The 72089-nt window shown below is 35.1% G+C and overlaps 3 protein-coding genes and 1 long non-coding RNA gene across 6 annotated transcripts; 3 read left to right on the plus strand and 1 right to left on the minus strand.

Moving 5' to 3' along the window:
- Positions 1 to 4818: 4818 nt before the first annotated feature.
- LOC145055355 (uncharacterized) lies at positions 4819 to 35042 on the minus strand. Of its 3 annotated transcripts, none has more exons than XR_013685151.1 (5): positions 34885 to 35042; positions 34469 to 34618; positions 34179 to 34270; positions 32213 to 32404; positions 4819 to 5954 (listed from the first exon to the last, which is right to left on the minus strand). It is a non-coding gene; the product is annotated as an uncharacterized LOC145055355 (long non-coding RNA). The 3 variants fall into 3 exon arrangements; XR_013685153.1 differs by lacking the exon at positions 4819 to 5954 and adding an exon at positions 29532 to 29690; XR_013685152.1 differs by lacking the exon at positions 4819 to 5954 and adding an exon at positions 30387 to 30532.
- On the plus strand, positions 24277 to 25417 carry LOC145053210 (uncharacterized). The gene is made up of 5 exons (XM_079001205.1): positions 24277 to 24640; positions 24722 to 24842; positions 24933 to 25115; positions 25291 to 25322; positions 25414 to 25417. The coding sequence occupies exons 1-5, from the start codon at positions 24378 to 24380 to the stop codon at positions 25415 to 25417; spliced, it is 603 nt and encodes a 200-aa protein (XP_078857331.1). The 5' UTR covers positions 24277 to 24377.
- LOC145055354 (uncharacterized) lies at positions 29770 to 31695 on the plus strand. The gene is made up of 6 exons (XM_079003648.1): positions 29770 to 30230; positions 30361 to 30569; positions 30651 to 30771; positions 30862 to 31044; positions 31181 to 31249; positions 31322 to 31695. Exons 1-6 carry the CDS (start codon positions 30141 to 30143, stop codon positions 31544 to 31546), a joined length of 897 nt encoding a protein of 298 aa, XP_078859774.1. The 5' UTR covers positions 29770 to 30140; the 3' UTR covers positions 31547 to 31695.
- Positions 35043 to 37821: 2779 nt separating the features above from the next.
- On the plus strand, positions 37822 to 42178 carry LOC145051035 (uncharacterized). The gene is made up of 6 exons (XM_078999188.1): positions 37822 to 38323; positions 38427 to 38802; positions 39046 to 39644; positions 39779 to 40087; positions 40238 to 41318; positions 41881 to 42178. The coding sequence occupies exons 1-6, from the start codon at positions 37822 to 37824 to the stop codon at positions 42176 to 42178; spliced, it is 3165 nt and encodes a 1054-aa protein (XP_078855314.1).
- The last annotated feature ends 29911 nt before the right edge of the window (positions 42179 to 72089 follow it).

The following is a 72089-nucleotide window of genomic DNA, read 5'->3' on the forward strand; positions in this document are numbered from 1 at the left end:
AATAATTTAGATAAATAAACAAAAGAAATTAATGAGCTTTAATTTTAGGAATTTTGAAATTAAAAAATAAGTTCATTAATAAAATTGATATCCATTTATTACTACATTTATTGCAATTATTACATTAAAGTATTATGTGAAATTTAATAAAATAGAAAAACCTATAGAATGACATGTGAAAAAAATTAATTCAAAATAACCTTAAAATGACATTTGACAAATTAAATGAGAGTGTGACAAATGACAAAAAAAAACTTTCATTTATTAGAGTATATGATTGGGGATGTTGATTAGGATAAGGATTGGAATGAGGATTTTTGTGATGGGAATGGGGTCTGATGTCCCCGCTATTCCCCGACCCCGTTTTCATCTCTATATGTAACAAATCGGTTAACACAACTTTAGACAACATGATTCACAATAAACAATTGCAATGTATTCGAATCATGGCCGGTGGTAAAGGGGGGCAAGAAGGGCTTGTGCACAGGGCCTATTTTTCTCAGGGACCATTTTTTTTATTTTTTTAATACTGAATTTAGCTTTCAATCCAGATGAGAAGTCAGTCAGTCACGCCAATCCTCTAACTGACGCGTCATAGTCCACAATCGAAGGCAACAGGAGGCAACAATCTTTTCAACGACTCTCGATTAATCGATTACGGAAACGGGAAATCACTAGATCGTCTACTCTTGCAGACAGTGCTAATCAGGTAATTGTCTAATCGATCATTCGTGTATTTATGTTAATATGTTATCAAAATTCAGAGATATCCATGGAAGAATTGTTGGAAGTGTCTAGTTTATCTGTTTATGGATTTTAACAGAAAGAATTTGAAGGAATTGAGTTCAATGACTACAGTTTGGCTGCCAATCAACGGAATTTAATTCCCTCATAATCATTCAACTTTCACTCTAGGTTATGTGGAAGGAATTTAGTATTTCAGTTTTATTCTTCTTACCAAAATACCTCATTATATATTTATACTAAATAATTTATTTAAATATATATAATTGTTGAATTATATTCTATTTCCAAGCCAACAAACTGACATTACAATTCCAAATCATTTGATAGATTAACGTGATTAAATTCCATCATGTTTTCTACCGAACAAAGCCATGACAAATTATAGTTCCTTCAAAATTCCAATTCAGTGGAGAGAATCCATTCCTCCAAAAGCATCAGCTGCAAGTGGGGACAACCTAAAATTTTACATGTTCATTATAGAAGGCTCAGAGGGGTAGAAATGAATAAATACAGAAGAACAATTCAAGCATTTTCTTCATGATTGTAATTGGCTCCTTAGTATTTAATCTTATGATTGTAAAATTCATTCACACCATTTTTTATTGCATTCTATTCATCACATCACAATATAATTTATTCTATTCACTAATTTGCATTCTCTCATACACGGAATGCTAGGAGAGTTGATCACTAGTTCATTAATTTGTCATTTATTCTATTTACGTTAGAGCCTAAGGGCATTTTTTTTCTGTCTCGTCTGTTGGGAAAATTAGGGTTTGCGGTGGAGATCTGGATACCAGCTTGGATCGTGATATCACTTTCCAAACAGATATTTCTACCATATGCTTGGGTTACAAGAAATCCAGTCTAGGATAATCCAAGTGGACACCTATGTTTCTAGGCACAGAAAACGGAAGCTATTATGCTAAAGGGTTCTGTGAATGTGTGAAGAAAAACGAGAGCTAAAGAACAACCGTCTTCTGGAAAGGAAGAGTTGTTTATATACTAAACACAATTAGGGTTTCATTAGGGTTGGGTCGTCATTACTTGCTTTGGAAGCAAGTAATATTAATCCGGATTAGGGTTACCAAAAACTAACGAGTTTCGTTAGTTTTACCATAATCACCCTCAAGAAATTCAATTTTCCATTATGTTCCCACATGCAAAATATTAAGCCAGGGGCTCTGCCCCTTGGACCCCGCTAGCGCCCCTAGACCCCGCCAAAGGGGCACTGCCCCTTTGGAAACCCTGGACCCGGGGGAGCTGCCCCCGGACCCCCGAATAGTCATCAAACCGGCTTCTGAATCAATCTTATACATGCGTGCACTCCACACAACCCCGTACATGTATTAGAGTACAAAACCATGAAGCCTCTTAGCTCACATGTTAGTTCCAGTTACTTAAAATGACATGGTGACACTAAAATCACCAACATCGTCCTGGGCATTTGAATCCTCAGGACCGGCCCTGATTCGAATGCATACTCGTAACAACAACAACAACAAAAATATTGGACATCATTCCCATCAATTATTCGTAACAATGTTCGTTCCAAAAGGCATTGAAAAGACATACATATCTGATTAACCTGCAACATTGACTTGGAAGAGTTGCCGAGGAAGACCATTAGTGAATATGTTAGCATATTGATGATCGGTAGGAACGTGGATGATGCGGATTCTTCCAATCTGAACTAACTCTCGAACAAAATGAATATCAATTTCAACATGTTTAGTGCGTTGATGATATATTGGGTTGTTAGAAATACAAACTGTCGAAATGCTATCACAAAATACGAGCATGGCTTTAGTGACCGGTACATGAAGTTCAAGTAAAAGGTTATTCTTCCCGGTCACCGTCATTGTCATCATCCATGCCTGGAGACGAACCTCCTCCATGGAAGAGTCAGAGTTATGGATGATGTTAAAGTCACATATTTTTCATATGTTCCGAATATCAATCCATAGTTAATGCCCGTATGGGATGTAAGAGAATTCAAGCTGGAATGTACCTTTAGTCTCATATGTTAGATTTTTTTTTCTTTCTTTTTTTTTTTTTTTTTTTTTTTTTCTTTTTTTTTTTTTTTTTTTTTTGTGTGTCGCTTCTCACCCTGTGTTGTAACAGGCACAAAATGGATAATCCAACACAAAATTTGATAACCCGGAACATCTTTGTTCCCGATTAAATAATGATTTTTTCAATACTTAGAAAACCTTTTTGTAAATATCCGAAAAAGAAAAACTTATATGCGTTGCCATAAACGTGGGCAGACGATTGTTTTAGAATATAACCATGTATCTAACAAAAAATATAACTATTCAACCCACTTTACCAAATAAATTAAAAAACTATCCATATTATTTGGCAAACAGTAGATATGGTAAAATGAACGTGTTAAATCGGTATATTCTTTCGGCATGATTTTTTCATACTTCTTGTCTATAAATAGTTAAGAATACGATAAAAGATTATATTTATTACGAGTATTATAATAATAATTCTTTTTTACTAAAATGATTATACTTTTTTAGACATGGAAATAAATTTTGAATATTTCATCCATTTTTTTTAATTATTGTTAAAAGAAGTATTATGTTACTGGTAAAATATAATTAAACCAACATATTATGGATTAATGAAAAGAAATAGAGACATTAAGGCGTTAAGGATATATGGTCCATCCCAACTTGACTTATTTTTTCTGTGTTTTTTTTTTCATTGAAATTTTTGGCAAAAGAAATCGATATAATTTTTTTTTTTTTTTAAAACTACTTAAAGTAGTTTTTCAACTAGCTTATAGAGCTCTTTTTTAATTCTTAGCATATACCATTAACCATTTATAATTAATAATAATTATATTTTCTATATACCATTATATATCATTTTACACTTTTCAGTTAACTTAGTTTCTACCAAACATTATTTTTAATAAACTAGCTTATCAACTACCAACAAATCTTTTAGCTAGTGACTAGCTTTTCGGTTAATATGTCAAATATAACCTAAAAATCAGTATAAAAATAAACTATCATGTTGGTTAGATTAGTTTTGTTGCAATTCATATCGATAGAAAATATATGAATCAAATTAGAAAATCGTTTTCAAGCCGGAACTAAGTTGCTTTGTTAGAAAACATACCAAATAATTGATTCAAAATTATTTGATTCGGTTTTAAAGCTTGATAGCTCGATATTATAATTGTCCCTACTTTCAACACTTATCTAGTGGATACCGATGGTTTGATACTTCAATAATGTAGTGCATGTACTAATTTACCGAATCTATCACCCTATTGACCTTACATATCAATCTCACCTTTGTTTTTATAATATCTCATATATATGTCTTGTTATCGAATATGCTTTAGTTCGAAGTTGCTTTATCATATTTTATTTTCATTAAGCATCAATGAAATTTTAGTCGAAACTACAGAAATGCAATTTTTTAATATTTGTGGATAATCTCGAGCCAAACTTGTATTTACCAAAGTTTAAATAGATATATATGCGCTAATTGAGCTTGTTTTTATCAAACATGTTTGGTAGATGTCTTTGAGTTGTTTAGGCTCTCAAAATTTATGAACCAAAATTGAGCTTATAAGTGAAAAAACATCAAGTTCAAGTTCAATCTATCATTTCAAGTCGAGCTTCTATTGACATGTTTACAACCCTGTATTTTTTTTAATTATTATTTTACCTTTGTGTATATTTTTTGGAAAGAAGGGTCTCCCCTAACGAGGGTCTTCGAGTCAACTTACGGGCACCATGATTAATCGCCGATCGGACACGAGGCTATGTAGTATGCATCATGCCTAAAAGTCATTGCAAACAAATCTTCATGACCACGGGATCAAAGGACAACAATCAGATTAGAACTTTGGTAGATCCCTTTTGTATGTGTGTATATATATATATATATATATATATATATATATATATATATATATATATATATATAATTTAGGTTTTTTAATTTCATAAGTTACTCTAATATATATTAGTCACATTTGATGACGTAATGAAATATCAAACATAAACAAAAATAAAACCAACAAACAGAAAATAAGAAAACTAAAGTCCAAATCAGTGTGGGCTCCAACAAAACTGAGCCCTCCTTTTTTTTCATAACTAACTGTATTGGGCTCAATACAACACAGGCGACACTTTTGTATGTCTTACAAAATTATACATTGATAACATTTGCAAACGGAGTCAATGATATTTTTAGGATGACAACTGACACTAATTCTATTCCACTCCTAAGTTTTATATATGTGTCTCAAACAACATTTGAACCCTAAAGCTTTTGAAGAAATGGCATGCTAGTGATTAAAAATTAATATTATATGTATTGTACATATGTACAACGAGGCATAAATAAGAGTTTGTTTTCTTATACGTTGTATAAAGCAATAAAGCATTGTATGAAGCTGATAAAATAGTTGAAAAAAAAGTCTCTTCGCTTCTATAAATCGTGTACAAAGTGGGGAGAGACGGGCCTCCACGATAAATGCTATCCGCGTGTATCTCTACACTATCAATTTTATTTTATAATAGTTTATAACCCGTGGAAACTACGGTTATAAAATTAATTAAACTTTCATAATAAAAATATATAATTATTAATCAGTTGTTTTAAATAAATGATTTTAAATAAATTATTAATTAAGAGATATATCAAATTTTTAAAGTTATTATAACTTCAAATTTAACATATAATTAGAAAATATAAATTTGAATTTTGAAATGGTTGCCTAATATATTTACATGACACATGACATAATATTAATGAGTACTTGTATTAGAGTGACACTTGTCACAATGAGATTAAAACTATTCATTTATTAGAATAGGGATTAATAAAATATTGAAAAAATTGCAAAAGTATTTCAAGTGGTTATTAAAATTTTGCAGTTTTGATAAAAAAAATTTATGATGTATCAGTGGTTCAATTTTAAATATTTTTAGTGATTTTGGTCCTTATCAACTTAAAAACACTATTATACCCCTTACTTTCATTTATATATATATATATATATATATATATATATATATATATATATATATATATATATATATATATATATACACTCCTAATAAAACAGTACCAATACCGCCATGTGTCACTCCCATGCGTCCAACTCCTTTCATTTTTCCGCTCAATAGTCTTAACTGAATTTCCCACTTTGCCCTTCCGTTCCAAGAATACTGCATATCCGGCAAAAACAACAACTTTGATATTTAAAATTTTAATTATCAATTATACCATATAAATCTGCAATAAATTAGGAAGAAAATATGTGCTAAACTTTATCTCTATCCCAAATAAACAGTCAATCGAATAATAATCCCAAAAAATCAGGCAAAGTCTTCCTAATTTAAATTTAAATATATGTATATACACAAACAGCTACGTTCCTCTTTCAATACGAATAATTCGAATATTCATCGTCTGGTAAGGGATACTACATTGTTTTCTTTTTGTTCTTCATATATCGATCTTATACTCATCGATTTTGAAAAAAAAATTGTGTTCGCAATCTGTTTTTCCTATATTCAGGGTATACCAATCGCCTTCTTCTTGTGGACTGCATAATCAACCAGGTTTAGTTTTGTTACGTATATTCATTCTCTCTTTCTATGGTATATAATTTCTGCTTCTATATGTATTTTACTATTTTACTATTTCCCCTGCATTGCTTGTAACGCCTGTGTTTCCGGGCTTGCCATTTTTAGCAATGTAATAGTCTAGGTTAACCTCTGTAACCCGTTTTGAAATAATAAGATTGTATTATTTGAGTATTTTGTGTTTTGTGCTTAATTGCTTAATTATGTGGTTTGATTAATTAAGAATAAAAATAAGCGTCAAAATTTAAGTGTAAAATAAACTTAATATCTTTGGTTAATGTTGTAGTAATTGAAACGAGGTTTCCGAATATATATAGAACGCCCAAATCTGACTTCGTATGCGGAAGTTATGATTTATCGAAGTTCCGGCTTAGCGGTATACAGCCTGTTTTACTCGATTTGAGATCGAGCGGTTGTTAGCCGAAGCAATCTAAATGAGAATCGAAGATCTCATTGTTGGTATTGAAACGATAAAAAGTTAGGCGAGAACGGACGTTAAACGAAGAAGTTATGAATTTATAACGAAAGTTTCTGTCCCAGCCTATTAAAAATAATTAATAAAAATAAAGTCAAAATTAGCCGACGGAGTCTAAACGAAAGTCGTAGAGCATGGTCTCACCTTTCCGTGGATATAAAGAACGTCGAAAACGGAGTTCGTATGAAGAAGTTATGAATTTCCGAAGTTTATTAATCATTTTGTATTTATTTTTAATTCAAAATTCGGAAGCATTATCCGAAGGAGTCACCGATCTGATCCGAGGTACGCCCCGCGTACTCGAGTACGCCCAGCGTACTCCGAGGGATGTCGACACTCGCACTCGAGCACTTCGGATACGTAAGCAATGACGTTTTGGGCAGTACGCCCCACGTAACGCAGTACGCCCCGCGTACTCCGAGGCTCCAGCCTCCTATAAATAGGATGCGAGGGTTCCGGGTATTTTTGCCAATTCCCTCTCGTTTTCGTGTCGAAGCTCTGCGCAAAAACCCCCGAAGCTACCCCGAAGCCCCGGTATCATACTCTAGCCCCGAGGCAAGTCCCGAGATCCCGAAGATCCCGAGAAGCGCGGTTCCCGAGTCGAAGCTCTGCCCGCGAGAAGTTCGATTTTCGAAGAGATCTTCCAGATCTGCTGAGGAATACTACTTTTATAAGCCGTAGTGCTGTCCGATCATCTTCTGATCAAGTGAGTGTGTAGTTATTTTCTTCTAATACAATAATACGAAGTATTTTATATAAAAATACGTGCTATGTGTATATATTTGGTGGTGTTATGTGTGAATGAGTATTCACTCTCTTCTATCTTATAGATCTGCTTATTTCTTTATGAGATACGTGTTATGTGTGTGTGTGTGCCTCATCTGTTATGTGATATATGTGTTGATTAAAGCATGCTATACAGGTTTTCTTTAAACTATGTATACAAATGTATATTTTTATCTACTAATATGTTGGGTAGAACATGGGTAGACCGTTGGTGTGTAATAAACAGATGAGAGGCCTCGTTGTTGTTTGATTGAGTCATCTAGCGGAGTTTAGATGACGACCACTGGCTATTCTAGACAGTCTTGTGGAAACATTAGCAGGTTCGCCACCTGTAGGTGTTAATGAACTTGGGTGTTCATTCGCTGTACTCCATCCCCCTCATGGTTGCCTTATTTGACTTATATTGCTGAGGTACCCCCGAAGCATGTGTTGTCGCCCCGATGAAATATTCTTAGACTAGGTCCCTTATGTTAGTTGTTTTAGGGACATTAAAGTGAGAATAACGGGAAGGTGGAAACTTCAGTGGGTCTGTTGGTCCAGCCAACCCACCGATAGTTAGGCAAGATAACCAAGATGGAAGGAATGATGGAATGGGATGCAAGTACAAGGACTTTTTGACTTGCAAACCATCGACCTTCAATGGAAAGGAGGATCCGATTGGGGTTATGGATTGGATCTCCGAAATGGAGTTAGCCTTTATGACATGTGGCTGTAGAGGCAAGTTGCAGACTATCTATGCCGTGCGTCAATTCCGAGGTGGAGCCGTTCGTTGGTGGAACACTCTAGGGAAGACCTTAAGCCCTAATGAGCCACTGCAATTGTCATGGGCAGAGTTCTTGGTGCAGTTCAAGCGCAAGTTCTGCTCGGCTCAAAATCTGTTGGAGTTGGAGAACAAGTTTCTGACATTGACGAAAGGCAGCATGTCAGTTGATGAATACACCAATAACTTCACCGATAAGATGGAGTTTGCCTTGCGTATCGTTCCAGACGAGTTGACAAAGGTGGACCGGTATGCGAAGGGACTTCCATGGGAGTACGAGGTGCCAGTACGTCAGGCACTTACTCTAGAGGCAGCTATCTGGGCTGCCAAGTCTGTGGAGAACATGATCAAGGGGAGAACCACCGACAAGGCTGATGTTGGTGAGAAAAGGAAGTTTGAGGGAACATCTGGTTCCGGTAAGAAAGGAAAATTTTCGAAATCTGATTCGAAAAAGTTTGGAGGAAAAGGAGGCGAGGCGAAGTGGTGTGATAAGTGTAAGAAAAAGCACTTTGGGAAATGTAGCGAGGATGTGACCTGCTACAAGTGTGGAAAGGTCGGACATTTTGCCAATGAATGTCCGAACAACAAAAGGATGTGTTTTGGGTGTAATGAAGAGGGGCATATTTTGAAAGACTGTCCAAAGAAGAAGGAGGCAGCAAAGCCCAACATTCCACCAAAGCCAAAGGCGAGAGCATTCCAGATGACACTGGAAGCTGCGAAGGATGAAGCTGATGTCGCTTCAGGTACCTTTCTCGTAAACGAATTACCTGCTCATATATTGTTTGATTCTGGAGCCAACTACTCCTTTATTTCGCATGAGTTTGGTAGAAAGCTAGCTTTGCCTATTGACAGACTAGATAATGCTTTATTAGTCGAAGTAGCTAGTGGTAAGTTTGTACCTATTAGCCATCGTATGAAAGACGTCTTGATCGACCTTAATGGGAATAAGTTTCACGAGGCGTTATTGCCTATCGAACTTAATGGTTTCGACATCGTGTTGGGAATGGATTGGCTTAGCGCCAATGATGCCGAAATTTTGTGCAAGAAAAAGATAGTTAAAGTAAACCCGCCTGGAAAAGATTCGTTTATGGTGTATGGGGACAAACGCAGAGTGAATTCTGAAATCATTTCTCTAATGAAAGCCAGAAAGTGTTTGACCAAGGGATGTACATCATATTTAGCATTCGTGATTGATGCTAAGAAAGAAAAGAAGGTGATGCAGAGTATTCCAGTGGTGTGTGATTATCCGGAAGTATTTCCCGAAGATCTTCCTGGATTACCACCTGATAGACAAGTAGAGTTCAGAATAGACTTGTTACCAGGGACCACGCCAATAGCAAAAGCACCTTATCGATTAGCACCGACGGAGATGAAGGAGCTAATGATGCAACTTCAGGAGTTATTGGACAAAGGTTTCATTAGACCTAGTTCATCGCCCTGGGGAGCTCCGGTGTTATTTGTGAAGAAGAAAGATGGAAGTATGAGAATGTGCATCGATTACAGAGAGCTGAACAAGGCAACAATAAAGCATAGATATCCGTTGCCGAGGATTGATGACCTGTTTGATCAATTGCAAGGTTCGAGCTATTTCTCGAAGATCGATCTGAGGTCAGGATATCATCAGCTAAAAGTAAGAGAGCAAGATATCGAGAAGACTGCATTCAGAACTAGATATGGACACTACGAGTTCTTGGTTATGTCATTTGGACTAACCAATGCTCCAGCAGCGTTCATGGATTTGATGAATAGGGTTTGTAACCCGTTCCTTGATAAATCCGTGATAGTGTTCATAGATGACATTCTGATCTACTCGAAAAGCCAGGAGGAGCATGGCAGACACTTGCGAGAAGTGTTAGAAGTTTTGAAGAAGGAGAAGCTTTATGCGAAGTTCTCCAAATGTGATTTTTGGATTCGTGAGGTCCAATTCTTGGGTCACGTGGTCAACCAAGAAGGGATAATGGTTGATCTAGCGAAGATCGAAGCTGTGACGAAGTGGGAACAACCGAAAAGTCCCACGGAGATTCGAAGCTTTTTGGGATTAGCTGGATATTACCGCAGGTTTATCCAAGGCTTTTCTTCGATTGCTACTCCCTTGACAGCTTTGACCCACAAAGGAGCTACTTATGCTTGGAGTGATAAGCATAGAGAAGCATTCGAGAAGTTAAAGAAGAAGCTATGTGAAGCACCGATACTTTCTCTACCCGATGGAGTTGAAGACTTCGCTGTTTATAGCGATGCGTCTGGTGTTGGATTGGGTTGTGTTTTGACCCAAAGAGAAAAGGTGATAGCATATGCGTCTCGACAGCTGAAAGAGCATGAAAAGAATTACCCTACTCATGATTTGGAGTTGGCAGCGGTAGTTTTCGCTCTGAAAATATGGAGGCATTACCTCTATGGCACGAAGTGCAAACTTTTCACTGATCATAAGAGTCTCCAATACCTCTTTAATCAGAAAGAATTGAATATGAGGCAACGACGCTGGCTAGAATTACTTAAAGACTACGATTGCGAGATACTTTACCACCCCGGTAAAGCTAATGTTGTTGCTGATGCTCTCAGTCGGAAGGTCAATCTTGAAAGGAAAAGGGCAAGAGCGTTGAGAATTGAAGTTGTCTCGACCATTGTGGAAAGTATAAAGAAAGCTCAAGAGGAAGCTTCTGAGAAAAATGACCGAAAGGAGGAACGTTTGGGTAAAACGTTGGTGTTTGGTACTAACGGTCATGGACTAAAGGTATTCCAAGATCGTATTTGGGTACCTAAGTCAGGAGGAATTAGGGATCTTCTGATGGAAGAAGCTCACAAAACCATGTACTCAATTCATCCAGGTAGCACTAAAATGTATAGGGACCTGAAACCCTACTACTGGTGGCCGACGATGAAGCTTGATGTTGCAAAGTATGTGGCCGAGTGTGTGACTTGTGCGAGAGTCAAGACACAACATCAGAAACCTTACGGGAGTTTAGAACCATTGCCTGTGCCTATGGGTAAGTGGGAAGACATTGCTATGGATTTTGTCACTAAACTGCCCAGAACAAAGAATGGTCACGACATGATTTGGGTGGTCGTTGATCGATTCACTAAGAGTGCGCATTTCATAGCGGCCAGGGAGAAATGGTCTATGGAGAAGCTTGCGAATTCTTACGTGAAGGAAATTGTGAGGCTTCACGGTGTTCCGTTAACGATTGTATCGGATCGTGATAGCCGTTTCACCTCAAGGTTTTGGAAAAGTCTACAAGAGGAAATGGGTACCAAGTTATGTTTAAGCACAGCTTACCATCCGCAGACTGATGGTCAGAGTGAAAGAACAATACAAACACTTGAAGATATGCTGAGAGCATGTACCTTGGAATTCCTAGGTAATTGGGATGAACATTTACCGTTGGTAGAATTTTCCTATAATAATAGTTTTCACTCGAGCATTAAGATGGCACCTTATCAAGCTTTGTATGGACAGAAGTGTCGTACGCCGTCTTGTTGGCTTGAGGCTGGGGAAAAGCAGTTTATGGGACCGGAGATGGTTCATCAAACTGCTGAAAAGTTGAAAATAATTAGGGAAAGAATGTTAGCAGCTCAAGATCGTCAAAAGAGCTATGCTGACAAGAAGCGAAGACCGATGACTTTTGAGGTTGGAGATTCGGTTTTGCTTAAAGTCTCGCCGTGGAAGGGACTTATAAGATTTGGAAAAAGGGGAAAGTTGAGTCCAAGGTTTATTGGACCGTTTAAAGTCCTTCAGAGGATTGGGAATCAAGCTTACAAGCTCGAATTACCCGAAGAACTGAATGGAATTCACAACACCTTTCATGTGTGTTATTTGAGGAAGTTCACGGGAGAAGTTCCCGATATAATTCCAATTTCTGAATTGAGAATTGATGAGAACAAAAGGTTGATTGAAGAACCAGAGGCAATTGTTGACCGAAAGACTAAGAAGTTGCGACGCAAAATGGTTGGGTTAGTGCTTGTCCGATGGAAACACACGAATGGGCCGAATCTCACCTGGGAGACGGAGAGTGACATGTTGAGTCGCTACCCGCATTTGTTTGTTGATGTGTGATTCCGGGGACGGAATCATTCTAAGGTGGAGAGAATTGTAACGCCTGTGTTTCCGGGCTTGCCATTTTTAGCAATGTAATAGTCTAGGTTAACCTCTGTAACCCGTTTTGAAATAATAAGATTGTATTATTTGAGTATTTTGTGTTTTGTGCTTAATTGCTTAATTATGTGGTTTGATTAATTAAGAATAAAAATAAGCGTCAAAATTTAAGTGTAAAATAAACTTAATATCTTTGGTTAATGTTGTAGTAATTGAAACGAGGTTTCCGAATATATATAGAACGCCCAAATCTGACTTCGTATGCGGAAGTTATGATTTATCGAAGTTCCGGCTTAGCGGTATACAGCCTGTTTTACTCGATTTGAGATCGAGCGGTTGTTAGCCGAAGCAATCTAAATGAGAATCGAAGATCTCATTGTTGGTATTGAAACGATAAAAAGTTAGGCGAGAACGGACGTTAAACGAAGAAGTTATGAATTTATAACGAAAGTTTCTGTCCCAGCCTATTAAAAATAATTAATAAAAATAAAGTCAAAATTAGCCGACGGAGTCTAAACGAAAGTCGTAGAGCATGGTCTCACCTTTCCGTGGATATAAAGAACGTCGAAAACGGAGTTCGTATGAAGAAGTTATGAATTTCCGAAGTTTATTAATCATTTTGTATTTATTTTTAATTCAAAATTCGGAAGCATTATCCGAAGGAGTCACCGATCTGATCCGAGGTACGCCCCGCGTACTCGAGTACGCCCAGCGTACTCCGAGGGATGTCGACACTCGCACTCGAGCACTTCGGATACGTAAGCAATGACGTTTTGGGCAGTACGCCCCACGTAACGCAGTACGCCCCGCGTACTCCGAGGCTCCAGCCTCCTATAAATAGGATGCGAGGGTTCCGGGTATTTTTGCCAATTCCCTCTCGTTTTCGTGTCGAAGCTCTGAACAAAAACCCCCGAAGCTACCCCGAAGCCCCGGTATCATACTCTAGCCCCGAGGCAAGTCCCGAGATCCCGAAGATCCCGAGAAGCGCGGTTCCCGAGTCGAAGCTCTGCCCGCGAGAAGTTCGATTTTCGAAGAGATCTTCCAGATCTGCTGAGGAATACTACTTTTATAAGCCGTAGTGCTGTCCGATCATCTTCTGATCAAGTGAGTGTGTAGTTATTTTCTTCTAATACAATAATACGAAGTATTTTATATAAAAATACGTGCTATGTGTATATATTTGGTGGTGTTATGTGTGAATGAGTATCACTCTCTTCTATCTTATAGATCTGCTTATTTCTTTATGAGATACGTGTTATGTGTGTGTGTGTGCCTCATCTGTTATGTGATATATGTGTTGATTAAAGCATGCTATACAGGTTTTCTTTAAACTATGTATACAAATGTATATTTTTATCTACTAATATGTTGGGTAGAACATGGGTAGACCGTTGGTGTGTAATAAACAGATGAGAGGCCTCGTTGTTGTTTGATTGAGTCATCTAGCGGAGTTTAGATGACGACCACTGGCTATTCTAGACAGTCTTGTGGAAACATTAGCAGGTTCGCCACCTGTAGGTGTTAATGAACTTGGGTGTTCATTCGCTGTACTCCATCCCCCTCATGGTTGCCTTATTTGACTTATATTGCTGAGGTACCCCCGAAGCATGTGTTGTCGCCCCGATGAAATATTCTTAGACTAGGTCCCTTATGTTAGTTGTTTTAGGGACATTAAAGTGAGAATAACGGGAATGGGTAATTGGGTTATTGTTGGTTGGTGAAAATTAAATATGATATTTATTGTGGGTTGAAAACCCTATATGCTCACCAGGCTCCCAAGCCTGACCCACTCAGTTTTAAATTGTATTACAGGTAGTGGCGGAAGGGCATGAGATGGATGAACCATCAAGTTGTTTTGTTTACAAGTCTGCATATGTTTATATTTGTTATATGACTTGTAATGTATTCGTTTATGCTTATTGGTCTGTATCGGAACATGACACCCCGAGTTTTGATTATAATGAAAATACATTTCTTTTATGAAATGCTTCGGTAAACAATGTTTTATCATGTTTTGTTTTTGGGAACAAATTCCGCAACTCTTTCAAATCAAAAGGATTTACTCTGAAAATATTTAAAAGCATAAATGAAAATCGGTCTTTGCTGGCCGAGATTTTGGGGATGTCACAGTTGGTATCAGAGCATTAGTTTAAGCGAACTAGGAATTTGTAGGATTTCTAGACTTAAACTTAGAATGCTAAGTGAAGTTTTGAGATGTGTGTCTGTTGTGGTTTAGACACGAGCACTAATTTATTTTAGGAAAGTTGCCTAAAATGCTTTATGTGCTAAATGTTATATGTTGCCATATATGATATTATTTGTTCGGATCTATGGTCTGTTGCCGACCGGATACAGAAACCTTATGTGTGTAGGATTCTAAGCGTACGTCTACGATATTAGAACTAGCATGTAAACGTTTCGGAGTGATAAGGATGATTTGAATATCTATCATGATTGAGGATCTAATTTCACCTTATTCGGTGTGTAGATCAAAATGGTGAGAACAAGAAGTGGAGTTGGAAATGCTGACGAAAACAGGAATCAACCACCAGTGATTGAGCCAATACCTGTCGTAGCAGCAGCACCTGAGCCAATAACCATGGCTGGTGTGCAATTGATGATTCAGACGATGTTGTATCGTCAGATGGATGAAACTAGACGGTTGCTTCAACAGAATCGTGAAGAACTGTCGATTCGTGTGGAAGAGCCTGAATTAAATGAAGGGCACTCGGAAGGTGGAAACTTCAGTGGGTCTGTTGGTCCAGCCAACCCACCGATAGTTAGGCAAGATAACCAAGATGGAAGGAATGATGGAATGGGATGCAAGTACAAGGACTTTTTGACTTGCAAACCATCGACCTTCAATGGAAAGGAGGATCCGATTGGGGTTATGGATTGGATCTCCGAAATGGAGTTAGCCTTTATGACATGTGGCTGTAGAGGCAAGTTGCAGACTATCTATGCCGTGCGTCAATTCCGAGGTGGAGCCGTTCGTTGGTGGAACACTCTAGGGAAGACCTTAAGCCCTAATGAGCCACTGCAATTGTCATGGGCAGAGTTCTTGGTGCAGTTCAAGCGCAAGTTCTGCTCGGCTCAAAATCTGTTGGAGTTGGAGAACAAGTTTCTGACATTGACGAAAGGCAGCATGTCAGTTGATGAATACACCAATAACTTCACCGATAAGATGGAGTTTGCCTTGCGTATCGTTCCAGACGAGTTGACAAAGGTGGACCGGTATGCGAAGGGACTTCCATGGGAGTACGAGGTGCCAGTACGTCAGGCACTTACTCTAGAGGCAGCTATCTGGGCTGCCAAGTCTGTGGAGAACATGATCAAGGGGAGAACCACCGACAAGGCTGATGTTGGTGAGAAAAGGAAGTTTGAGGGAACATCTGGTTCCGGTAAGAAAGGAAAATTTTCGAAATCTGATTCGAAAAAGTTTGGAGGAAAAGGAGGCGAGGCGAAGTGGTGTGATAAGTGTAAGAAAAAGCACTTTGGGAAATGTAGCGAGGATGTGACCTGCTACAAGTGTGGAAAGGTCGGACATTTTGCCAATGAATGTCCGAACAACAAAAGGATGTGTTTTGGGTGTAATGAAGAGGGGCATATTTTGAAAGACTGTCCAAAGAAGAAGGAGGCAGCAAAGCCCAACATTCCACCAAAGCCAAAGGCGAGAGCATTCCAGATGACACTGGAAGCTGCGAAGGATGAAGCTGATGTCGCTTCAGGTACCTTTCTCGTAAACGAATTACCTGCTCATATATTGTTTGATTCTGGAGCCAACTACTCCTTTATTTCGCATGAGTTTGGTAGAAAGCTAGCTTTGCCTATTGACAGACTAGATAATGCTTTATTAGTCGAAGTAGCTAGTGGTAAGTTTGTACCTATTAGCCATCGTATGAAAGACGTCTTGATCGACCTTAATGGGAATAAGTTTCACGAGGCGTTATTGCCTATCGAACTTAATGGTTTCGACATCGTGTTGGGAATGGATTGGCTTAGCGCCAATGATGCCGAAATTTTGTGCAAGAAAAAGATAGTTAAAGTAAACCCGCCTGGAAAAGATTCGTTTATGGTGTATGGGGACAAACGCAGAGTGAATTCTGAAATCATTTCTCTAATGAAAGCCAGAAAGTGTTTGACCAAGGGATGTACATCATATTTAGCATTCGTGATTGATGCTAAGAAAGAAAAGAAGGTGATGCAGAGTATTCCAGTGGTGTGTGATTATCCGGAAGTATTTCCCGAAGATCTTCCTGGATTACCACCTGATAGACAAGTAGAGTTCAGAATAGACTTGTTACCAGGGACCACGCCAATAGCAAAAGCACCTTATCGATTAGCACCGACGGAGATGAAGGAGCTAATGATGCAACTTCAGGAGTTATTGGACAAAGGTTTCATTAGACCTAGTTCATCGCCCTGGGGAGCTCCGGTGTTATTTGTGAAGAAGAAAGATGGAAGTATGAGAATGTGCATCGATTACAGAGAGCTGAACAAGGCAACAATAAAGAATAGATATCCGTTGCTGAGGATTGATGACCTGTTTGATCAATTGCAAGGTTCGAGCTATTTCTCGAAGATCGATCTGAGGTCAGGATATCATCAGCTAAAAGTAAGAGAGCAAGATATCGAGAAGACTGCATTCAGAACTAGATATGGACACTACGAGTTCTTGGTTATGTCATTTGGACTAACCAATGCTCCAGCAGCGTTCATGGATTTGATGAATAGGGTTTGTAACCCGTTCCTTGATAAATCCGTGATAGTGTTCATAGATGACATTCTGATCTACTCGAAAATCCAGGAGGAGCATGGCAGACACTTGCGAGAAGTGTTAGAAGTTTTGAAGAAGGAGAAGCTTTATGCGAAGTTCTCCAAATGTGATTTTTGGATTCGTGAGGTCCAATTCTTGGGTCACGTGGTCAACCAAGAAGGGATAATGGTTGATCCAGCGAAGATCGAAGCTGTGACGAAGTGGGAACAACCGAAAAGTCCCACGGAGATTCGAAGCTTTTTGGGATTAGCTGGATATTACCGCAGGTTTATCCAAGGCTTTTCTTCGATTGCTACTCCCTTGACAGCTTTGACCCACAAAGGAGCTACTTATGCTTGGAGTGATAAGCATAGAGAAGCATTCGAGAAGTTAAAGAAGAAGCTATGTGAAGCACCGATACTTTCTCTACCCGATGGAGTTGAAGACTTCGCTGTTTATAGCGATGCGTCTGGTGTTGGATTGGGTTGTGTTTTGACCCAAAGAGAAAAGGTGATAGCATATGCGTCTCGACAGCTGAAAGAGCATGAAAAGAATTACCCTACTCATGATTTGGAGTTGGCAGCGGTAGTTTTCGCTCTGAAAATATGGAGGCATTACCTCTATGGCACGAAGTGCAAACTTTTCACTGATCATAAGAGTCTCCAATACCTCTTTAATCAGAAAGAATTGAATATGAGGCAACGACGCTGGCTAGAATTACTTAAAGACTACGATTGCGAGATACTTTACCACCCCGGTAAAGCTAATGTTGTTGTTGATGCTCTCAGTCGGAAGGTCAATCTTGAAAGGAAAAGGGCAAGAGCGTTGAGAATTGAAGTTGTCTCGACCATTGTGGAAAGTATAAAGAAAGCTCAAGAGGAAGCTTCTGAGAAAAATGACCGAAAGGAGGAACGTTTGGGTAAAACGTTGGTGTTTGGTACTAACGGTCATGGACTAAAGGTATTCCAAGATCGTATTTGGGTACCTAAGTCAGGAGGAATTAGGGATCTTCTGATGGAAGAAGCTCACAAAACCATGTACTCAATTCATCCAGGTAGCACTAAAATGTATAGGGACCTGAAACCCTACTACTGGTGGCCGACGATGAAGCTTGATGTTGCAAAGTATGTGGCCGAGTGTGTGACTTGTGCGAGAGTCAAGACACAACATCAGAAACCTTACGGGAGTTTAGAACCATTGCCTGTGCCTATGGGTAAGTGGGAAGACATTGCTATGGATTTTGTCACTAAACTGCCCAGAACAAAGAATGGTCACGACATGATTTGGGTGGTCGTTGATCGATTCACTAAGAGTGCGCATTTCATAGCGGCCAGGGAGAAATGGTCTATGGAGAAGCTTGCGAATTCTTACGTGAAGGAAATTGTGAGGCTTCACGGTGTTCCGTTAACGATTGTATCGGATCGTGATAGCCGTTTCACCTCAAGGTTTTGGAAAAGTCTACAAGAGGAAATGGGTACCAAGTTATGTTTAAGCACAGCTTACCATCCGCAGACTGATGGTCAGAGTGAAAGAACAATACAAACACTTGAAGATATGCTGAGAGCATGTACCTTGGAATTCCTAGGTAATTGGGATGAACATTTACCGTTGGTAGAATTTTCCTATAATAATAGTTTTCACTCGAGCATTAAGATGGCACCTTATCAAGCTTTGTATGGACAGAAGTGTCGTACGCCGTCTTGTTGGCTTGAGGCTGGGGAAAAGCAGTTTATGGGACCGGAGATGGTTCATCAAACTGCTGAAAAGTTGAAAATAATTAGGGAAAGAATGTTAGCAGCTCAAGATCGTCAAAAGAGCTATGCTGACAAGAAGCGAAGACCGATGACTTTTGAGGTTGGAGATTCGGTTTTGCTTAAAGTCTCGCCGTGGAAGGGACTTATAAGATTTGGAAAAAGGGGAAAGTTGAGTCCAAGGTTTATTGGACCGTTTAAAGTCCTTCAGAGGATTGGGAATCAAGCTTACAAGCTCGAATTACCCGAAGAACTGAATGGAATTCACAACACCTTTCATGTGTGTTATTTGAGGAAGTTCACGGGAGAAGTTCCCGATATAATTCCAATTTCTGAATTGAGAATTGATGAGAACAAAAGGTTGATTGAAGAACCAGAGGCAATTGTTGACCGAAAGACTAAGAAGTTGCGACGCAAAATGGTTGGGTTAGTGCTTGTCCGATGGAAACACACGAATGGGCCGAATCTCACCTGGGAGACGGAGAGTGACATGTTGAGTCGCTACCCGCATTTGTTTGTTGATGTGTGATTCCGGGGACGGAATCATTCTAAGGTGGAGAGAATTGTAACGCCTGTGTTTCCGGGCTTGCCATTTTTAGCAATGTAATAGTCTAGGTTAACCTCTGTAACCCGTTTTGAAATAATAAGATTGTATTATTTGAGTATTTTGTGTTTTGTGCTTAATTGCTTAATTATGTGGTTTGATTAATTAAGAATAAAAATAAGCGTCAAAATTTAAGTGTAAAATAAACTTAATATCTTTGGTTAATGTTGTAGTAATTGAAACGAGGTTTCCGAATATATATAGAACGCCCAAATCTGACTTCGTATGCGGAAGTTATGATTTATCGAAGTTCCGGCTTAGCGGTATACAGCCTGTTTTACTCGATTTGAGATCGAGCGGTTGTTAGCCGAAGCAATCTAAATGAGAATCGAAGATCTCATTGTTGGTATTGAAACGATAAAAAGTTAGGCGAGAACGGACGTTAAACGAAGAAGTTATGAATTTATAACGAAAGTTTCTGTCCCAGCCTATTAAAAATAATTAATAAAAATAAAGTCAAAATTAGCCGACGGAGTCTAAACGAAAGTCGTAGAGCATGGTCTCACCTTTCCGTGGATATAAAGAACGTCGAAAACGGAGTTCGTATGAAGAAGTTATGAATTTCCGAAGTTTATTAATCATTTTGTATTTATTTTTAATTCAAAATTCGGAAGCATTATCCGAAGGAGTCACCGATCTGATCCGAGGTACGCCCCGCGTACTCGAGTACGCCCAGCGTACTCCGAGGGATGTCGACACTCGCACTCGAGCACTTCGGATACGTAAGCAATGACGTTTTGGGCAGTACGCCCCACGTAACGCAGTACGCCCCGCGTACTCCGAGGCTCCAGCCTCCTATAAATAGGATGCGAGGGTTCCGGGTATTTTTGCCAATTCCCTCTCGTTTTCGTGTCGAAGCTCTACGCAAAAACCCCCGAAGCTACCCCGAAGCCCCGGTATCATACTCTAGCCCCGAGGCAAGTCCCGAGATCCCGAAGATCCCGAGAAGCGCGGTTCCCGAGTCGAAGCTCTGCCCGCGAGAAGTTCGATTTTCGAAGAGATCTTCCAGATCTGCTGAGGAATACTACTTTTATAAGCCGTAGTGCTGTCCGATCATCTTCTGATCAAGTGAGTGTGTAGTTATTTTCTTCTAATACAATAATACGAAGTATTTTATATAAAAATATGTGCTATGTGTATATATTTGGTGGTGTTATGTGTGAATGAGTATTCACTCTCTTCTATCTTATAGATCTGCTTATTTCTTTATGAGATACGTGTTATGTGTGTGTGTGTGCCTCATCTGTTATGTGATATATGTGTTGATTAAAGCATGCTATACAGGTTTTCTTTAAACTATGTATACAAATGTATATTTTTATCTACTAATATGTTGGGTAGAACATGGGTAGACCGTTGGTGTGTAATAAACAGATGAGAGGCCTCGTTGTTGTTTGATTGAGTCATCTAGCGGAGTTTAGATGACGACCACTGGCTATTCTAGACAGTCTTGTGGAAACATTAGCAGGTTCGCCACCTGTAGGTGTTAATGAACTTGGGTGTTCATTCGCTGTACTCCATCCCCCTCATGGTTGCCTTATTTGACTTATATTGCTGAGGTACCCCCGAAGCATGTGTTGTCGCCCCGATGAAATATTCTTAGACTAGGTCCCTTATGTTAGTTGTTTTAGGGACATTAAAGTGAGAATAACGGGAATGGGTAATTGGGTTATTGTTGGTTGGTGAAAATTAAATATGATATTTATTGTGGGTTGAAAACCCTATATGCTCACCAGGCTCCCAAGCCTGACCCACTCAGTTTTAAATTGTATTACAGGTAGTGGCGGAAGGGCATGAGATGGATGAACCATCAAGTTGTTTTGTTTACAAGTCTGCATATGTTTATATTTGTTATATGACTTGTAATGTATTCGTTTATGCTTATTGGTCTGTATCGGAACATGACACCCCGAGTTTTGATTATAATGAAAATACATTTCTTTTATGAAATGCTTCGGTAAACAATGTTTTATCATGTTTTGTTTTTGGGAACAAATTCCGCAACTCTTTCAAATCAAAAGGATTTACTCTGAAAATATTTAAAAGCATAAATGAAAATCGGTCTTTGCTGGCCGAGATTTTGGAGATGTCACATTGCTGTTTCTCTATAATTATAGTATCAAATACAAATGTTATACAGATTTTTAAATGATAATGTGACCTCATTATCAACTTCATTTACTATAGAAAAGACCGTAATGCCCTTAATTTGAAAACAAAAAACTGAATGTATATTGCTATTTCTACTTTTTTTTTTTTTTTTTTTATTTTATGTATTCTGAATAATAAAACTTCTACTATAGTCTATGATATAGTTTTTTATTTTTTTTATAACTGTCATGTTACCCTTTTCCACTTCGTTTACTTCAAAAAGACCATATTGCCCCTAAGTTGAAAAGTATTAGATATATGACAGTTAACAATTAAGACAAATCAATCAATTAATCAATCAATCAATCTGTATAATAAAAAATCTGCTATTTATGTATTATGAATAATAAAATCTGCTATATTTTCTAAAACTCACAACTGTTACACAGATTTTAAACGATAATGTGACCTCATTATCAACTTCATTTACTATAGAAAAGACCATAATGCCCTTAATTTGAAAACAAAAAACTGAATGTATATTGCTATTTCTACTTTTTTTTTGTTTTTTATATATTCTGAATAATAAAACTTCTACTATAGTCTATGATATAGTTTTTTATTTTTTTTTATAACTGTCATGTTACCCTTTTCCACTTCGTTTACTTCAAAAAGACCATATTGCCCCTAAGTTGAAAAGTATTTGATATATGGTAGTTAACAATTAAGACAAATCAATCAATCAATCTGTATAATAAAAAATCTGCTATTTATGTATTCTGAATAATAAAATCTGCTATATTTTCTAAAACTCACAACTGTTATTCAGATTTTTAACGATAATGTGACCTCATTATCAACTTCATTTACTGTAGAAAAGACCATAATGCCCTTAATTTGAAAACAAAAAACTGAATGTACATTGCTATTTGTATTTTTTTAGTTTTTTATGTATTCTGAATAATAAACCTTCTACTATGGTCTATTATATAGTTTTTTATATTTTATAACTGTCATGTTACCCTGTTCCACTTCGTTTACTCCAAAAAGACCATATTGCCCCTAAGTTGAAAAGTATTTGATACATGACAGTTAACAATTAAGACAAATAAATAAATCAATCAATCAATCAACATGTTTAATAAAAAATCTGTTATTTATGTATTCTGAATAATAAAATCTGCTATATTTTCTAAAACTCACAACTGTTATTCAAAATTTTTAACGATAATGTGACCTCATTATCAACTTCATTTACTGTAGAAAAGACCATAATGCCTTAATTTGAATACAAAAAACTGAATGTACATTGCTATTTGTATTTTTTTTATGTATTCTGAATAATAAACCTTCTACTATGGTCTATTATATAGTTTTTTATATTTTATAACTGTCATGTTACCCTTTCCACTTCGTTTACTCCAAAAAGACCATATTGCCCCTAAGTTGAAAAGTATTTGATACATGGCAGTTAACAATTAAGACAAATAAATCAATCAATCAATCAATGCTTTTCGATTTTTCTTTTTATATTTGAACATTTTTGTTAACAAAACATTTTTTTTTAATTACAAGGTACAATGGAACATATTACTCCTATAAAGGAAATTGACTCAATCAAGGATGATTTCACAATTAAAGTTCGAATCATACATCTTTGGATTCAAAAGTCAAAATTTAATGCAAACGACACATACTCGATAGAAATGATTTTGATGGATGAGGAGGTATATGATTTATATATTCAATTATTATTTTTTTTAAAAAAATTGTATATATTTATAAACAATTATATATAATTATTTGTTATTTGTTTATTTTTTAGGGAAGGAAAATTCATGCATCTTATGTGAAAAAATGGTTTCCAAAATTCAAACGCTATCTTAAACAAGATAGTTCAATATATGTGAAGAAACCTAATGTCGCACCAAATACTTTAAATTTTAAGTTTGCTGATCTAGAAAGAAAACTTAACTTTTACCACGATACAACTGTGAAAGAGTGTGAAAACTTTTATGGATCTGCACACGGCTTTGATTTTGTTGACTTCAATACGATCGTTTCGAACAACATCCTGGAGTCAAACTCTTTTGGTTAGTTCATTTAATATTAACTTTTGTTATATAACATCCTACTTTCTTTTTTATGTGCTACAAATTGATCATTTTTTTAACTTAAGCAATCTATTTTGTTGCTTTTGTAGATATTATTGGACACATTTGAATATGGGTGTATGGATACATCTGAAGAAGATAAATCAAAACACAAAATGCTCTTGCATCTTCAAGATACAGAGTATCTACCATTATTACAAACAAATAATATACTTTCTTTTATATTATCTACAATAATTTTTTATTGTTGTCAGGGATACTAAGCTTAAGGTAACTTTGTGGGGTCATAATGACCGTTGTATTTTCAGATTTATTTTTTTCATAGTTTATTTAATTTAATTATTTTTTTGTTATAAATTAACAGATTGGTTTCTGAAAATGGACAACAACTTTTATCAAGTGGAATCAAGATGATTGTATCAAAACAAGACATGGAACACGATGACTTTCTCAAAAATCATATGTTTTCTAACATTGATGATTTGTTTGAACCTTTAGAGGTACTTTACATTATTTTTAAACAAAATATATTGTTAGTAAGAAATAAACAAAGTATATTGTTATAACAAAACTATCATGGATTTTTGCATACTAACATTTATTCACATTGAACATTTTTTAAATTTCAAGGAGAAAACGGTCATTATTGTTGGTACTGTTAAGGGAATACATCAAAACATACGATGGTATTACCTTGCTTGTAGCAACTGCAAAAAGTCAGCAAAAGAAAAAGAGTCTTCTACCGATAAGCTTGATGGTTCTCATGAAGTGGCCGAAATTGTTACTTATGAATGTTCTAATCCTAATTGCAAAAATATCAAAATTTCGGTTATTCCAAGGTATTACATATTTATTTTATATAAAAACAATATATGTTTATCATAATTGTGTAATATAATATCATTTTATACTTTATTTAGATTTAAAATCCTACTTCGGTTTCAAGACAACACAGGAACCTTGACTTTAACCTTATTTGATCAAGAAGCAAAGAAGCTGTTTAAATACACAGCTAAAGAGTTGTATGATAAAAACAAGAAGGTATTATTTTATGGTTTTTAATTAATTCTTTATGTTATACATTATATGTTTTACATACAAAATATCTAACAGTATTTATTTGTATTTTAGCTTGGCATCAGTTTTGATTTGTATCCAATGGAGTTGAAAGTTGTGGTTGACAAAAAGTTGGCAATTAAAATTGATATCACAAGTTACAATATGGATAATAAAAGTAATATTTATGGCATAGCAAGATTGACTGAGAATGCAAACATAATTGATGAACTGGAGAAAAAGAATCTGAATTCACAGGTTTTTGTCAACAATTATATATATATATATATATATATATATATATATATATATATATATATATATATATATATATTTACCACATTGGCCCAATTATATATGACTAAAATAACATTTTCTTTTGATCTTATAATGCAACCTGTTAATTCTGATTCACTCATGATTGGTTCTTCAGATATTGTCTCCCAAGAGACCAAAGTTGTCAAGGTTCTACTTTTTAAAATATAATTTTGAAATATTTCAATTTAATGTATAACAACTAACTAAAATTTATTCTAGGATTCTTTTTCACACACAGGTGAAAATTTAACACCGTGTGCTAGGGACAACTCAACTGCAACAAGTCCTACAAAGTTGTTTTCTACACCAACAGAATTAAAAAGAAACCTTGCTACATGCATAGATCTTGATGAAATGGAGAATTTGTCTGTAACGCCCGCAGATCCGGGCTAGTCAATTTAGAGGCAATAGGGGTCGAAAACGACTTTTCGACAAAAAGATTATTTAGAATAAATAATCTTAACCAAGTTGTAGGATATGTCACAGGGTTTCCGTACATATAAAGAACGCCGAAATCCGAGTTATAACGAAGAAGTTATGACCCGTCGAAGTTTCGCGTCGGAACCGGCACGGCGCCGGGAAGCGTAAATAGTAAATTTATGATAGAGCGAGATTTAGATTTAGCGCTCTAAACGAAAGTCGTAGAATATGTTAAACTAAGAACTTCGATAAAAAGAACGCCCAAATCTGACTTCGTATGAAGAAGTTACGATTTTTCGAAGTTTCGGATTAGCAGTGTACAGTCTGAAATTCGAATATTAGATCGAGCGATTTTTAGCCGACACAACCTAAACGAGAATTGAAGATCTCATTATTATTAGCGTAACAATAAAAAGACAGACGAAAATGGACATCGGATGAAGAAGTTATGAGATTATAACGGACCAATCCTGTCCCGGCCTGTTAAAAATATAACTTTAAAAATAAATTCAAAATTAGCCGAAGGAGTCTAAACGAAAGTTGTAGAGTGCGTCTCCACCTACGCATGGATATAAAGAACGTCAAAAACGGAGTTCGTATGAACGAGTTACAAATTATAATAGCATATTTACGTATTAAAATAAAGTATAAATCATATATACGTACACATATATATATACATATGTATATATCATTAGAAAGGTATCGACGATGCGGTCATTATAAGACTAATGTTGAGTTCTTTCGACATTAGTTTAGTACAAATATCTTTAAATCTATTTAAAATAGTATTATAAAGGGGTGTTTAGTTGTTTATATAACTATAAGGTCATTAAGTAATTATGGGGGGTAGTTTTTGTAAATTCAATTACTATAAATAAGAGGCTTGGGCTCTCATATTTCTTGCACCATTCTCTTGATTCAAGAGTCTTTCTCTCCTTATCCCCCGAGCATTTCGGTCCCTCGTGATTCGACTTCTCTTTCTGTAGTTTTAGTATAGTAAGGTGAGCGCTGAAGCGCTGCACGAATCTTTCTTAGAAAGATTCAGCGACGAAGTTCTGCCCCTACAGAGCCCGACTCCTAGCTAAAATCCCCTTGTAAGTAAGTTATGCTTACCCTATTTTAAATATAGTTTATATTTAAAATTAGTATTGTTATTATAAATTTATAATAAATATTTGAGCTATTATTATGACTTATATAAGTGTCGTTATAATATCTTTTTAACTACTCGCGGTACGGGGAATCTGGTTTAAAGGGCCGCATAGGGTTGTTGGATTTCAGAAGTGCTATATGCCAAAATGGTCCTGCCCTCCGGTGTTTTATGTCTGGCCCCTGTCTGTACATAGTGGTTGGAAAGTATTGTTTAAACGCTTATATAATAATAATAATAATAAGACTAATAATTAGTCACGGTAAATATTAGACTAAAATCTAGTGGTAATAATACTAGGTTTCGTCGAAGGAAATTATTTAAAAGTAAACGAAGCGCTGTCCGAGTACCGAGTCACCACCTTCTCAAGTGAGTGCATAGTTACTTTCATCTTACACATAGATATGAAGTATTTAATATATATTACGTGTTGTGAGTGTATAGTTACTTTCATTTTACACATAGATATGAAGTATTTAATATATATTACGTGTTGTGAGTGCATAGTTACTTTCATCTTACACATAGATATGAAGTATTTAATATATATTACGTGTTGTGAGTGCATAGTTACTTTCATCTTACACATAGATATGAAGTATTTAATATATATTACGTGTTGTGAGTGCATAGTCCCTTTCATCTTACACATAGATATGAAGTATTTTATATAAACTACGTGCTATGTGTGCACATTATCTGAATACTTGCTGTCTATGCTGGTTGAACGTTTTATACATGTTTTAAAGGACTTAAACTGTATATGTATTTTATATATACGAAAATGTTGGGTATGAGATGGGTAGATGAATGATGAGAGATAGAAGATGACGTGAGTATACATTGGCAGCTACAGACTTAGTGCCTATGGGACAAACACCGGTAGCTATGGACTTAGTACCTTTTAGACGTTGGTAGCTATGGATTTAGTACCTGTTGGGAATTGGTAGCTATGGACTTAGTACCTATTAGTTAGACGTTGGTAGCTATGGATTTAGTACCTGTAGGAATTGGTAGCTATGGACTTAGTACCTGTTGAACATTGGTAGCTATGGACTTAGTACCTATTAGATAAAGACTGGTAGCTATGGATTTAGTACCCGATGAATAGACTATAGCAGCTATGGAATTAGTGCTTTATGAACGAACATTGGCAGCTATGGATTTAGTGCCAGTCCCATAACCCTGGAAGTAAGGGACTTCGGAATAAACGAATGTAGGATAGATGACTCTTAGGTTAAATCCTTAAAGAGTAAAGAAGATAATGGGGATGGGTAATTGGGTTGATTGTTTGATTGAACATAATAATTATATTATTGTGGGTTGAAAACCCTATGTACTCACCAGGTTTCCCAACCTGACCCACTCAGTTTATGTATATCACAGGTGACGAAGTGAAGTGACATTACACTGAGAGATTTAAAAGAGATGTAGATCACTAGTGTAAATCATTGTAAGTCTGTTTATGCTTATGTTTCGGTATTAACGATGACATCCCAAACATTTTAAAATGAAATAAATACGTTTCTTCGAAAATGTTTTAATAACGTATTTACCATGTTTTTCTGGGAACAAATTCCACAACCTTTTTATAAAATGAAGTACTCTGATTTTTATAAATCATAAACAAAATCGGTCTTTTCTGGCCGTGATTTTGGGGATGTCACAGTTGGTATCAGAGCATTAGTTTAAGCGAACTAGGAATATGGATTTATTTCTAGACTTAAACTTTCTACTATCGTATTTTTTTAGTTTTTTATGTATTCTGAATAATAAACCTTCTACTATCGTCTATTATATAGTTTTTTATATTTTATAACTGTCATGTTACCCTATTCCACTTCGTTTACTCCAAAAAGACCATATTGCCCCTAAGTTGAAAAGTATTTGATACATGGCAGTTAACAATTAAGACAAATAAATCAATCAATCAATCAATCAACATGTTTAATAAAAAATCTGCTATTTATGTATTCTGAATAATAAAATCTGCTATATTTTCTAAAACTCACAACAGTTTGCTGAGCTTTGGCTCTTTTCAAAAAAAAAAAAAAAAAAAAAAAAACTCACAACTGTTATTCAAAATTTTTAACGATAATGTGACCTCATTATCAACTTCATTTACTGTAGAAAAGACCATAATGCCTTAATTTGAATACAAAAAACTGAATGTACATTGCTATTTGTATTTTTTTTTATGTATTCTGAATAATAAACCTTCTACTATGGTCTATTATATAGTTTTTTATATTTTATAACTGTCATGTTACCCTTTCCACTTCGTTTACTCCAAAAAGACCATATTGCCCCTAAGTTGAAAAGTATTTGATACATGGCAGTTAACAATTAAGACAAATAAATCAATCAATCAATCAATGCTTTTCGATTTTTCTTTTTATATTTGAACATTTTTGTTAACAAAACATTTTTTTTTAATTACAAGGTACAATGGAACATATTACTCCTATAAAGGAAATTGACTCAATCAAGGATGATTTCACAATTAAAGTTCGAATCATACATCTTTGGATTCAAAAGTCAAAATTTAATGCAAACGACACATACTCGATAGAAATGATTTTGATGGATGAGGAGGTATATGATTTATATATTCAATTATTATTTTTTTTAAAAAAATTGTATATATTTATAAACAATTATATATAATTATTTGTTATTTGTTTATTTTTTAGGGAAGTAAAATTCATGCATCTTATGTGAAAAAATGGTTTCCAAAATTCAAACGCTATCTTAAACAAGATAGTTCAATATATGTGAAGAAACCTAATGTCGCACCAAATACTTTAAATTTTAAGTTTGCTGATCTAGAAATAAAACTTAACTTTTACCACGATACAACTGTGAAAGAGTGTGAAAACTTTTATGGATCTGCACACGGCTTTGATTTTGTTGACTTCAATACGATCGTTTCGAACAACATCCTGGAGTCAAACTCTTTTGGTTAGTTCATTTAATATTAACTTTTGTTATATAACATCCTACTTTCTTTTTTATGTGCTACAAATTGATCATTTTTTTAACTTAAGCAATCTATTTTGTTGCTTTTGTAGATATTATTGGACACATTTGAATATGGGTGTATGGATACATCTGAAGAAGATAAATCAAAACACAAAATGCTCTTGCATCTTCAAGATACAGAGTATCTACCATTATTACAAACAAATAATATACTTTCTTTTATATTATCTACAATAATTTTTTATTGTTGTCAGGGATACTAAGCTTAAGGTAACTTTGTGGGGTCATAATGACCGTTGTATTTTCAGATTTATTTTTTTCATAGTTTATTTAATTTAATTATTTTTTTGTTATAAATTAACAGATTGGTTTCTGAAAATGGACAACAACTTTCATCAAGTGGAATCAAGATGATTGTATCAAAACAAGACATGGAACACGATGACTTTCTCAAAAATCATATGTTTTCTAACATTGATGATTTGTTTGAACCTTTAGAGGTACTTTACATTATTTTTAAACAAAATATATTGTTAGTAAGAAATAAACAAAGTATATTGTTATAACAAAACTATCATGGATTTTTGCATACTAACATTTATTCACATTGAACATTTTTTAAATTTCAAGGAGAAAACGGTCATTATTGTTGGTACTGTTAAGGGAATACATCAAAACATACGATGGTATTACCTTGCTTGTAGCAACTGCAAAAAGTCAGCAAAAGAAAAAGAGTCTTCTACCGATAAGCTTGATGGTTCTCATGAAGTGGCCGAAATTGTTACTTATGAATGTTCTAATCCTAATTGCAAAAATATCAAAATTTCGGTTATTCCAAGGTATTACATATTTATTTTATATAAAAACAATATATGTTTATCATAATTGTGTAATATAATATCATTTTATACTTTATTTAGATTTAAAATCCTACTTCGGTTTCAAGACAACACAGGAACCTTGACTTTAACCTTATTTGATCAAGAAGCAAAGAAGCTGTTTAAATACACAGCTAAAGAGTTGTATGATAAAAACAAGAAGGTATTATTTTATGGTTTTTAATTAATTCTTTATGTTATACATTATATGTTTTACATACAAAATATCTAACAATATTTATTTGTATTTTAGCTTGGCATCAGTTTTGATTTGTATCCAATGGAGTTGAAAGTTGTGGTTGACAAAAAGTTGGCAATTAAAATTGATATCACAAGTTACAATATGGATAATAAAAGTAATATTTATGGCATAGCAAGATTGACTGAGAATGCAAACATAATTGATGAACTGGAGAAAAAGAATCTGAATTCACAGGTTTTTGTCAACAATTATATATATATATATATATATATATATATATATATATATATATATATATATATATATATATACCACATTGGCCCAATTATATATGACTAAAATAACATTTTCTTTTGATCTTATAATGCAGCCTGTTAATTCTGATTCACTCATGATTGGTTCTTCAGATATTGACTCCCAAGAGACCAAAGTTGTCAAGGTTCTACTTTTTAAAATATAATTTTGAAATATTTCAATTTAATGTATAACAACTAACTAAAATTTATTCTAGGATTCTTTTTCACACACAGGTGAAAATTTAACACCGTGTGCTAGGGACAACTCAACTGCAACAAGTCCTACAAAGTTGTTTTCTACACCAACAGAATTAAAAAGAAACCTTGCTACATGCATAGATCTTGATGAAATGGAGAATTTGTCTACTTCTAAAACTCCTCGGTTGTTACCACCAGATGAACAACCAATCCATCTTTTGGTACCCAAGAAAGAAAAGTAAATGCACTTTACTTCTACAAACAATATTAGTTCGTGGTTAATTTTGTTTCAGCATCATAGACTCCTAAGTTGTTTACATTTTTAAGTTTCTTTATTTTAAGGTGGTTTTCTGGGAATTTTATGATTTTCATATTGGTTTCTTCATATTACATTGGCTTAATTTTTTCAGTACTCTAATGGCATTTACTATGTTATTTTGTTTCACGTTTCTGAACATCATATAATCAACATTATTATTCACTTAACAATCAGGCTAGCCTATTAAAATATTCATCATTGTTCTTAATTTTTGTCCCCATTTTCTTCTTACCTTTTATTCCTTTTGGTTTGTTCATTATGTAGTTATCACATGTCACTTGACTTGAATGTGCATAATTTGTTCTCATTTTTAAAACATAAAGATATATAAAGTACAAATTCGTATTAATTATATACTGCATATTATTTTCACAAAGTCTGTTTCATTATCTTTTATGTTCTTATTGCATATCAGAAGGATACCAACATACTTTAGCTTTTATGCTAACTTATTCTATTTTTCTGTTTTCGAGCATGTCCTAGGTTGAAAGAAAACTCAAAAGATGTTCATTGGTTTCATTTAATATGTTTTTTTTATTTCATGCTGATAGTAAAAATGAAATAACAAATATTGTTTTATGCTACTAACCTTAACATGACCAAGTTGTGTTATTTGCAAACCAGAGTCACCAATTTGGATGTGTATGCCTTCTACCAACCTATGGAAAAAGCACTCTTCCACAAGGTTGTAGTTCAATGGTTAATTAACACCCTTTGACTCCAATAAAGCCTCTGTCTCAAGATTGCCCTTGTGTCAACTTGTAGGATCAACAACATCCGTCTATGACCAAATAAAAAAACAAAACTTTAATATATAATTATAAAGAAGATATCTAAATGTATCTATGATATAGTAAAATAGTAAAAAATACAAACAAAAAGTATCATCATTAGATTTTTGTTATGTTAATTAAAAGAAAAACCTTGATTTCCTCATGCACTCTGAAAATAATATATATATTTTTCCAATGCATTATTATTATTATTATTATTATTCCAATGCTTATTGTGTTAAATCCTTCATTTGTAGCACTATAGATAGAAACTATGTTATAACCGGTGTATCACATGGTTGACAACATAAATTAACATAGATAATAACAAACATAGTCATTGCTATTTCCACAAATAGACATACATATAAGAAAGTATAATGTTGTAATAGGATAACCGAAAAACAACAGTACATACATTATGAGAGGTAAAAAAAATTTGTATGTAAATGCTACTATACTTTGAATAAGTATATTGCTATTTCAAATTAAAAAAACTTATATAAGAAACAAAAATAGAAAATGGAAAAAAAATGAAAATATAGTACTATTTATAATGACCTGAAATGGTACTAATAAAAAGAATTTCTTTAGTGTACTTCATTATCAAGTTGATAATAATTATCATTTCTTACCGGAAGATCATAATTAACCACCAAATTGAGCTGGCAGAATGGGTAAAAAAATATTATGAATGAAAAAAGGAATTACATAATCAGTCTCTCATGTAGTCATGCCAACATAATATCTAGAACAATTTAATGTAGGGATGAACATCCGAACTTCCAATAGATATACCATTATGATGTGAGTATTTTCAGTAAGGCTCATGTTTACCATTTATTCATTTATTGATATTAAGTAAAACTACAACCCACAAAGTGTAAAACTGTATTTTTTGTCAATGAAATGGGACAAAGTGCAGAACGTTGTTGTATGCACGAATGTGTTTGGAAGAAGCATCCACTTAATAGAAAAAAAATGTAAAATGATATAGTTTTAGATTTATATTTTTTTTTACTAAGTATATTATTGTACTTTCAATTTGTGTTGTATATATGTATGTTATGTAACTGTATTGTGCTTATAATTCAAAACTGTTGTATAAGTTTTAAAATGACCATCTTACCCTTTTCCACTTCAACTAATCCAAAAGATACCATATTACCCCTAAGTTGAAAACTACTTAACACATATAGTTATACAAGTTTAAAACCGACATTTTTACACTTTTGTAACCGATTTACTCAAGAAAAGACCATATTGCCCTTAAGTTGAAAAGTATTTGATACATATGTTATACACATCTTAAAACGACCATTTATCCTTTTTCTCTTCATTTACTCCAAAAAAGACCATATTATCCCTAAGTTGAAAGGTATTTGATACATATGTTATATAAGTTTTAAAACAACCATTTATCCCTTATCCACTTCATTTACTCCAGAAAAGACCATATTACCCCCTAACTTGAAAAGTATTTTGTACATATGTTATACAATTTTTAAAACTTACATATGAAATATTACTAATGATATCAATCTGATATATAAATTTAAAACTTATGAACCTATTAATAATCATTTAAAATCAAAAATAAATGAGAAATTATACAACAACACAAAAAATCAAAAAGGAAATCAATACTAAACTCACAAAAGTTGAACTATTTCAATGTTTTTATTTCTTTTGTTACTCACCAAAACACTACAATATTCAACAATGGAAGTAATTGGCTTAATATGTTACCTTGATGAAAGAGCATAACAACAAACAACACACCTGAAAAACAGTGTAGCAACAACAATTTCTGCATAACTCTTCTTCCCAGATGTAAACAATCTAGCAACACCAATCTCTGGACCATCATTTTCCTGTTCAGGTTCCAAAAAACAAAATTCTATGTTCATACATATGTTTTTCATTGTTGGTCCATTATTGATAACATAAATTTAGAAATCAAGAAAAATGATCAAATTTGTCGATTTCCAAATGTTGCTTATTTTACATAAATAAAAATCAATCTTTTGTTAATTTAATTAAGGACATAAATATTCTGTATGAATAATCACCTGAATAATCGCATTTTCAAATTTCAAAATTTGAAGTTTTGATTGCTGAAAACTCTCCAAAACAGCCAATAATTTATTTCAAAAATTTTACGTATTTTTCCACATCTCTCTATGTCTTCTTCTGTGTAGACTCCTACTCCATCGATTCTCCTGCAAAATTAAAAGGTAAGTTTTACTTTTACTTTAATCTATTTTCTGTAAGAAAAAATTAAGGAATACGATGAAATTGCAAAATATTCTAAATAGATATTAGTCAATACCTGAACTAGATAAACGATAGAAGAAGAAAACAAATGAATATTCTAAATAGATATTCTAAATACATGTAATCGACTTCGGTTGATGACATACATATAAGAAATCGATAGATGAAAACAAAATCTTAGAAATTAAACACATGCATAAACGATACTTACTGTTATCGGGATGATAACGATTTCAATATGGGTGCTGAATCATAACGATTTCAATATGGGTGCTGAATCATAACGATTTTGTTAGGGCAATAATATTGGATTTCTAAATACCATTCTTCCAATTTCTCATACCTTCAAATCTAGATAGGTAAAGTTACAAAAAGGGGGGGGGGGAGGGGGGAGTGGGGGGAGGATTTCATCTCTTTGTGCCGATTACATTTCCCATTTCCCAAAATGTATAATTTGTCTGTAACCACAAATATTATAGCTACAATTTTATTATTTAAGATTTATAAATAAAAATAAAATGTATAATATAAATACATATATTCTCAATTTTTTAATACAAAAGTGGAAATGCAATTCTATGATATTAAATAAAATTTAATTATTGTATTGGTTGATTAAAACATTTTGAAAAAAAAAAGAATGATAAAAATTATGTTTTAAATTTATTTAGTATAATATAAAAATATTGAAATGCAATCAAATTATAAGGATGGTCCCACTTACAAACTTGTATAAAAAATATTGCAAATATATGTCAAAATCATCGTGTTGCTTTATATCTTATCTTTTTTATATTATATTTTGTTTAATATAAATATTATTTGTTTATATTTTATTTACCAATAATTGACCGACTTACAAATTAAATAGGTTTTATTTAGATAAATTATTATATATTTTTTAAGTTTCATCTTATTTTATAAATTAATTGTTATTATTTGTTTATTTTGCAAACATATCATGAAGTCGTTTAATTCTAAAAAGAGTAGAAAATTAAATAGTTTTTATTTAGATAATATAAGTAACATTAACTTGTCTACTATATCAATCGAACAAGCTTCAACCACTACAAATGTTATTACTTCAGCTAACAATGGTATGTTTTTCTTTATCATTTTTTTATAATTTTTTTTTATTACAAACATTTTAAGGCCTAAATAAATCATTTAATAACATAAAAATATGATTTATATTGACATAACAAGAAAAAGCAAATACATTGCCTTCTTCATCGACCACTGAATATTCATCATTTGCGGTATTTGTTAACAACGGTCACAAAGGTACATTTCTTACTTCACTATTATTATTGATTATATATTATTACGAAAAAAATTAATGTTAACCAACTTTCAATTATTTATTATTATACATTTTATATCATATACTTTTATTTCTTATGCAGAAACAAACCATAATATGTACTGTTTGCAAGCAAGAGAGAAAAGAAGACAAAGAAAATTATATCTGGATAATAAGAAATCAAAGAAAATGAAAAGAAAATCGAGTGTTCTCAATCCATCTGCTTCAATTGTTTTCAAAAACACAGATAACTGTAATTTACTTATTTTATTTTTCGATTTTTACACTACATTTACCTATATAAAAATAAATGCTTTATCATCATTTTATATTATTGCCTACATTCTAATTATATTTTATAACGTATGTCTTCCATTTTTATAACAAGTTTTTTTACAGATCAATCAAAAGGGATTGTTCATCAAAATGAAAATGTCAATTCATATAAATCACGTGGAAAACAAAATTCACCCCTACGATCATCTTCTTCGTATATAAATGTTAGAACTTCGTTATCTAACATTTCAAATGGTAATAACTTTTTTTTTTCAAAAGTTACTTTAATCCACTTTCTAATAAATTTATATATCATCGCTATTTTTTACAGTTAATGTTACATGCAGAAATGCATCTACAATAACTGCTTCTTCATCATCAATCAAGTTAAGTACAGGATGTCATAAATTAAAAAGGAAGTTGAAAGATTTATCTCTTATTCCATTGATTGACTTGACAACAGATGTAGAAAATATACATGAAGTCCTTACTAATAACCTAATAGTTGGTATTTCCAAAGGTAATCACTATGTATACCTATTTTTTTCTGTTACAAATAAAATACCATATTGTATATACTTAAAAATTTAAATAATTTACTTATACAGTTTTATTTTTTACAGAATATTTGGATCATGGTGATCAAATTGTTGTATGTAAAACATGTCATGCAAAGTTATGGAAAAATGAATCTATTAGAGGAAAACAAAAAGGGAACACAAATTATTCATTATGTTGTGGTTATGGCAAGGTTCAACTACCAGATTTAAAGAAACCACCACCAAATTATGAAAGAATGTTTCGACTAACAGATTCTAAAAGCAAAAACTTCATGAAAAACATTCGACGTTACAATTCAATGTTTTCTTTTACGTCTATGGGTGGTAAAATAGATTCTTCAATCAATAAAGGAAATGCTTCATACATTTTCAGACTTGGTGGCCAAAATTATCATAGTATTGGAAGCCTTTTACCACAAAATGGATCACAACCAAAATGCTCTCAGTTATACATTTATGATACCGAGAACGAAAATTCAAATAGACAAAAATGCTTAGGGTATATTTTCAAACTTCTTATTCATATTTAATTTTAATATTTTTATCTTTTTTTACTAATATTATGTATATATTCCATTTTTTTAGTGGGGAAAAGCATCAATCTACATCGATTGATAATGATATTATTGAATATTTGAAGGTGATGTTAGATTCAAATAATGTCTTGGTTAGCTCTTATAGAATGGTAAGAGATGTTTTTCAGAAAAATCCTCAAGTTGATGTGAAGTTAAGAATTATCGGAAGAAGGGATCGAGATGGAAGGACATATAACCTACAAACTGCTTTAGAGGTTGCTGCTTTAATTGTAGGTGACATTTCTGATTCAGTTCAAAATAGAGATATTGTTGTTCAAACGAATTCGGGATGTCTACAACGTATCAATGAATTGCATCCTTCTTATCTTCCTCTCTAATATCCGCTACTATTTCCATATGGTGATGATGGTTACAACGTTGATATTCTTCATAGAGGTGTTACATCTATAAAAAACAAGCGGGCGAAATGTACAATGAGAGAATTTTTCGCTTTTAGAATTCAAGACAGGGATCATTCGTTCTCACTGATTCTAAATTCAAAAAGGTTATATCAACAATTTTTGGTAGATGCGTATACTATGATTGAAAGTGAGAGATTGTATTATATACGCAGGCAACAACATGTTCTAAGATGTGATTCTGATGAGAATTTACGTAACCAGAAAGCTCAAGGATATACAAATATCTCCAACGTCGGCCAACGTGTCATATTACCTTCATCTTTTACTGGTGGTGCGCGCTATATGCTGCAAAACTATTTGGATGCCATGTCGCTTTGTAAATGGTTTGGATATCCTGATTTATTCATAACCTTTACGTGTAATCCCAAATGGCCTGAGGTTAAAAGGTTTCTTAAGGATACTTCACTTCAACCAGAAGATAGACCTGATATACTATGTAGGTTGTTCAAGATCAAGCTTGATGCATTTATTAAAGACATAAGGGAGAATCACATTTTCGGCATTGTTCAAGTAGGTAATTGAATTATGTTTTATTCATAATCCATAAAAGTTTATGTTTTTTTTAATATTTTTTCTTATGGTCTATTACAATTTTATTTGTTCAAAATATTTTGCAGTTGTTTATACAATTGAATTTCAAAAAAGAGGTTTGCCGCATAGTCATATATGTCTATTTATGCATTCTGAATACAAGTTACCGTCTGTTGAATTTATCGACCTGATGATTTCCGCCGAGATACCAGACAGAGATGAAGATCCAGAATTGTATTCACTTGTGAATGAGTTCATGATTCATGGTCCATGTGGAGCTGAGAATATCAATTGCCCATGCATGGTGGACAGAAAGTCATGTAAAAACTTTCCAAAGCAATTTTGTAACCATACGTCTGTTGATCAGAATGGTTTTCCCTTATATAGGAGAAGAAACGATGGTCATTTTGTTGAAAAATCGGGTGTGCATTTGGATAATAGAAATGTTGTTCCATACAACAAGTATCTATTGAGAAGATATCAAGCATATATTAATGTTGAATGGTGCAATTAGGGGTCTTCTATAAAATATTTATTTAAATACATAAACAAGGGACCTGATAGAGCAACAGTTGTCGTTGAACAAAGCAATAATGACTGTGATAATAATGATACGGTCGATGAAATCAATGAGTATTACGACTGTAGATATCTATCTGCCTGTGAAGTATCATGGCGAATTTTTACATATGATGTTCATTACAGGTATCCTTCTGTGGTTAGACTGCCTTTTCATCTGCTTGGTCAACAAAAAATTGTATATGAGGAAGACGATGATATTGACGATGTTCTCGACAAACCTTATGTTGCTTCTTCAATGTTCACAGCTTGGACGGAGTGTAATGCAGATAACGGTGATGCACGGAAACTTACGTATGTTGAATTCCCTACAAAGTTTGTTTGGCAACGCGGTGATAGGATTTGGAAGCCACGGGAAGTAGGAAAGTGCATTGGTAGAATTCATTCGGTTTCACCTAATCTAGGGGAAGCTTATTTCTTAAGAATTTTGTTAAATAAGGTCAAAGGTCCGAAATCATTTGAAAAAATTCGCACAGTAAATGGTGAAGAATATTCTTCTTTTAGGGATGCTTGTTATGCTCTTGGGCTCTTGGATGATGACAAGGAATACATCGATGCAATCAAAGAAGCAAGTCATTCTGGATCTGGTTTTTACCTACGATTTTTATTTGCTACATTATTGATGTGTAACAGTATGTCTAAACCGGAGGTTGTTTGGGAAAACACATGGGAATATTTAGCAGATGGAATTCTTTATAACCAACGACAGAGATTCAAATCTCCAGGTATTAAAGTTTTATTATTATTATTATTATTTAAAAAGTCAAATATTTATTTTTAAACATAAATTAACTATTATTTTAATTATAAATAAATATTGTTAATAATATTTCTAATTATTTTGCTCTTTATCCTCCAGACTTATCACTCAATGAAGATCAACTTAAGAACTTAACTCTGTTCGAGATGGAACAAGTTTTACTAAGGAACAACTCCACTCTCAAAAATTATAAAAACATGCCTATCCCAGATGTAGATTATGTTTCTTCTTCAATTAATCGACTTATACTTGAGGAGCTAGATTATGACATTCCTATTATGAAGACTGAGTTTGATCGTATGTTTCTTGCATTGACAAATGAGCAGCGTCACGTTTTCCTTGATATCATGGGTGCAGTTAAAGAAAATAAAGGAGGTGTCTTCTTTGTTTATGGTTATGGTGGGACTGGTAAAACTTTTTTATAGAAGACAATATCTACAACTATTAGATGTGATGGTCATATTGTTTTAAATGCTGCTTCAAGTGGGATTGCTTCATTATTATTGCCTGGAGGTAGAACAGCACACTCTCGATTTATAATTCCATTTGAACTAACAGAGGATTATGTCTGTAAAATAAGTCGAGAGGGTGACCTCGCTAGGTTATTGAGAAAAACCTCTTTGATAATTTGGGATGAAGCTCATATGGTCCATAAGCATGCATTTGAAGCTTTAGATCGAAGTTTGAAAGAGGTATTCAGGTCTGAAAATTCTAGCAACTCAGATATTCCTTTTGGAGGGAAAGTTATTGTTTTTGGAGGAGATTTCAGACAGATTCTACCTGTTATTCCTGGAGGAAGTAGACAAAATATTGTTAATGCTTCTTTAAGTTCTTCATATTTATGGCAACATTGCAAGATCCATAAATTAACAAAAAACATGAGGCTAACTGTTGGAAGGGATCAATCTAATATAGAAAAAATCAAAGATTTTGTAGACTGGTTGTTGGATATAGGAGAAGGCAAACTTGGTGGTATCAACAATGGTGAAACAGTTATTGATATTCCAGATGATATTCTCATTAATGATCCACATGATCCTATAGGTTCATTAATCGACTTTGTATATCCTTCAATTTTGGAAAACTACAACAATACAAGTTATTTTCAAGAAAGAGCAATACTTGCTCCAAAGAATGAAGTCGTTCAGGAAATAAACGATCGTTTGTTATCAAAGTTTCCAGGAGATGAGGTTGAATACTTAAGTTCAGATAGTATATGCCAATCTGAATTTGTCCATGATCAGTTTGATGCAAATTTATATTCACCTGATGTTTTAAATGGTATGAAGGTATCAGGTTTACCAAACCATAAGTTAGTTTTAAAAATCGGTGTTCCAGTTATGTTGTTGAGAAATATTGATCAGAAAAATGGCTTATGTAATGGGACAAGACTCCAGGTGATATCATTGGGCAAACATGTTATTGAATCGCGTATCATATTTGGAACTAATATTGGAAACCGTACTTTTATTCCAAGAATGTCTTTAACTCCATCAGAAAAGAAGATTCCCTTCAAATTCCGAAGAAGACAGTTTCCATTGGTTGTATGTTTTGCAATGACCATTAATAAGAGTCAGGGACAATCATTATCGAAGGTTGGTTTGTTTCTCAAACATCCCGTGTTTTCACATGGCCAATTGTATGTTACCTTATCTAGAGTTCAAAGCAGAGATGGATTAAAATTATTAATTTTAGATAAGGACGGTACCCTTACAAATCAAACTTCCAATGGTATTTATAAAGAAGTTTTCCAGAATTTATAAATAGTGTTTTTGTACCATCTTTTATTTACTTGTAGAAAATAATATTTCATCCATCATATTAATTAAATCATTTATAACATTTTATTGCATTTCATTTATTCATGTAAATTACAATATCATTATTCTTCATTTTTTGTAAACTTTGATATGTTTTTTTTATTACACAACCAAAATGAAAATTATAATTCTATTTCAATTTATCAACCGTGGATTTCCACGGATTTTAACCTAGTATATATATATATATATATATATATATATATATATATATATATATATATATATATATATATATATATATATATATATATATATCCCCTAATGGTTGCCACCGTCACCACCGTCTGCTACCACCGTCCGCCACCATCACCACAGTCTGTCATCAACGTCTACCTCAAATATCCAATCACACGCTCACCTTTATCTTTCCTTCCTCAGAACCGATGAAACTTCCCCACCGACCAACACAGCACTGTTCACCAACTTTTTGTCGGAAAATATTACCAGACGTCATCAGACAACCACTCTTCTCGTTGCAGCTGTTGCCTTGCTCGTTAAAGTGGGGGAGTTCAAACGCCTCTCAAACGTCACCGCCACCACCCATATGACCAAAGTTGTCCTTGCCCAAATGTCACCACATCATCTTTCAGTGATTAGGGATGACAATCACCACCACCGCCTTAGCGTCGTTCAACTAATTACAACATTATCTTGTTCGTCGATCGTCTGGTGGTGATTATCGAAGCAAGGGTTTTTAGAGCCCAAACGCTCCGAAATCTATTTATATACGTAAATAAGGATTCATGTGAGGAGGCCATATCAGATCTTCGGCTAAATATTTCCTCCATGGGAGGTTTTTTTTTGGGATGAAGAACATAATAGCACACACACACATACACACACACACACAGAAAAAGAGATGGAGAGATAGATAGATAGATAGATAGATAGATAGATAGATAGATAGATAGATAGATAGATAGATAGATAGATAGATAGATAGAGAGAAGGAGAGAGAATCCCCAGAGGTGACGGACGCCAGTGATGGAAGACAGCCGACGAAAAACCTTTGCCTCTTGGGTTTTACAGGAGATAAAGCTAGAGGGAAGGGATAATGTAACACCCAAAGTTTTGAAGGCCAAGAAGGAAAGAAAACCCTAACTTTAAAGGGGGACTCGGCGAGTCCAAGGTGGAACTCGGCGAGTCCAAGCGGGATCCGGGTCGAGGAGTAAGTGACCGACTCGGCGAGTCGGCCAAGGAGACTCGGCGAGTCAGGTCTGTTCGAGGAAAACCCTAAATTCGGGACTTAGGGCCTATTTAAGCGCCTCATTCTCTTCCCTAGGGTTCCTTTATTGCCTCTTTAACCCAGAATGCCAAACCCTAGCCGCCATATCCATTGATTGAGCCAATTGTTGTCTTGAGGAGTGCATTAAAGCTTGGAGAAGGAAGAAGGATCTTGAAGGTGCAAGGAGGGGCTATAGATCTGAGATTGGGAAGATATTTTTGAACATCTGAAGGTATTAAGTCGTTTCCCTTCCTTTAGATCTATTTTGGTTGTGAGTTTTGGGGCTTTTAGCCATGAGTAGTGATCCATTTGAGTTAGAAGCCGGATCTGGAGTTGCTACTTCAGATCTAAGTATATTTTGGTCTTGGAAAGCATAAAGTTTCAGCCCTTGAGTTTATTATGGAGCCTCTTTGCCTTAAACCCTAGTTTATGGAGTATTTTGCCTAGATCTCCTTCTCTACACGTAAAGTTTGCAACTTTATGTGAGGAATAGGCTTGGGAAGGGTAGATCTACAGTTTGGAGTCCATGCATGACTCAAAAGTCCTCTGCATGTATAGAGATCTGAACGGACTCAGCGAGTCCTTTGAGTGGACTCGGCGAGTAGCATGAAGATGAGGAGGAACTCGACGAGTGGGATGAACAGCTCGTCGAGTCGGATGAAGTTGGGCAGGAACTCGGCGAGTTTGAAGAACAACTCGGCGAGTTGGTTGAAGATTGTCTTGGACTCGGCGAGTCAGGTCGCGAAACCCTAAACCCTTCGAGTTGAGACTCGAATCAGTGAGTCGAGTGGAGACTCGGTGAGTTGGACAGGTCAGGACTCGGAAATCGGTAGACTCGGCGAGTCATAGACTGACTCGGCGAGTCGAATCGCAAAGAGAAGGACTTTGAACATATGAACTCGACGAGTCACTAGGGTGACTCGGCGAGTAGGGTTGACCTGGAAGGTTGACTTTAACCAGAACTTTGACTTTGACCAGAGTTGACTTGGTTGTCTTTCGGGGGTCCGTTAGACTCAGTGTTGCGTTGATATTGGTAGCTCGGGGAGCAAGTCGAGCAGGAGTTCAGAGAGTTGTCGGGCAGCAGCTAGTGGGTTCATCAGCCAGTTCAACCAGTGCAGGTGAGTTTCCCTTTGTATGAATGGGTCTACGGCCATAATGCCGGCCCATGTAGTTATGAGTAGAAGACCCGGGGGTTAGCCCTAGGCACAGTATGCTAGTATGATATTCGTTACGAGGTCCAATGATAAAGGGCGGGTGCCCAAGGAATGGTTTATGTGATAGTTTATACTTGTTGTCTGAGTGATACTTATATGTGCCTGGTAGGGAGGTGAGTGTGGGCGAGGTCCCGTATCTCACCAATAGCAGCAGAGTGTGGATGGTGTTCCACATCTCAGTAGCAGCAGATCAGGGGCGAGGCCCAAGTTAGGGAAGGAGTGAGGGTGGGATGGGCCCGTACCTCACTATCAGCAGGAGTATGGACGGGGTTCCATGACTCATCAGTAGCAGGCAAGGGCGGGGCCCAGAGATAGGCGAGGCCTTAGGACAAGATCCGTTAGTATGTGTTTAGCTTATGTGATGTGATGTGATATGTTTATGTGCGATTATATGTTAGTGGGCAAGGCCCTGTGACAGGCGAGGCCTAAGTAAAACAGATCTGCATCCGAGCGGGGCTCGAAGCCAGGCGGGGCCTGGAGTGGAGCGGCGGGGCCGTTGTAGCGGGCGAGGCCCGAGGTAGGGGGCCAAGGCCCAGGATAGCGGGCGTGGTCCAGTATGTGCAGTATGTGGTTATGCATGGTATGTGGTAGGGTGGGGAACTCACTAAGCTTCGTGCTTACGGTTTTCAGTTTTAGTTTCAGGTACTTCCAGTAGCGGAGGGAAGAGCTCGGGGTGATCGCATGACACACACCATAGATTAGACAGCCTGAGAATGTTTACTCTGATAACGAACATGTATTTTGGAAACTAATACTCTGCTTATGTTTTGAAATGATGAATTTGCTTAAAGTAATGTTTTATTAAAAGAAATTTTTAGTCTTAAATTTTGGGACGTTACAAGTTGGTATCAGAGCCTTGGTTTGAGGGATTCAGACATGCTCTCGGGTGTGTCTGAACTCAAACTGAGGAATTGGTATGGAAGATTTCAAAATGAAAAGACAGTTTCGTAAAAAGAGAGTTTTGAGAAAGAAAAAAGTTTTAGAAAAGCGAAAATAATTCAGAAAGAAGAGAACTTTGAAAAGAGAAAAAGGGTATGGTGCATGCAATCAACCGAGCTCAAGTAAGTACCCCAAAATACCCATACAATTTATGTTATGATTATCAGTTGATAGAACAGCATGCTAGATTAGGACTAAGGATCTAGGGATGATGCCTTATGTGCCTATTATATGTGTTTTGAGCTGCATGATAGTGCTGATTAGACAGTGGTAGGATAGCCTGTTTAGGTTATGCCTGAGTTTATGAGTTTGTGTGTGTCTATGAGTTTGTGTTGCATGCTAGTTCAGTTTCTTGCTATGTGGATATGATTGCTTGAGTATGTTGTGGTTATATTTTCCCTTGTCTGAATGCTGCTTGCTTTGTGCATTGTGGGATGCTGAGTGATGGGAGTTAGCCATTAGGTGGATACGACACGTCACATGTGATCAGGGTTGAATAATCTCAGAGTGTTGGATTTGGTCCTATTGCGTAGCTCTTGTTTGAGTCCAACCGTTGTAGGGACGAGTCTTTTACTTGAAGGATTATCTTAGCCTCGTCACATGTGATGGTATCCAGGTGATGGCTAATTGGCATCACAAGGAGACCTTCAACAGCTGAGGACTGGATTGAGTTGAGTCAGAGGTTTTCCCAGGGTAAGCCTAGGATGAGATAGTGCTGGGAGCAGTAGTAGTGGATAAGGGACATGGTGGAGTCAAAGCAAATCCTGAGGAAAGTACGGATAGATGTGGAAGGTAGTATGGGCCCGTACTACTGAAAGCAGAGGATCCGTACTCGATTCGGGAAAGGCCGAGACAAGACCGGGAACCTGGTAGGGTGTGTTTGGTCTCGCATTAGTGATAAGTATTCTGATAGTGGTTGTGGTATATTTTCAGCATGGTGACGTTGCGAGAGAGACCAGCGGGCGGATCAGGCACCGGAGAGGGACCAGGCTCGGGTTCAGAGGCCGAGCAGCTCGAGGAGCGAATGAGGAAGTTCATATCCGCCGAGGTTACACACAGTATTCTGGATCAGACTCCTGTCATCTTTGGCACGGTCAAGGAGGGTATATTGGAGATTTTGGATGAGAGGCTGGGAGCCTTCCGTACTGAGATGATGGCATTGATGGGAGCGCGTACCTTGACATTTCGGGAGTTCAGGGCTTGCGGGGCACCAGATTATCATGGGGCTAGGGACCCCATCGCTAGCAGCAGATGGTTGGCTGATGTTGCCAACGCATTCCATACGAGCCGGTGTCCTGAGGGGGACAAGGTCAGACTCGATTCATGTCTTCTGAAGGACAGAGCGAGGGATTGGTGGGAGGAGATTGGTCATGCTTTGGGGGATGATGCCGAGTTGGACGCGATGACTTGGAGTGATTTCTCGGCCAGGTTCAGGGCGGAGTTTTCGCCGATTATTAAGGTGCAGCAGTTGGCACGGGAGTTTCAGGATTTGACGCAGACCACTGAGACTGTGGCGGAGATCACGGCCAAGTTCAGGGAGAGGGCTCTTCTCGTACCGCAGTATGTCGCAGATGAGGAGATGAAGAAGGCCCGATACCATGAGATGTTGAGGGATGACATCAAAGAGTTCGTGAGCAGATCCAACTGTAAGATGCTGGAAGATATGATTTCTCGGGCTAGAGAGAGGGAAATTGATTTGGAGCAGATCCGGAAGAGGAAGCCGGATGAGGTTCAGGTAACTGCAGGTTCGGACAAAAGGCCCAAGGGATCGGATTCGAGGTCGAGGGATTATCAGGACCGCGGTCGGTGCGGGAAGTGTGGCAGGGCGCACGGGGGCGCGTGCAGGAGTGGTAGCGGTGGTGAGTCTGGCTGTTTCAAGTGCGGTCGGACTGGTCATTTCAGCAGGGATTGTATTGTTACCACCTCATAGGGATCAGACCTGTTATGTTTTTACTGCAACCAGCGGGGCCACAAGAAGGCCCAGTGCCCCAGTTTGTTTTCAGCAGGACGGGTGATGGCACCTGCGCCTGCAACTTTGAGGATCACAGACGGCCGGCAGGGCCGTGCAGAGGCGCCTGCGGTAGGAGGCAGAGCTCTTCAGATGACTACCTTAGAGGCGCGATCAGCACCGGACGTTGCAGGTATGCGATTTCTGTTTTCAGTTCTTTTATTTGTGCATGATTATATTGTTATGGTTCTGCATCATTATCGGTATGAGTATTTTTTTTTTTGAGCGGTTGATTGTGATCGAGTTATATGCCATTTGCATACCTTGGATATTCGAATGGTAGTGAGGGGATGTGCCCTATTGGAGAAGGTTACATAGGATGCAGTAACTGTAGAATGCTTGGGAGGGACTTGGTATGTCTTGCTAGATCGGAATTGTATAGTGTTAGAAATGGATTGGTTAGATCCCTAGCTATGGTAAGCTTGGGTTCCTCAGCAGATTGATTATGGAATGGTAGCAAGGATTTCTTTTGAGTATTGAGCAACAAGGGGTAAGCAGGATCGAAGTGGGGGAGAATCCTCCGAGTGTGCAAAGGTAGGAGCACGCAGATCTAGAATGAGTGTCTGACCTCTGAGAAGGAAAAGAAGTGGTTCAGTGTTTGATGGATTGAGGATTTCAGGGTTGGGAGTTTGAGAAACTCCCCATCAGCTAGTGCGTGTGATGGTAATGGTTAGTATGTGGTTGGGAATTCAGGTTGTGGATCGCCCGTAGGACTCGAGGGAGTCGGAATGAGGATCTTGAGAGCTAATGGCACACGGGTGCCTTCACATTAGCAGTCAATGGTAGAAAGTGATGTAAGACTACGGGGCAGCCGTAGCATTCACTAGCAGTTAGTGGTGGAAGTGTTGTAAGACTACGGGGCAGCCGTAACATTCACTAGCAGTCAGCAATGGATGGTGATGTAAGACTATGGGTAAGCCGTAGCATTCCTTAGTAGCTTCGATAGCGGAGTTGGGGCGAGGCCCTTACCTCCTAGTGATCGGTCAGGGATCAGGAATGGGTAGTGGATGAGAATGATAGGGAGTTTTCCTATATAGCCCTAGAGAGGTGAGACCTTGGGAGAGTCCGCTCCAGGATATGGTTGGGTGAGACCCGTGGGCAAGGCCCGAGCGAGAGTGATTAGAATAGTGGGACTAGAAGGATAGAGGCGGGTGGGACCCGTGGGCGAGGCCCGTGAATTGTAACAACGCAGGTGGGACCTGGTAGGGACCTTAGTGTCAAGCTAGGGGATCGAGGATCCGAAGTTTATAGTGCCTGAATGGCAGAATAGATTAAGCAGTTATAGGTGGTCGAAGTTTCTTTGGAAGTCGCTGGGAGCGACGAGTGGTGGTGTTAGGACTAGCTACCGGTGGGAGCCGGTAATCCAGACATTGATAGGTTGGTAGGGACCAGGGTGGTCTCAGTTCATCCGGAAGGCAGACAAGGAATAGCAGAATTTTCAGTCAGTAGTACTGCGGGTAAGCAGTGTATGGTGGAATTCAGTTAGTTGAATCGAGGGGTGCTCGGCACCAAGTTTTGACAGAGAAGAGTGTCAGTGGTTACTAGCGGTGATGACCCGTAATGGAAGTAGCGGGAAGGATGGATTGGTGAAGATAGGATCTTCATAGTGACAAAGGAAATAGTTGGTTATGGAGCATCGCCTTAGGAAGGCAAGGGAATCGCGTAAGGAAAGAATGGGTCAACCCCTATGAGTTCAAGTGTAGTACTCGGAGAGTACCAAAAGGATAGTCGGTTGAGTAAGTTGTGTTTCTAAATTGTTCAGGGTCAGGTTTGACCCGAGGTTTTTATCCGCGAGGATTATGTTAGTCAGAATGACCGGGTGGAAGACCAGCGGAGGTAGGCAGCTGGTGTTGGGATAATTGGTGGGTTTTGAAAGCAGATCGCAGGCGGTGGGCCATAGCAAACTTCGAGGACGAAGTTTAGTTTAAGTGGGGGAGAGTTGTAACACCCAAAGTTTTGAAGGCCAAGAAAGGAAAGAAAACACTAACTTTAAAAGGGGACTCGGCGAGTCCAAGCGGGATCCGGGTCGAGGAGTAAGTGACCGACTCGGCGAGTCGGCCAAGGAGACTCGACGAGTCAGGTCTGTTCGAGGAAAACCCTAAATTCGGGACTTGGGGCCTATTTAAGTGCCTCATTCTCTTCCCTATGGTTCCTTTACTTCCTCTTTAACCCAGAATGCCAAACCCTAGCCGCCATATCCATTGATTGAGCCAATTGTTGTCTTGAGGAGTGCATTAAAGCTTGGAGAAGGAAGAAGGATGTTGAAGGTGCAAGGAGGGGGCTATAGATCTGAGATTGGGAACATATTTCTGAACATCTAAAGGTATTAAGTCGTTTCCCTTCCTTTAGATCTATTTTGGTTGTGAGTTATGGGGCTTTTAGCCATGAGTAGTGATCCATTTGAGTTAGAAGCCGGATCTGGAGTTGCTACTTCAGATCTAAGTATATTTTGGTCTTGGAAAGCATAAAGTTTCAACCCTTGAGTTGATTATGGAGCCGCTTTGCCTTAAACCCTAGTTTATGGAGTATTTTGCCTAGATCTCCTTCTCTACACGTAAAGTTTGCAACTTTACGTGAGGAATAGGCTTGGGAAGGGTAGATCTACAGTTTGGAGTCCATGCATGACTCAAAAGTCCTTTACATGTATAGAGATCTGAATGGACTCGGCGAGTCCTTTGAGTGAAATCGGCGAGTAGCATGAAGATGAGGAGGAACTCGACGAGTGGGATGAACAGCTCGTCGAGTCGGATGAAGTTGGGCAGGAACTCGGCGAGTTTGAAGAACAACTCGGCGAGTTGGTTGAAGATTGCCTTGGACTTGGCGAGTCTGTTCTTAGACTCGGCGATTCAGGTCGCGAAACCCCGAACCCTTCGAGTTGAGACTCGAATCAGTGATTCGATTGGAGACTCGGTGAGTTGGACAGGTCAGGACTTGGAAATCGGTAGACTCGGCGAGTCGAGTCGCAAAGAGAAGGACTTTGAACATATGAACTCGACGAGTCACTAGGGTGACTCAGCGAGTAGGGTTGACCTGGAAGGTTGACTTTGACCAGAGTTGACTTGGTTGTCTTTCGGGGGTCCGTTAGACTCAGTGTTGCGTTGATATTGGTAGCTCAGGGAGCGAGTGGAGCAGGAGTTCAGAGAGTTGTCGGGCAGCAGCTAGTGGGTTCATCAGCCAGTTCAGCCAATGCAGGTGAGTTTCCCTTTGTATGAATGGGTCTACGGCCATAATGCCGACCCATGTAGTTATGAGTAGAAGACCTGGGGGTTAGCCCTAGGCACAGTATGCTAGTATGATATTCGGGACGAGGTCCAATGATAAAGGGCGGGTGCCCAAGGAATGGTTTATGTGATAGTTTATACTTGTTGTCTGAGTGATACTTATATGTGCCTGGTTGGGAGGTGAGTGTGGGCGTGGTCCCGTATCTCACCAATAGCAGCAGAGTGTGGATGGTGTTCCACATCTCAGTAGCAGCAGATCAGGGGCGAGGCCCAAGTTAGGGAAGGAGTGAGGGTGGGCTGGGCCCGTACCTCACTATCAGCAGGAGTATGGACGGGGTTCCATGACTAATCAGTAGCAGGCAAGGGCGGGGCCCAGAGATAGGTGAGGCCTTAAGACAAGATCCGTTAGTATGTGTTTAGCTTATGTGATGTGATGTGATATGTTTATGTGCGATTATATGTTAGTGGGCGAGGCCCTGTGACAGGCGATGCCTAAGTAAAACAAATCTGTATCCGAGCGGGGCTCGAAGCCAGGCGGGGCCTGGAGTGGAGCAGCGGGGCCGTTCTAGCGGGCGAGGCCCGAGGTAGGGGGGGCAAGGCCAGGATAGCGGGCGTGGTCCAGTATGTGCAGTATGTGGTTATGCATGGTATGTGGTAGGGTGGGGAACTCACTAAGCTTCGTGCTTACGGTTTTCAGTTTTAGTTTCAGGTACTTCCGGTAGCGGAGGGAAGAGCTCGGGGTGATCGCATGGCACACACCATAGATTAGACAACCTGGGAATGTTTACTCTGATAACGAACATGTATTTTGGAAACTAATACTCTGCTTATGTTTTGAAATGATGAATTTGCTTAAAGTAATGTTTTATTAAAAGAAATTTTTAGTCTTAAATTTTAGGACGTTACAGATAAGAAATTTAAAAGAAATGTTGGGGGTTTTTTCTTTTTTTTAATTAGAATAATTAGAAAAGAAATAAAAGAAATTTAAAAAAAGAATTATTTAAGGGCATATGTGTCATTTCAAGTGGAGTATGGAGCAAAACCACATATAAACGCCAACCATAGGGACCAAAACTACACAAAGTATCCAAAATTAAACCACTGATGCACTATCAAAATTTTTTGGACTAAAACCACAAAATTTTAACAACCATAGGAATGATGTTCTTTTATGTTTTTTTGGAACATTTATGAATCACACTTGTGTACACTTTGTTTGTAATAAATGTGGTCATTTGGAGAACAAAACATAGAGAATGAGGTATTCGAGTTGTGAAGACATTTCTACAAATTGAAGATGACATTTAGGGTACATAACACAGAGGAGGTTCACATAATGCTTTCTTGTGCAGTCGAACTTTTTGAAGGATATATTTGTCGTTTTTCGTATGATATCTCATTCCTCTTTATTCGTATATTCCATCAAATAGGTTTAAAGCTAAGGTGGACTTTTTTATTGAGCAGAAGGATGCAGATTCGAAAAATAAGGGCAAATATAATAAGTTTGCCTAAATTAAGGATTCTTGATATTATAACATCCCAAAAATCAAGATAAAATTTTCAATTTTAAAACCAAACCACAAGCCATAATTGTTTACAAAACATAGTCCCCAAATGTCAATCATAAATCAAATTATCCCAAAATCAAATCTCATAAAATTTGAAGGATGTGCACGATCAAGCCTTCGCTTTGCCCTTGTCCTCTGAAGTACCTGAAACCATAACAATCAAACTCTTAGCCAAAACTTAATGAGTTCTCCCAAAATACCACACATAACCATACAGATAAGCCAAAGCAAGGATTTTGTCTTCCCATCCAAAATCGTCACTAGCATCTCAGCATAATTCAGACGATCATCAACCTGAATATCATCCAAAGGAACCACTGCTAAATCATTAGCCACACACTTCCGAAGCTGAGAAACATAGAAGATGTTGTGATATGACTGAGCTCCTCAGGCCCAGTCGATAAGCCACCCTGCCTAGCCGGGCAACTACTCAAAACGACCAAATGAATCGGGGCTCCAACTTGCTCCTCCTCTTGAGGCGTATTAGGGTGATACCTTCAGTAAAACCATATCGATGACCTGTAACTCCAACTCAGATCGATGTCTGTCGTCATAACTCTCCTGCTGACTTTGAGTTGTCTACAACCTCTACATGGTCTATTGGATAAGCTTTGTCGTCTAAATGACCACCTCGGTCCTTCCCATAACCTTGTGACCGACCTCCCCCTAACAAATTGGGGTATGAAACTTCATCCCATAAAGAAGCTCAAAAGGCAACGCACGATAATGGAGTGATAACTGTTTTTGTAAGAGAACTCAACTAGGGGAAGGTAGGAGTCCCAACTCCAACCGAAATCTATGACACAAGCTTTCAATGTATCCTCAAGTGTCTGAATGGTCCACTCACTATGGCCATCAGTCTGCGAATGATAGGCGGTGCTGAAAAGCAATATCATAACCAGTTCCTCGTGGAAACTCTGCAGGAATAAATAAGTGAACTAAACAGCTCGATCTGATACAATGGAAACCGGAACACCATAACGAGCGACAATCTCGCGCACATACACATTGGTCAGACGATCCACAATAACCTATATCGCATCAAACCTCTTAGCCGTCCTGGGTAACTTTGTGATAAAATCCATACGGGAACCTCCAAAGGCTGCAATTTTCTATGCGGCCTTTAGTGATCGGCTTTGACCATCAGACAGGTCAAGCACCTCTTAACATACCAGGCAATCTCCCTCTTCATACATCTTTGTAGCTCACGGGTGTATCGAAAATCTGGACTTATGTGCCTCTTTCCATCACATTCTGCCTGATACCGCCAAAATTAGTACCCAAACCCAACCGCACCGAGTCAACAATCCGCGGCTCTCGGTAGAAAATTTCTCACTATCACCCCTAATTCGCTCCTCTAACATATATGGTTGTCCAACCAAAGCTTCCCCAGATCAATCCAAAGGTTAAAGGAAAACAAAATGTCATCTTCAAATCGAAGAAGGATCTAGCTAAAGAAGCTCAAGAAAAAGCATAGGCTAAGGAGTTGAAAGGATAAACAAGAGGTGTTTCTTGGAAATAAATCTTTAGAGATCTCTACTGAAGAAAGAAAAACATGGCACGAGAAACAGTTTAGAGCACCCTCTCCAAAAACGACCATCTTCTTTAATCCTAACACAAATTCATATTGGAAGATTAAAGTCATTAAGCCTACATACTCCTTCAAACCACCTTCAGATCCATCAAAAGACAATAAGGACATCCCTGCACCTCCAAATGGCAAAATGTTCAACTTATGGCCTAGTACAAAATATCCTAGTCGACCTGGTGAGCATATTGAGGAGGTGAAGAAAAGGTTCTTCATTGAAGAATTAATCTGAGTTGTCTCAGTTTGGTAGAAATTCAAAACTGTTTCCATAAACAAAATTGACGTCCGGAAATTTTGAAAGATGCCATATGCAGTCTTTAAAGGGAAAAGATCGGACAATTTTGAATTCATGTTTTTTGAAGCTGATATTCCAAAGATAAATCAAGTTGACATCAAAATGTTGATTATTTGGTTGAAGCAACGAGCAAGCACAAATTAAGCATATGCAGATGCCCTACTGTGATTGAGACAATATGTTTTGGACATGGTCATTGATTTTAGTGATGATTGGGAAATAGGTCAACTTGGAGAAGGAAGTTGATCAACCGAATTTGGATATGAGTGTGGAAAATGAGCTACGGAGGAACATACTTAAAAAGGCACATAGAGGAATTGTGTTTTCATCCAGAGGACAGTTGAAGTTCATGGCAATTTCTCAAAAGCATCTCTTCTCTTCATAATTCATCCAACGCATCATCAACCTACTGAAGAGAACATGAGACGAAGATAGCACATTGAAATACTTGGTTTCTAAATTTTCGTTAATGGTTGCCAAAATTGATTTTCATTATTTCTCTTTGTTTTTTAAATGCACGGATGATTTTTTTGTACTGATAACTCATTTTATAAGTTTCATTTTGTGTGACATTTCTTTTATTTCTACTCTTTATTCCTTATTTCAGTAACCATCACATAGGGGGTTCCTATTGTAAAATATTTGTATGTGATTGTCACTTGAAATAAGTTGAGCCTTTTTCTTTATCTCTTTAACAAACATTATCAAAATATTTCAAGTTGTAAAGATAATAAATGAAGATCAAGTGTTTGAAGAATCAAATGTTACAGCTCTTTCGGTTGACATGGAGCACTTGTTTAAGCACGATGACCCATCATGATCTCAGATGGCACATCTAGATCATATGTGGAGCATCATGAATATTAGTGGCTCATCTCAAGTCAATGGAGCATGATGAACACATTAATGGTTCATCAGGATTGCACCATGCACATCATGAACGACGACACATCCAATTCATCTTATGGCACATCATGTTTCATGATTGCACATCTTCGATGATACTTCTAAAAGTTGATGATATCTTAAAGGACAATGGAGCAACATGATTTTCATCATACTCTCAATGTTGATCAAGAATGCTCAAGAGAAATGAAGACTCGAGACTTGGATAGAACGCTAACGAAATTGGAATATTTCATCTATTTTCTGTTAAATAGGCAAGGTGTGAACACCATTGATTGGTCAAAGCCATGTCATAGGCATTTCCAAACCCCTTGGTTCCATTATAAATTTGCTCGATTCTTACTTCTTCCTGCTCCTACTCTTTTGTTGTTTAGACTAAATTCCAGAGAGCCATTTGAGTATTTCATATTTAGTGTCTTTTCTATTTCATTTGTAATTGAATCATTATGAATATGAATATGAGGTACCTTTGAATATTTAACTTTGAACTTATAAAAACATTTTCATCATAAATTTGGTTGATTCACAAATCTTATTTTCTGCATTATTTGCCACTTGACGATTCGGAAACTTTGTTTCAATTCTTCAACACGTAGACACTTTAAGTCTAAGGTCACTAGTTTTTCTCAATTTATTCAGTTGGTATCACTGCTCATGTGCATTATTGGTCACTTGTCCGTACAATTTTCTAAGCCTCTAAGGTTACAATAAAGTACATAAAAATTCAACGAACAAAGTGCAATGCTATAATTGGGTTGATTTTTGTAAGGGAAGTGCACTTATAATAGGAAAATTGAAAGTATAAGGCTATAAATGGTGGATTTGTCAACATAAATAAGATATACTTTTGAAAGTACAACAATATAAGGTATACTTTTTAAAGTAAAATACCTTGATAAAGAGAAACTTAAATTTTACAATGTTGTAACAAAAAGAAAACCAAAAAGCACAATGCTATAAATGGATTGATTTCTCAAAGTTAAATGTGCTTGTAATAAGAAAATTGATAGTACAATGCAATAATTGGTATTTTTTTCTAAGTAATATGTCTTGATAGGATAAAAAGTTGATTGATTTATTTTTAAAATGCATTGATAAGAAAAAACTTGAAAGATACAATGTTGTAACATAAATAAAGGTGAAAAGTGTAATGCTTATATGGGTTGAGGTTTCAAAGTAAATGCCTTGATAAAGAAAATTTTAAAAGTTACAATATAGTAGAACAAAACATACCTAGATTAAGAACTGAAAGTATTATGTTATTTTTCAGTACACTTAGAATAACAACAGAACAGTACACTCAGAATAACAACAGAATGTACCCAACACATATTATAATTGCTCCGAATACCAAAAAGAATTATCCATATTTGACCCATATACCAAAAACGGGTCAACTTGGGTTATATTAAGTGATAGCAATATACTGTTACATAAAAATAACTTAGAGTTGCTCATTAAAAACACACACACACACACTTGTAGATGAACACAAAAAATTATATTTATATGTGACATATAAGTATAACGAAATAAATGTGATGATAAAAAAAAGAAAACACAGAACATAAGCAAGGCATCATGATCCTATGTTTTCTTCCTACCCATATGAAATGGTGACAAGTGTCACATTTTGATAAAATTGATAATATTTTAAGACACTTCTCATCGTTTCATTTCATATAGGTAGGAGGATATTTAATTCCTCTTATAACAATTTCATTGAAATACAAATCGATTTCCGCTGCTATAAGTGGGTAAAATTTTCAAAGTTTAATTGGCTAGGTTTTTTCAAAGAACAACACCTTATGAAGAAAAAGAACAAAAGTAGAATGTTGCAAGTAGAAAAACAACGAATATAGGCATATAGCAGTAAGAAGGTTACCTAGCAAGTAGTTTGAGTTTCAACCACATCTTGTGTCTCAATAAACACCTTTTTTACATAGTAGCATAAGTTGAAGTCACACTCAAAACAAATATGTTTCATAGTTTTTTCCACCTTAAAGATCCAACTGTTGTTGACTATATATAACCAAACAATTTCATCAGGAACTACTCACAGCATCTCCAACAAAAGCAAGCCTTCCATAGTTTCTTTCAATTCCAGGGTCACTTTCAATATCAAACTACAATTTACATGCTAACTGAAACAAAATTATATTAATTTTTAAAGAAGATTAATTTTGCATATAAATGTAACAACTATAAAATAGAAATGGGGTGAATAAGAATGGGCATTTTTCTCCATTATAGAAACTGTAGAAAAAATGAAAAGACATTAAGATTCAGAACAAAAAATTTAAATACATTGCTAGCTTTTGGTTTTACTTCAACAACAAATTAAACAACCTAAAAAGCTCTATTATTACAGAAAGATTGTTATCAACAGAGTTCCAAGAAAGTAAATCCGTTGGACAAATAAGAACCAGAAGAATCTAAGAATACCTCTGTTGTAAATAAAAGATGATAAAAAGAAGAAACTCATAATTGACAAATAGGAAAATTATTTGTATAAAGCACCTTTGCCTTTCAAAGATAAAAACCCAAATTTAACTGTTTGTGCCCCCTACCTAAAATGCTATCATTTGAAAAAAACAGTAGCAAATGTTCACAAAAGTCAGAAACATATAAGACACCTTATATTATAATCCCTTTATTTTGAAAACCACAACAAAATATATTAAACAAAATAAAAAGAAATAAAACAACTTCTAGCTCAAAATTAAAAAATTGCATAACAAGAAACTAAAGTTAGAATAGTTTAAGCAAGATCATATTAATGCATAAATCGTGTACAAAACATAAGACAAAGGACATCAATCTGTAGGTCTTTTTTTTAAAACATTACTATTAAAGATTATATAAATAACAGTAAAGAAATAATATATACTAAGTACCATGGAATCTTAAAATAAATTTATAATCAAGACAGTTATTTTCATGACTTTATACTAACCTTGCTGCATCAACCAAAGGCTGTTCTTATGACTTTCAAAGGATCAAATGATTCCATTTTTCACCATATTCACATATTCACCTGCAAATAAATAAACTTCAGTAAAATTACTCAATTCCAACTATTAGATGCATAAAGAGGAGCAACAATGTCACTATTCCTTCTTCAACAGCTGCCTTTGTGGCATTTAAAATCTTCCTTTTTGCCTAATTCAGTGTCACTAGCTCCACCAATCTGAAACATAGTTACAAAAGAAACTTTTTTTTAGGATGAAAGATGTAAATAGGACAGACCTATAGTACAGAAAGCTTGGCTAAGAGCATCTACAATGGGATTGTTGTATGAGGTTAAGGGGGGAGTGGTATGAGAGTTATATGCATTGGATGGTGATGAGGTGGAGTTGTAAGTTTTTTTTTTTATGTAAGGTTGTATGCATTAGAGAATAGAAAGATGAAGTTGTATAAGAGTGGAATGATGACATGGCAATCTTTACAACTCTTATAAACTTGTATGCATTGAAGATGCTCATGTCTACAGCAAAAAGAATCATGTTATAGAATTGGGATTTGATCCATTTGAAAAAGATAACCTGATCCCATGATGGACATGTTTAATGATTAAAATAAACATCACAAAGAGGCCTATGTTATGTTATACACATCATGAATCATGCCAACTAAGAAATAACCATCGCATCATCAAAAAAAAAAAGAAAACAGAGAACAGAACATTTGATCACATAAGACATGAAATAACCAAGGCATCAAGAGGAAGAGAAGATTAAAAAAACATAATCATAAAGACCATTATAGAAAGGAAGATACTTCAATAAAGACCATGATCAATCGAATATAAAAAACAATTACAAATAAATCGACTATGAAGAATATGATGAAAAACAAAAAAATGAGAACCAAGAAACTCAAAGACCCTAATATTCAAGTAGGAAAGAATTATATAAGGAACCTCTGCCATTCAAAAATCAAAACCCTTTGAAAAATTCAATCAAAGAAGAATCAAGAACAAGACAATTGAGATTATATATATATATATATATATATATATATATATATATATATATATGTGTGTGTGTGTGTGTGTGTGTGTGTGAAAAACACAGATATGGTTGAAGAGACATTTCTTGGGCTAGCTTCATAATGAACAAATCCAAAAAGTTATTAAACAAATGCCTTAATTTGATCTGAAGTGTCAAGAACAATGGAGGGTAGGTTCATTCCACTGCTATCTTTTGTTTTTGTTTCAACAACCTATATAAATAAGGTTCCATTGTCACCAACAGATTGTTATCAACAGAGTTAACTTTTCTTTATTAACTTTCTTGTATGAATCTTATTATCATCAAATGGAGGAAAATACACATCTATTTAAGTTCTTGTCAACCGATGCTTGGTGTTAATCTGCAGTTTATCTGCTTAATATCATCTTTGTTCACCCCCTTTCTATTTTCTATAATTTGATCTGAAGTGTCAAGAACAATGGAGGGTAGACAAGTACTTGAATGTTGATTTTTCAAACTTTGTGAGCCCTACATATCTCTTTTCACAACCTGGAGATAGCAAAATATAGAAAAAGAAAAAACATATTCAAAAAGGAAAAAGATAAAATATAAAGTTAAGGATGTTTCTCTTTCACATACAGAGGTTAACGAGTTAAGCACGTAATCATGAAAGCTATAGATTGTAATTGTTGTTTCTTTTTGACTTATATTGGACAGAATGACTAAATAGGTTAAGCCACCTATTTGTACTTATTTTTCCTCCCAACTCCTCTCACGTTCAAATTGATAAATATTGTTGAAATTAATGAATATTGTGAAGTTTTCTTTTAGAAATGTAGGGTAAATGGTCATTGAGTCTCATTCTTTGTGACTATTCACAAAAAGAAAATTATACGAAACATTTTTTATGATGTTTTTTTTACCTATGTCTGATCTAAGTGGAGATAATACAATAGACCATAATCTATATTCTTTTTGTACCTGAAAATGAAGAAAACAAGAACATATAAGAGGTTCAAACAGTTCACAGTTGCTAATTTTTGTTAGAAAACCTTTCAGACATGAGGAAAGACTTGAGCACTATGTCCCATTGGTTGCTTTTCAGGTTTTGAACTATATAGTGAAATCACTGGTTTCATCTATGACTCCTTTCAATCTGTATTTTGGAGCTCACTCCATTTCCCCTATATATCATCAATAATCCAAATGAATACGACATACCATGATTAAACTCACTATTCATCTAACAAAATGAAGTATTAGATGAATTATATTTTATGCTTAGACAGCTTATGATAATCCGAGTATTATTCACAAAAAGAGAGATGACTACTTCGGTTATTTTGACCTTCTGAAGTCCATCACTATTCACTAGAGCCAAAATCAGCATTAAAGAGTTGTATTGCCCTACAGAACTTGATAGCATCAAAATATGAGCATAATATATATATATATATATATATATATATATATATATATATATATATATATATATATAAAAGGAAAAAGGCTCTAATTTCTTAACATGAATGGAAACAATAATCAAAACATTAATAGACTTAGATTTCAAGAACAGAATCATTACACTACAATAAAAGGATAGGATACCTTTAGTGCCATTACTGTTCGAAAATAGAGTTGAGAATTAAAAAATTGTTATTAAATAATTTAAGGAAATCATGATGAGAGAGAGAGACACCAACTTGAACATCCAGATTGAAAAAATGTTTCATCAAATAGGAAGAGAAGTCTCATGCTCGTGCTTCCCAACTTTCAACCAGAAACTCAAAAAAGGAAAATTTTCCAAGTGAATAAATCCAAAATGTTATAAAAAAAATGAAACTGTGTGAATATGGGATAGATAAGCATAAAAAATTTAAAAAGAAAATATGATACCATGATGGACATGTTTAATGTTAAAGAAAGAAACATCACGAAGAGGCATCATGATGAAAAAGAAAACAGAGAACAGAACATTTGTTCACATAAGACATGAAATAACCAAAAAGAGAAGATTAAAAAAACATAACTTGATCAATCGACATGCTATTACTGATAAATATTTATGAAAAACAAAGAATCGACACAATCACCCACTTGAACATCTCAACATTGAGCAAACATTTCATCAAAGTGGAAGGGGAGTCACGTGTTTGTGTTGTGCTCCCCATCGTTCAACAAGAAAGCCAAAAAAGGAAACACATATTAATGAATGAATCCAAAGTTTTATCAAACAAATGAAATTATATTAAATATGGGATAGATAAGCCATTTAAAGAAGATTAATTTTGCATATAAATGTAAAAGCTGTAAAAATAGAAAGGGGGCGAACAAAGATGTAATTAAGCAGATAAACTGCAGATTAACACCAAGCATCGGTTGACAAGAACTTAAATAGATGTGTATTTACCTCCATTATAGCAACAGTAGAAAAACTAGATGATATTAAGATTCATACAAGAAAGTTAATAAAGTAAAAAGTTCATTTCACTGCTATCTTTTGTTTTTGTTTCAACAACCTATATAAATAAGGTTCCATTGTCACCAACAGAGTTGAAGTTGTTGATTACAATAGCCGATTAAAAGGAAAGAAATAACTTCCAAGAAAGTAAATTATGCGGACAGATAAGAATATCCCAAAAAGAAGGACATGTATAATATGTCATAACGAGGCCTTATGGCATAAAATGTAGAAAAAGTTAAAAGGATTAAGCAATAACCTCCACAATTTAATAACATAAGAGGGAATAACTCAGAAAAACCCGTAACAGCTTCATTATCACATGAAAGGAACATAAAAAAAAAATTAAATGAATAGAATCAAAAGATCACTATGATTTGTTGTGTTATGTATCTTCTTAGTTCTGAATAGTTCACCAAGAAAAACTTAATCCGGAGCAGGATCAAGAATCAAACACAAAACAAAATAAAAGATGTTTAGAATCACTCAGTTGTATCTTAGCACTGAATATAATTGATCTGAATTCCAAAAAGAATGTGCCAACTTTGACCCTTATACCCCCCAAAATGGGTCGAGTTGTGTTACGTAATATCACTGAAGAGAAATAAATGTGATATTAAGTGATACCAATATCCCCTTGCATAAAAGTAACTTAAAATTGCTCATTTAAATAAAAACACACGTGTAGATGAAAAACCAAAAGATTCTAAGATTATCTCTGTTTGAAAACCCTAATTTTCAAGTAGTGAAAAATTGTATAGCAAATGTTCAAAGATGAAAACCCAAATTTATATGTTTGTGCCCCCTTTCTATCATTTAAAACAAACAGAATATAGAAAATGTTCACAAAAAGCAGAGAAATTAATAAGACACCATATATGATTAAAACTTCAGCAAAATACATTAAAACTTCAGCCAACAAAAAGAAAAGAATTATTTATAACAACTTCTAGCTTAAAATTTAAATTGCATAGCAAGAAACAAAAGTTAAAATAGTTTAAGCAAGATCAAGATCATATTAGTGTATAACTCGAATAAAAAACATAAACTGTAGATCACATCAATCTGTAGGTCTTACACATTCCTCTTTCAACTAAAATAGGCCTTGGTCATTCAAAAGAAAATAAGTAAAAAGTGTTGGATATAAAGAATAGGCAGGAATATGAATCGAATATGAAAATAAGTAAAATGGTATAAGCTATAAAATAGAAAGGGCACGCATGAATATTCATAAGGGGTAAATAAGAGAAAGGACAAACCACAAAGCATTGGTTGACAAGAATTGACTTTCAGTAAACATATAAATTAGATGTTATTCGGATTCATTAGGAAAAGGCTAAGAATGGAAAAAGTCATTAACTAAAGAAACATACCACAAGAATTTCAAGGCGATAGAAGAGCAGAATCATTACATTGCAATAAAGAAAAACATTGAGAGAGAGAGAGAGAGAACCTCTCATCAAATGGAACAATAGTCTCACGAATGTGACCCCAACTTTCAACCAGAAACCACAAAAAGAACACTTCCTAGTGAATAAATCCAACAGGTGTTAAAAAATGAAATTATGTGAATATGTTATAGATAAGCCATTTAAAAAAAATAATCTGATCCCATAATGGACATGTTTTAAGGGTTAAAAAATGAAATAACATCTTGAATCATGCCAATTAAGAGATAACCAAGGCATCATGATCAAACACACACACACACACACAACATAACATTTGTTCACATATATAATACATGAAATGAAGAAAACAAAAGGGAAGGAATCAGATCCCCCTCAAGAGTGCTTCATTCCATCATGCAAAACAAACAGCTTCTTTGATTCCAGTGGAATTAACCATTACATTCCCTCCCTGATTCCTCAAACCAAACATTACCTTATTATTGATGCCTAACCTTTAGTGATACAAGAGAAATGGTTGATGGAAAATGTTGGGTGCATGATGATGAAATCAATGGTTAAGAAACAACTGATGATAATCCAAGTATTCTAAGATTATCTTTGTATAAAATGAAGAACAAGATGAAAAACAAAGAAACTCAAAGACGCTAATTTTCAAGTAGGAAAGAATTGATAGGCCCTCCATAATTCAGATAACAACTAACAGATTCACAGCAACAAACACTCAACTACATCCACCCCTAAAGCCAGCAACAAACACTCTCTTAACATAACAAAACGGCCATAATACCAAAAGACCATTCTACCCCTAAATCCAAAAGATAATAGATTAACTCTAATAAAAGCAAATCAACTACATCCACTACAGCAGATTAGTTGACAACAAGAGGAAAAAGTCATTAACCATAGGAAAAGATCCCAAGCATCACACGAGTTGACAACAACTGAAAAAGTCATTAACCAAAAGATCATTCTACCCCTAAAGCCAAAACATTTTGTTGCCACCATGGAAACTGTATGTAGAAAAAGAATGAGATGATCATAAGATTAATAATAATATACACTAGTATGAACCAAGAGATAGAAAAAAAAACTGAGATGATCTCAAGAAGGATTGCATTATTCAAGAGAAGTCGAATGTTTGTGCCCCCAAAATTCCATCAAAAGAAGGATTGTATTGTGATCAAAGGGGAGAGGAAAGAGCAAATATTTTTGAAGACTATATTATAGAAACAAAGACACTTATCAATATCATTAATTTAATAAATAAATAAATAAATAACTGTCCCAATATTTCTGAAGAGATGTAAGGAGCTGTTTCGTTTTTTTCCCTAATAAGGCGTGTAATGGTAAAGTGGCTAAATGGATAAAGATATTTGCATACATAAGCCATGTTTCTTGTTTTAGACTGAATAAACCATCTAAAAGAAGACTAAATGACTATTTTCCCTCATATTTCAAAAAATTAATACATATTCAACTTATTTTTCAATTTTAGCTTGGGAGGAGCTGAAAGGAAAAAGAAAATATGTATAGTGTTGGTGTCTAATTAATACATTAAGTAATGGTTTTTGGATTTAGCCTTTAAGTAATTCTGTCCAGATTAAGCTAAAAACAAAACAGTCATATATAGTTGTCCAGATTAGGTGCTAAATCAAAATACATGAAAACATTCATGCAATCAAATAAAATAAATTAAAACCTAAAAGTTGCAATCAATTTCTCAATGAATTAGTCTACACAAGAGAGATGAGGCCATTATTCGAGTCATTTTAAACAAGATTGTCCTTACATTAGCCTCAAAATCTCATATCATCAAAGAATATCCACATTGAGATTAGTGATATTCAACAAACATTTATGAAAAAAGAGAGAAATGACACAAGACACCAACTTAAACATTAAACAGTGAGCCAACATCTCATCAAAATTAAAGAAGATTAATTTTGCATATTAATGTAAAAGCTATAAAATAGAAAGGGGGTGAGAATAAGAACGTACAAACCACATAAACTTCATATTACCACCAACCATCTGTTGACAACAAGTGAATTTCAGTAAACATATGTGTATTTTTCTCCAATATAACAACTGTAGAAAAAAAAAGAGAATATTAAAAAAGATCATGGATGATTCTAGATTGACAACTCGTTTTGAGAAAGAAGCCTGTTGTGCAATTAACAAAAGTTAATAAGTTACTTTTTTTGTAAAAAGAAAGTAAAACCTATTGAAAGAAAATTGATATACAGTGACATTGGTGCAAGGATGTCCAACCACAAGACAAACAGGATCAGTGCTCAACTTCAACATCTATTAAAAAAGTAAAGGTGAAGGTGACACTATTAGTTTATTGATTTTGTAAATGGAAGAAACAATTGATGTCTAAAATTATATATAAATTACCACATAGTCCTCGGTTTTAAGCCAGCATTCCAAGTCATTTCCTGAAGATGAAGGAATTCATATATCCACATCAAATGCCTTAATTTGATCTTAAGCGTCAAGAACAATGGAGTGTAGACAAATACTTGAATGTTGACTTTTTTCTTTTATATATATATATATATATATATATATATATATATATATATATATATATATATATATATATTCAAAAAGGTAAAAGATAAAAAATAGGAAGTTAAGGGCTGTTTCTTTTTTTACATAATGAGGTTAATGAGTTAATCACTTAATCTGGAAAGCTATACATTGTTATTTCTTTTTTACTTACTTTGGACAGAATGACTTAATGGGTTAAGCCAAAAAAAACTACCTATTTGTACTGTTTTTTCCTCCCAACTCCTCTCACGTTCAAATTGATAAATATTGTTGAAATTAATGAATATTGTGATTTGCTTTTAGAAATGTAGGGTAAAATGGTCATTTAGTCTCATTCTTTGTGAGTATTCACAAATATATATATATATATATATATATATATATATATATATATATATATATATACGAAACATTTTTTATGATGTTTTACCTGTGCCTGATCTGAGTGGAGATAATACAATAGGACCATAATCTATATTCTTTTTGTACCTGAAAAAGAAGAAAACAAGAACATATAAGAGGTACAAACAGTTCACAGTTGCTAATTTTGTTAGAAAACCTTTCAGACATTAGGAAAGTGTAAAACTTGACTTGAGCACTATGTCCCATTGGTTGCTTTTCAGGTTTTGAACTATATAGAGGCATGATGAAATCACTGGTTTCATTACCTTAAGAAGCAACTTTTACATGCATCTATGACTCCTTTCAATCTGTATTTTGGAGCTCACTCCATTTCCCCTATATATCATCAATAATCTAAATGAATACAACATACCATGATTCAACTTACTATTCATCTAACAAAATGAAGTATTAGATGAATTGTATTTTTTTTGCTTAAACAACTAATGATAATCTGAGTATTCACAAAAAGATTAGCTGACTACCTTGGTTATTTTGACCTTCTGAAGTCCATCATTATTCACTAGAGCCAAAATCAACATTAAAGAGTTGTATGGCCCTATAGAAATTGATAGCATCAAAATAATATATAAAAGGAAAAAGGCTCTTATTTCTTAACATGAATGGAAACAATAATCAAAACATTAATAGTCTTTAGACTTCAAGAACAGAATATTTGCTCACATAAGACATGAAATAACGAGGGCATCAAAAGGAAGAGAAGATTAAAAAAACATAACTTGAACCATCACAAAAAGACCATTATAGAAAGGAAGATACTTCAATAAAGAGCATGATCAATCAACAGGACATTACTGATATTCAACAAACATTTATGAAAAAATAGAGAATTGACACATGACAACCACTTGAACATCAACATTCAGCAAACATCTCATCAAAATGGAAGGGGATTCACATGTTTGTGCTCCCCATCTTTCAACAAGAAACCCGAAAAAGGAAACACTAACTAATAAATAAATCCAAATTTTTATCAAACAAATAAAATTATATTAATATGGGATGGATAAGCCCTTTAGAAAAGATTATAAATGTAAAAGTTATAAGATAGAAAGGGGTGAACAAAGGACAAACCAGATAAACTGCAGACTAACACCAAGCATCTGTTTTTGCTTCAACAACCTAAAAAAGGGCTCCATTGTCAGCAACAGAATGTTATAAACAGAGTTGGAATTCATGATTACAAATTTACAATAACAGATTAAAAAGAAAGAAATAAGTTCCAAGAAAGTATTGGATAGAAACTAGAAAGAATACTAATGAATACGACACAAACAAAAGCTCAATGCATATTTTGACTTGGTAAAGGCAAGCAGAAGTGGGTGGGAGATTATTTTATAAAATAAGTATAAAAACTGATAGAAAATATGTAATCTAGATTTCAAATAGCATGAATGAAATCTGGTCAAATGCAGTTTATCAGAATGCAAGAGTAGGCATGAATGAAATCTGAGTACATACATGCATTTGACGCCATCCACCATAGCAACTGTAGAATATATATATATATATATATATATATATATATATATATATATATATATATATATATATTATTTATTTATTTTTATAGCTGTCCAGAAAAAAAAAAAAAAAAAAACTACTTAACCCATTATAGCTATAAAACAGAAAAGGCCAGGTAAATTGCATATTTTTTCTCTATTGTCACCAAAAGATTGTTATCAACAGAGTTGAAATTCTTGATTACAATAATAGATTAAAAAGAACGAAAATAATTTCCAAGAAAACCTAACTTTTATCTTCAAATAAGAAGGCAAAGTATAAAAGCATGAATATACTAAATGCATTATGCATAGCTCATCCACAAAAACATAAATTAAGGGAAAAAAGAAAAATCTCATCATTGTATTTGTGCCTATCATTCAAGAGAAGTAAAAGTAATAATAATAATAATAATAATAATATAAATATAAATGAATAAATGACATTAATATCCCTTTATTTCTAAGGCTACAACAATTCAACGAACAAGTGTAATGCTATAAACGGGTTGATTTTTCAAGGGGAAATGAGCTCATAATAAGAAAACTTAATTGGTAGATTTGTCAACATAAAATGCCTTAATGATAAAAAAAAAATTGAAACTTACAATGTTGTAACAAAATGAAAACTTTAAATGCAATGCTATAATTTGGTTGATGTGCTTATAATAAAAAATCTGAAAGTATATTGAAATAATCGATAAACTTTTCAAAGTAAAACGCCTTCATAAGAAAACTTTCAAAGTAAATATTGTAACATAAATAAACCTGAAAATTGCAACGCTATAAAGGGTTGATTTTTGGAAAGAAAAAGCTTGAGGATTACAAAGAAAACTGAAAAGCATATTGCTATAAATGGGTTAAGCCAAAAAATACTACATATCTGCACTTTTTTTCCTCACACAGTCAAATTGATAAATATTATGTTGAAATTAATGAATATTGTGAAATGTATGGTAAAATGGTCATTTAGATTTTAGTCTCATTCTTTGTGAGCATTCACAAAAAATATAAGAAGCATTTTTTGTGATGTTTCTGTGTGGAGATAACATAAAAGACCATAATTTATATTCTTTTTGTACCTAAAAGGAAGAAAACAAAGAAAAACATATAAGAGGTTCAAAGAGTCCACAGTTGTTAATTTTATGATAAGAGTGTACAAGAGAATGATTTATGATATTTAATAAAGAAAAGGTTGATGGAAAATGTAACAAAATACCTATACCCATTGGTTGCTTTTCAGGTTTTGAACTATATAGAGGCATGATAAAATCACAGGTTTCATTACCTTAAGACATGCAGAGATGCATGTACAAGTTTTCAATCATCTAAATGAATACAACACACACTAATTCAACTCACTATTCATCTAACAAAATGAAGTATTAGATGAACTATATTTTATGCTTAAATAACTAATGATAATCTGAGTATTAACAAAAAGATGAGATGATTACATCGGTTATTTTCACCTTCTTAAGTCCATCAAATCAACATTAAAGAGTTGTACATGAATGGAAATAATAATCAAGACATTAATAGCTTTAGCTTTCAAGAACAGAATCATTACACCACATTAAAAGGATGGGATACCTTTAGTGCCATTACATTACTATGAATAAAGTGTCCGAAAAAAGAGTTGAGAATTAAAAAACTGTTATCAAATAATCTAAGGAAGTCATGATATATAGCACATTGAAAGAATGTTTCATCAAATAGGAAGAGAAGTCTCATGCTCTTTTAACCAGAAACTAAAAAAAGGAAAAACTTCCTAGTGAATAAATCCAAAATGTTAATAAAAAAATGAAATCATGTGAATATGGTATAGATAAGCATAAACCATTTAAAAAAGAAAATATGATCCTTTGATGGGCATGTTTAATGGTTAAAAGAAACATCACAAAGAGGCCTACAATGATAGTCAGTCAATATACAAGCACATCATGATTCATGAATCATGCCAACTAAGAAATAAGCATCACATCATCATCATCATCAAAAAGAAAACAGAGAACAGAACATTTGATCACATAAGACATGAAATAATAACCAAGGCATCAAAAGGAAGAGAAGATTAAAAAAAAACATAATCATAAAGACAATTATAGAAAGCAAGATACTTCAATAAAGACCATGATCAATCAACAGGCCATTACTGATATTCAACAAAAATTTATGAAAAAACAAAGGATTGACACAAAGACACCCCCACTTGAACATCAACATTGAGCAAACATCTCATCAAAATGAAATTATATTAATGAATAAATCCAAAGTTTTATTAAACAAATGAAATTATATTAATATAGGATAGATAAGCCATTTAAAGAATATGAATTTTGCATATAAATGCACAAACCAGATAGACTGCATATTACCACCAAGCATCTGTTGACATGAACTGAACTTCAGTAAACATGTGTGTATTTTCCTCCATTAAAGCAACTGTAGAAAAAGCGAATGACATTAAGATTCATACAAGAAAGTTAATAAAGAAAAAAGTTCATTACACTGCTATCTTTCGTTTTTACTTCAGCAACCTAAAAAAAAGGTCCATTGTCACCAAAAGATTGTTATCAACAAAGTTGAAATTCTTGATTACAATAACAGATTAAAAAAGAAAGAAAGAAAGAAGTTCCAAGAAAGTAAATAATGTGGACAGATAAGAAAACTGAACTTTAATATCCAAATAAGAAGGCGATGAGGCCTTATTGCATAAAACGTAGAAAAAGTTATAGGGATAAACCCAAAAAATTTTAATAACATAAGAAGGAATAACTCAGAAAAACCCGTAAAGTAAACAGCTTCATTATCACATGAAAGGAACATAAAAAAAGAAGTTTGAATGAATAAAATCAAAAGTCTGTATCTTCATAGTTCAAAATAAATAGTTGAACAAGAAAGTCGAGCAACAAACTTAAGCAGGATCAAGAAGGTGATCAATGGACTAGCCAAAATAACTACAATTTGATAAAACCAAAAGATTCGAAGATTATCTCTGTTCTAAAAGAAGAACAGGATGAAAAACAAGAAACTCATAATCAAGAATTCGAAAACCCTAATTTTCAAGTAGGAAACTTTTGTATAAGCAACCTTTGCCTTTCAAAACTGAAAACCAAGAAACTCAAAAACCCTAATTGTAAAGTAGAAAAAAAAATGAAAAGCCTTCGAAAAGATCTATCAAAGAAGTATCAAAGAAGAATCAAGAAGAAGACAAGTGACAGAGGAAAAAACAAAATATGGAAAACACAGACGTGGGTTGAAGAGACGTTACATGATGTTGGAGAAGAAGGAAGGGAGTGCAGACTGCAGATTGATGTGGTGATCGTGATATATGTAGGTTTCTGAGGCCGGTTTACGTGGGCAACGCAACGGTAATATATTTTATTTCCTTATTCCGTGATTCCGTCAATAGATTCTTATTTTTTTTAAAGGTTTTTTAAGTTTAAATTGTATTAAAAAACTATTTATTTTTTAATAAAATTTTTATCAGGATTTGTAAATTCAAGTCAAATATGTTAATTTTAAAAACCGGTGGTTAAACCAAATTATTGTCAAAATATAGTATGTTCAAATTAAAAAAAAAAATGTTGTTGAAGGTAGCATTTTTGTTGATTTTTTTTAAATTGCGTATTTGTTCTTACGATTTTTTCTTTTTAATTTGACTGCTTTGATAGGGTGAGTTTTTACGAATGATCTTTAGTTTTTGAAAAATTGAAGTTTTACGTTTTACGGGCGGTTTTGTTTTTATGGAAAAAATCGACAGAAAACGGAACCAAAGTGATCCCTTTAAAAGTTTAATATTTTTTAGACTAAATTATCAAAATGATCCATGTATTTGTATGAACGTTACATTCCTAAAAAAATAGTTGGGTTTTTCAACACAAACAGAAAACAAAATTGAATAGTTTCAAACCAAATAAACTAAAAGTAAACCACAAAACCGAAACTGAATGGTTTGCCAACCCAAAAAAAAACTTAAACTAAATCATAAAAATTGAAATCAAAACCGACCAGACATCGGAACCTAGAACCGACCGTAACGGGTCAACAATCCCCGACTATCCTACACAAATTGGGTGATCTCGCCTCTAATCCTCTCAAGCTTCCAGTTCTCCTGCCGTACGCCCTCAGCCTAAGCTTCCTGATCAAGCTCACAAGTGGAGAATCCAATGATATCCTCATACATGTCGCTGGAGTAGAAGATCCAACCGACTTGTCGCTCAGGGCGTCTGTCACTACGTTCGCTTTACCGGATGGTAAAGGATCTCGCAGTCGTAATCCTTGACTACGTCCAGCCACCTGTACTGCCTCATGTTCAGGTTCGGTTGATCCATAATGTATCTCAAACTCTTGTGGTCCATGTATATGGTACAACGGACCCCGTACAGATAATGTCTCCAAATCTTAAGAGCGAATACCACCGCACCAAACTCCAAATCGTTCTTAGGGTATCTCGTCTCATGCGGCTTCAACTGTCGCGATGCGTAGGCTATCACCCATCCTCTATGCTTGAGGATCGCTCCCAGTCCCGTGATGGATGCATCACAGAACACTTCAAAATCCTCAACTCCCTCCGGGAGAGTCGAGACTGGAGCCTCGCAAAGTCACTGTCTGAGGGTCTCAAATGCGGTCTGCTGCTCTGGGCCCCACCGGAAATCCACTCCATTCCTCGTCAGACGAGTGAGAGGTACCGTAATCTTGGAGAAATCATGTATGAATCTCCGGTAGTACCCTGCCAATCCCAAGAAGCTCTTGATATCCAAGGGAGATTTTGGAACCTCCCACTGCATAACCGCCTCGATCTTGGCCGGATCGACCAAAATCCCTTCCTGGTTAACGAAATGTCCAAGGAACCGAACTTCTCGTAACCAAAACTCACATTTCGAGAACTTGGCATACAACTGCTCTCGTCTCAGAACTTATCAAAACAGTTGATAAGTTAGTTTTTATTTTTGTAAAAAGAAACTAAAAACTATTAAAATAAAAAGGCATACATTCCAACCACAAGATGAGCAGGATAAGTGGTCAAGATCTAACAAAAAGATAAAGGTTAGGTGAAATTATTAATTTATTGATTTTGTAAAAGGAAGAAACAATTGATGTCTGAAAATATATAAACCACCACATCAAATGCCTTATAATTTGATCTCAAGCCTCAAGAAGAATATAAGGTAGACAAATACTTGAATGTTGACAAAACATATTCAAAAAGGAAAAGATAAACATATATTTAGTCTCATTCTTTGTGAGTATTTAAATAAAAGGATAAGAGACATTTTTTTATGATGTTTT

Source organism: Lactuca serriola, chromosome 5, assembly GCF_051521515.1.
Source record: "Lactuca serriola cultivar US96UC23 chromosome 5, Lser_US96UC23_V15, whole genome shotgun sequence".
NCBI classification, from domain to species: Eukaryota; Viridiplantae; Streptophyta; class Magnoliopsida; order Asterales; family Asteraceae; genus Lactuca; species Lactuca serriola.

Excerpts from the sequence above, each read along its gene's own strand:
- LOC145053210 (XM_079001205.1), top strand. The coding sequence starts at position 24,378 with ATGGATTTTTGCATACTAACATTTATTCACATTGAACATTTTTTAAAT. Across the intron at positions 24,641-24,721 it reads AAAATTTCGGTTATTCCAAG|ATTTAAAATCCTACTTCGGT; the intron begins GTATTACATATT and ends TACTTTATTTAG. Across the intron at positions 25,116-25,290 it reads AAAAGAATCTGAATTCACAG|ATATTGTCTCCCAAGAGACC; the intron begins GTTTTTGTCAAC and ends TTGGTTCTTCAG.
- LOC145055354 (XM_079003648.1), top strand. The coding sequence starts at position 30,141 with ATGATTGTATCAAAACAAGACATGGAACACGATGACTTTCTCAAAAAT. Across the intron at positions 30,570-30,650 it reads AAAATTTCGGTTATTCCAAG|ATTTAAAATCCTACTTCGGT; the intron begins GTATTACATATT and ends TACTTTATTTAG. Across the intron at positions 30,772-30,861 it reads TGTATGATAAAAACAAGAAG|CTTGGCATCAGTTTTGATTT; the intron begins GTATTATTTTAT and ends TTTGTATTTTAG.
- LOC145051035 (XM_078999188.1), top strand. The coding sequence starts at position 37,822 with ATGAGAGAATTTTTCGCTTTTAGAATTCAAGACAGGGATCATTCGTTC. Across the intron at positions 38,324-38,426 it reads TTTCGGCATTGTTCAAGTAG|TTGTTTATACAATTGAATTT; the intron begins GTAATTGAATTA and ends AATATTTTGCAG. Across the intron at positions 41,319-41,880 it reads GTGTTTTCACATGGCCAATT|AACCGATGAAACTTCCCCAC; the intron begins GTATGTTACCTT and ends TTCCTTCCTCAG.